Source organism: Uloborus diversus, unplaced genomic scaffold (genome assembly GCF_026930045.1).
Source record: "Uloborus diversus isolate 005 unplaced genomic scaffold, Udiv.v.3.1 scaffold_15, whole genome shotgun sequence".
Taxonomy (NCBI): domain Eukaryota; kingdom Metazoa; phylum Arthropoda; class Arachnida; order Araneae; family Uloboridae; genus Uloborus; species Uloborus diversus.
In genome coordinates, this window is record NW_026558209.1 from 3,024,525 (window position 1) to 3,096,613 (window position 72,089).

A 72,089-nucleotide genomic window follows, 5' to 3' on the forward strand; every position below is an offset into this window, starting at 1 on the left:
TTGAAACTTTGTGAAGTATAAACATTAGGTGCGATCGATTTCTTACTGGGCATGCACGAAAGATTAGTTTTCAAAATTTCAAAGCCAAATAGATTTGGCAGCTTATCAATGAGTTCCAGTTGAATATCACAAAAACTTAACAAGAGATCGGCGACCAAATGAACCGAATTTCAATCATTCTGGGATAGACGACGAATAGGGAAGTTACAACCTATTAAATGTTCATATTTTGGCCATTGGATATTGTTAATTGACCCTCAAAACTAAAAAATTCACCATCGCCGAATTTTAAAGCACCGTGGTTGATTTTTAATGAATTTTCAAAAATCCTCGCGCAAAAGTGCGCTCTTCTGAAACGTCACAGCGCGCGAATGAGCAACCTTCCGCCGAAGATCCCTTGTTTTCGCTACGGACATTTCGAGCGCGCTGACATTTTTATTTTTTAGAAATTCAATAATCCTTTTGAACACACTATGGAGGCCGGATTCGTTAAAGCACAATCTAAATAATCTTCCTCAAATAATATCAATGGTGATATTCGAATATTTCCGAGAGGATGAGAGGTTTAATGTTCCAGAAACGCGAGGAGTTCAATGCGAGGAGATAAGCCTTTTACGTTTCGTCTTCGAAGTCAACTGCATGTCCTCCGGTTTCTCCCCTATCGGAAGAGCGCATGACGTCACTTCCTGTGCCATCTGACGTCACAATCACTTGAACTTTAAAAATTAATTTAAAAAAAAACTACTTATCGTATCGCAAATTTTTCCACCTATGATGTTCACACATGTTGCTCTATCATATACAAATAAAATTTGAAAAATCGAAAACTTCCCTATTGTAACGGATCGTTTGGAAACACTTGCCTGCTATCGTTCAGGGTGGAATCCAATTCTCAATGAAATCTAAGGATAGGCATCACTGAAGTAACCCGCAGAGGGGAATGTGAATGCAATAAAACCCCTCCTAACGGACACCCCTAAAATGTGGACACCTTTCTTATGCGGACACTTTTTAACTCCTAGATTCCAAAGCAAATACCGTTATTAAACCCCTCTCCTGCGGACAAAAATTTTTTTCCCATAAGGGTCATTCCATACAGATTCAACGGATGAGTGCAATCGATCATTTCTAATTTTTTCGAAACTCATATCCCAAAAAGATGCATATGAATGATGTTTAAAATCACTTTTATTTTTTCCCTAACCTTAACCCTTGATTTTTTAGGGGTCATCAAAAGCCATTTTCGCAGTCAAAAAATGGGACTTTTAGACCTTTGCATTTTGGCCACGTATAACTCAGCATGTGAGTCTATCGTGTTATGCACTTTAACATCAAAGCGTAAAATTAACTACCATAAATGTAATTCAAATAGATTTTGGCCAAAATGCAAAGGTCTAAAAGTCCATACCAAACATCATACCAAAGCAATACCATGCATAATTGCATGGTATGACTTTGAAATCAAGACTGGTGCGGGGGAATTGGGATGTCTTGTCATCGTAAATAAAGACTAAATAATTACAGTAAACGGCCGACTACGCGAAAAGTGCGGGAACCACTGTATTCGTGAATTTTCCCGATAGTCGCGAATTAATGCTCATTAAAAAAAAGTACTAAGTCTACAGCACAGAATTTTATTGATATTAATTCAAAATACAAGTAACGAAAATCGTAACAGCAAAATCGAACTCTGTACAAAAATCGCGATCGCAGAAGTGAACCTTTTTTGTGCAAAAGAATAAAAATCGGACGGTTTTTAACATAACAATATTCATTACATTTCATTTTTTTTCTTTTTATAACGTTTATGTTCAAAATGAGCGGCAAAACTTTCCCGCCTTTTTCAGAAAGTAGAAGTTCTGACTTAGACTATACGCTGACTAGAACTTATACGCGGGGGGTTTCGATTTTTTTCCCGATTTTCCTCCTAAAAATAAGAGGGTCGACGTATTCGCGAGTATACACGGTATACTTTGCCTTTTAAAATCTGTGTTGGTGTTGGGAAAAAATGGACCATTCTACAAAAAATAGACATCCCATCCCTCACGCAACAGTTTGCTTCAAGCGTTAAATTAAAAATTGTATCGAGCAAAAACATTTTTGCCTTTGAAATCATACATTCGTGTGATTTCTTGACGGGGGGGGGGGGGATTTGCTCATCTCATTTGCTGAAATAAAATAGAGATTTGTCACGTGGGGGAAAAATTTCGTCCTTCTCATAGAATGGCCCTCACCCACATTCGATATCCGGTTTACAGTGACGATTCTCTGAGTCAGTTTCCGATGACTTTCCTTTCTTAAGGCTTCATTAAGCCGGATGAAAAAAAAAATATCTTCCATCTTTTTTCAAAGAAAAGAGATGAAAGAGCGATTAGCGGGAAAGAAGCTCCCCCCCCCGCCCGCAGATAAACGCTGTGGACGCTTTTAATAACGACGCAGCGCTTGAATGAAGACGTCACGAGGGGCGTTAGGCTGCGGGATTTTTTCGATCGAAAGCTTAGAAAAGAAACCTTTCTCTGCGAAGAAGAGTATTTAACGCAAAGCAATGAGAAATAAATGAGTCGTCGTCTTTTCACTTCCTTTTACGAAAAAGGAAGTATTGTATTCGCGAAAAAATTTCACTCAGAAATCGGCCATCATTTCCATTTTGCTCACCAGCGAATGAATGTTGAGTTTTTTTTTTCGACCCTACGACACGTGGATGTGTCTAGGAACCTATAGACACCAGAAATATCTATTTTGACGATTCCCGAGTTAATTACAGCGACTTTTCTCGTGACGTCTGTATGTACGTATGTATGTGTGTATGTATGTCGCATAACTCAAGAACGGAACGTTCTAGAAAGTTGAAATTTGGTACGTAGACTCCTAGTGGGGTCTCGTTTTGCACCTCTCTTTTTGGTTGCATTCGGATGCTCTAAAGGGGGTCTTTTGCCCCTTTTTGGGGGAAATCATTTTTAATTTCGATGTAAACTCAAGTGGTGTTGTAATTTGGCGGACACTTGGCGATATATCGCCAGTCTTTTGGTCGCCAAGTTTTGTCGCCAACTTGACGACAAATTTGGCGATTTTTTTAAATTTATTTTTTACTTTCTTTTACAAAAAAGGAAGTATTGTATTGGCGAAAAGATTTCACTCAGAAATCGACCTTCATTTCCATTTTGCTCGCTACCGAATGAATGTTGAGTTTATTTTTCAACCCGACCACACGTAGATATATGCCTAGGAACGTATAGACGCCCGAAATATCCATTTGGACGATTCCCGAGTTAATCACGAGAAATATACGTGTGTATGTACGTATGTGCGTATAAATGTCGCATAACTCAAGAACGGTCTGTCCTAGAAAGTTGAAATTTGGCACGTAGACTCCTAGTGGGGTCTCGTTGTGCACCTCTCCTTTTGGTCGCTTTCGGATGCTCCAAAGGGGGTCTTTTGCCCCTTTTTGGGGGGAAACCATTGTGAATTTCGATGTAAACTCAAGTCGTGTTATAATTTGGCGGACACTTGGCGATATATTGCCAGTCTTTTGGTTGCCAAGTTTTGTTGCCCACTTGGTGACAAAGTTGGCGATTTTTTTTTTCTTTTTTAAATCTGGTTTCAATTTGTCCCCTGTTGGTGATATTTAGAGAGTAAACTATTGAATGACATTAAAATTGCCAATAATGGGGAAATGACATTGAATTGGAGTAAAAGGAAGTCATGTGATGCACACATCGGCTCGTTTTCGCTATGCACTGGCACGAAACGATAGCCGTGGATGCTGACCTAAATTGAACAGCTATTCTGACGAATGCTTGTGAAATTGAAATGCTTTTGGGGGAGCTCTACAAAACAGTTGCTAGCACAGTTTTGAAGTGTAAAAAACGTTTTTTAAATCAGATAAGTAAGGCGATTAAAATTTTTCAATCCAAAGGCGAATTCATTGAAAAAAAAAGAAAAAAATTGAATTTTGACCACTTGAATTCAAATTATGTTTTTCGCAATCACGAGTATGTGAATGTAGGTGTGTGTGTTTGGGTGTGGGGGGGGGGGGTATGTGTATGTGTGTGTAGGCATATGTGTGTGTGTGTGCAGGCATGAGTGTGTGGGTAGTTGTGTGTAAGTGTGTAGGTGTGTGTGGGGGTTATGTGTATGTGTGTGTAGGCATATGTGTTTGTGTCTGTGTGCAGGTATGAGTGTGTGGGTAGTTGTGCGGATGTGAGTGTGTAGGTGTGTGTGTGTATGCGTGTGTATGTGTTTGTGTATGTGTGTAGGTGTATGTATGTGTGTGTAGGTGTATATATGTATATGTGTGTAGGTAGGTGTATGTATGTGTGTGTAGGTTTATATATGTATATGTGTGTACGTGCGTGTATGTATGCGTGTAAGTGTAGGATTTTGACGCAACCTGGAGACGGCTTTCGCTATAGGAGCAGCATCGTGAGGAGCCCGTCGACGGTGATGCTGCGGAGGGTGGCGGTGCGAAAAATCAAAGGAACGTCAAAAACAGTCAAATGAAAACAATAAGCAATCGTGATTGCTCAAAAAGGTGGGGGGGGCGTCATCACTTGTTCTCCGGGTTAATGTCTTGCCTCTAATTTTCGGTCGAATTTAAAATGCTAGTCTAATTTTTCCAAATGTAGGATAATCTTCTCTGAGGTGGAAATGAACAGAAATTTTATAAATTGCAAAAATTTTGCTCGTTTTAAGCGGAGCTTACTCGTTAAAAGCGAAGTATGTTCCCATAGATTTAACATTGTATTGTCTGTTTTCTACAAGAAGACACTTGACTCCTCCCTTGTCACGTGGTATCCGATGATTCTATTCCGCTGCTTTCGGCAGATGGTATATTCGGATCATAGAATTTTGTTGTAAAAGCAGCAGTTTTTGAAACGTAAGACTAACTAAAATGACAACAGACAAGCGAAGCCAGTGGTGTAAAGGACACTAAGACATTTTTGCGCATTGAAAAGCAAGCTCAAATTAAGTCTGTCTTGCTGTCTAGTTGTCACCTTTAGTAGCGCATGAATTGCGTAACGATCACCCCCGCGTCAAATGAAACTATTCATTCGAGGAGGCGGTGCGAAGTGCATTCTCTTGAAAAACGGACAATATAACAACCAAATCTTGTTTAAATTCCTCGCTAAATCCGAGTTCTCATTAAAACAGGGATCGTTACAACCGAGATCGACTACATTTTTATCTTCCTTGAAACAGCAAGCTGATTTTACCTAAGAAGGAGTCGTCTGTATTTGAAGCTGTTTTTTAACCGTTTCTGAGTTAACATAACGACGTTCTTTGGGTAGGGTTGGTGCGCGTGATGATTAAACTCACGTTTTTAAGTGTCCCCCCCCCCAGAAATGCTTGAAAATTGCCAAGAAAAAACCTCAACGGAACGACAACCCTCTTGAAATATTTAAGCGTACTATCAATGCCGTTTATCACCTAGCTCGGATTGATACTAAAAACACCTTACATGAGACTCTTCCTTAAAAACAACCTTAAAGCTTTTTTTTAATATTGCTTACTAGTGGTACCCGCACGGCTTTGCACGTAGTTGAAAATTAAAAGGTTATTTAGTTCGCTTGTATATTTACAGATAATGGATGACGAATTTGTCGCCAATTTGCTATCTTCATTTACTCGCCAATGTTACGGTTCCACGTTATGATAATTTCGTAATTTACTCTTTCACGTTGTGTTAATTTGCTCGGTAAAACGTTCTTAAAATTGGAATAAAAAATAAAAAAATCGAATTTTCGAAAAATTGCTTCGAGGTACACACCCTCATGCTACAAACTAACTTTGTTCCAAATTTCATGAAAATCGGCCGAACGGTCTAGGCACTATGCGCGTCACAGAGATCCAGACATCCTCCGGACAGAGAGACTTTCAGCTTCATTATTAGTAAAGATAAAGATCAAGTCAATATAATGGTTTATTCTTTCATGTACCAACTTGATATCTTTGGGTCAAGTTCATATTTCGAAAATATAAATAAATGAAATAAGACTTTAACTTTTTATTTAATTGTCTAAGTATGAAAAAAATTGGGTCAACAGAGGTTTGGAATTCATTTTCGATAGGAAAATAGTAAGTACACACATGAAATTTATGACTGATACTGAAATCATTTAAAAATTGCTCAAGATTTTTAACTTGAAGTTATCTTAGTAAAACCTATCTTGTCCACATGTTCCCCCCCCCCCTTATTAGTGTCATTTCTTTAATCATTGTGTGCAATTATTCATTGTCAGCAATGCAAACTACTCCTCAGCAAATGAGAGTTTGCTAAAACTTTATGGAAGCGTGTTAGGAATTCTGATGTTTTTGATTCTTGACGTTCTGATTCTTAACGATTCGGAATTTTGACGTTCCGTTTCTCGACGTTCTACTATATATGGGAACGTGTTCGAGTTTAGACGTTCGGAATCTTGACGTTCTACTATATATGGGAACGTGTTCGGAGTTTAGACGTTCGGATTCTCGACGTTCTACAATGTATGGGAACGTGTTCGGAGTTCAGACGATCGGATTCTTGACTTTCTACTATATATGAGAATGTGTTTAAAGTTTAGACGCTCGGATTCTCGACGTTCTACTGTGTATGGGAATGTGTTCGGAGTTTAGACGTTCGGATTCTCGAAGTTCTACAATGTATGGGAACGTGTTCGGAGTTCAGACGTTCGGATTCTTGACTTTCTACTATATATGAGAATGTGTTTAAAGTTTAGACGCTCGGATTCCCGACGTTCTACTATGTATGGGAATGTGTTCGGAGTTTAGACGTTCCGATTCTCGACGTTCTACTATGTATATGAATGTGTTCGGAGTTCAGACGTTCGGATTCTCGACGTTCTACTATATATGGGAATGTGTTCGAGTTTAGACGTTCGGAATCTTGACGTTCTTCTATATATGGGAATGTGTTCGGAGTTTAGACGTTCGGATTCTCGACGTTCTACAATGTATGGGAACGTGTTCGGAGATCAGACGTTCGGATTCTCGACGTTCTACTATATATGGGAACGTGTTCGAGTTTAGACGTTCGGAATCTTGACGTTCTACTATATATGGGAACGTGTTCGGAGTTTAGACGTTTCGATTCTCGACGTTCTACAATGTATGGGAACGTGTTCGGAGTTCAGACGTTCGGATTCTCGACGTTCTACTATATATGGGAACGTGTTCGAGTTTAGACGTTCGGAATCTTGACGTTCTACTATATATGGGAATGTGTTCGGAGTTTAGACGTTCGGATTCTCGACGTTCTGCAATGTATGGGAACGTGTTCGGAGATCAGACGTTCGGATTCTCGACGTTCTACTATATATGAGAATGTGTTTAAAGTTTAGACGCTCGGATTCTCGACGTTCTACTATGTATGGGAATGTGTTCGGAGTTTAGACGTTCGGATTCTCGACGTTCTACTATGTATGGGAATGTGTTCGGAGTTAAGACGTTCGGATTCTCGACGTTCTACTATGTATGGGAATGTGTTCAAAGTTTATACGCTCGGATTCTCGACGTTTTACTATGTATGGGAATGTGTTCAATGTTTAGACGCTCGGATTCTCGACGTTCTACTATACATGGGAATGTGTTCAGACTTTGGACGTTCGGAATCTTGACGTGCTACTGCATTTACAATATTTTTAACAATATTCTTCCATAGTCACCACTTTTGAAATTCCCGTAACCTTTTTTCGTTCCCTTCAGGTCTAGGAGGTCGGAGCCCGAGAGGCCGCTGGTCCTACGGCCTTCGGGTCGTAGCCTTCCCATCAGCCCCCGAGAGAACGAGACGCTGTCACCTGCGGCCGGAGTCGTCATCTATGATGTCACCGAAGATGCGCCAGCACACAGGAGCTACCTGTCGGTGAGTCACGCATGCGCCAAGTGCTGCACTTCACAGACACCGTCAGTAAATGGAAGGAAAAAAAATTAACTGCAGTCAACTCTCGATAATACGAAACCTTAAAAACCGAATTTTCCTTTATTTAAAAATTGTCACTGGGTCCCAAATTCTAGAATCCAAACGTAATGAGCCTCACATTATGGTGACGCATGCGCACCCTGCAGCTCGCTCCGCTTGACAGCGACGGTGGTTGCGGTTGTTGGCTTTACAGCGCAACCAGTTGCCTCCCAGCTTTCGGAGCGATACCATCGGCCGTAACAGTAACCTCAATCTCAGCAAAAAATCATCCCTATTGTAAAAATGTCCCCGCCAAGAAAACCCTTAACTCTTTCCCACAAAAAAGAAAGCCTTCATCCTGAATACCAAAACCCTCCGCCTTAAAAAGTCATGATAGTTTGCCTGCCAAGTACCTGCCAAACTATCATCCTCCCTGTTCTCCTCTTCCATCACACCTACTTCCGTTAGATCCTCCTCCCACCTTCAACTCCTCAGAAATATGGATAGATCCTTTAAATTGTTTATCTAGTTTGGCGGGAAGCTTTTCGAATTGAGGTGGTTGCTTGGTGAGCAAAAATATTTATAAAACTTATAGTAAACTTATAAATCCAAAAACGAAAGAAAAAAATTGGAAAATTGTTGTTTTAAAAATACAAGGCGCAAAAAGCGAAAAATACAATATTTTCCATTGAAATATTTTCTATGTGATTATTAAAAAAAGATAAATAACGAAACAATGCACGAATAAATAAATACATAAGTAAATTTATGTATGATAAAATTAATAAATAAGTGCAATGAATGAATATAGAATTAAGCAAATGAATGAATGCATGGTTGAATTAGTAAACGAGGAAATGTAAAATCATTAATTAATAAATGAGTATGTAAGTGATTTAATAACTGACTGAATAAGTAAACGAAATGATTCTTTCACTTTGCTCAGCGTGTACTTGGCTCAAACAAGCAACATATAACAACAAACAATGCAAAATATAAATACACACAATTATTTTATTGTAATACATGTACAAAACATCTATTTGTACATGTATTACAGTAAAATGATTGTTTATGTGTGTGTGTGTATTTGTATGCATACTTTCCGGGTAAACGGTAAAGTCTAGGGAGAGAATTTGATATACAGGTGCAAGTTCTGCATCTCGAAGCTCCATTTTTGATAACTTAATTAAAAAAAATTCTTATTTAACACTTTGTGTGATTTTTGGAAAATTTTAGCCCTTTTTTTACCCCACAGACCTCGTGCTAATTGCGTCACAGAAATATTTTTTGTATCCAGATAGAAAATCTTATTTAAATGATAATAGAAAAAAAAAAACAGTAGTAAAAATAGTAATTTTTTTTTTCAACTTCGAAAAAAATTTGACTTTGTATTTTTTCCTGGTTTCAATATTTTTTCTAAACTCATTCCGCGAAAAGTATAAAAATCACTTTTTAAACTTAACTTTACTTGTCTTAACGCTGCTTGTATTCTATAACAACGGAATTCCTTTTTCAGAGATTAAAATTGGCGGTCTCTCGAATTTCGTTGTAACAAAACATCAGCGTGCAACGAAATTTTCATTACAACGAAAAAAATTGTGGTACCTCGAATTTGTTCTAGCGAGATTTCATTTGCAACGAAATTCCAGTCGCAACGAACGAAGTTTGCAGTCTTTTAAAGTTCGTTCTTAAGGGAATTTCACTGTGCAACGAAACTCCCGTCACAACGAACGAAATTTGTGGCTCCTGGAATTTCGTTCTAAGCGAGACTTTTTTTCGTAACGAAATTCCAGCCGCAACGAACGAAGTTTGCAATCTTTTAAAGTTCGTTCTTAAGGGAATTCACTGTACAACGAAACTCCCGTCACAACGAACGATATTTGTGACACCTCGAATTTCGTTTTAACGAAAATTCACTGTATAACGAATCTTTCGTCTCAACAAACTGAATTTGCATTTCACTGTACTATATGTACCTCCGGTAAATGCCACGCGTTGTGCTTTGCAGAGATACACGTGGGAGGGTTCTATCGGGCTGCTGTACCCCGAGGGAGTGTACCCCGGTCGTCTGCTGGGCAATACGACCCGCCGGCTGGAAGGGGGCGCAAACGAGCTGCTCTTCCAAGACGTCGTGCTTACGCATTGGGGATACTCGTACGTCCTGAGCGTCAGACTACGCGCACTGCAGACCGCACGATACGACCATCTGGCCTGCACTATCGGTGAGTATAACACCGTATACATGTATATTGTTATTGTGTATATTATTTCTGTAGTCTGTTTTTATGTCGATTCGCGAGATCTTCCTTATTCGATTATCTAATAGGGAAGTTGCAACCTATTAAATGTTCATATTTTGGCTATTGGATATTGTTAATTGACCCTCAAAACTAAAAAATTCACCATCGCCGAATTTTAAAACACCGTGGTTGATTTTTAATGAATTTTTGAAAATCTTTTTTCAAAAGTGTGTTCTTCTGAAACGTCACGAGCCTACGTCACAGGGCGCGAATGGGCAGCCTTCCGCCGAAGATCCCTAGGGACATTTTGAGCGCGCTGTTATTTTTATTTTTTTAGAAATTCAATAATCCTTTTGAACACACTATGGAGACCGGATTCGTTAAAGCACAATCTAAATAATCTTCCTCAAGTAACATCAATGAGATATTCGAATATCTTCGAGAGGATGAGAGGTTTAATGTTCCAGAAACGCGAGGAGTTAAATGCGGGAGAAAGCCTTTTACGTTTCGTCTTCGAAGTCGAATGCGTGACCTTCGGCTTCTCCCCTACCGGAAGAGCGCATGACGTCACTTCCTGTGCCATCTGACGTCACAGGCGCTTGAAGTTTAAAAATTAATTAAAAAAAAACTACTTATCGTATCGCAAACATTTTTTCACCTATGATGTTCATACATGTTACTCTATCATATAAAAATAAAATTGAAAAATCGAAAACTTCCCTATTACATGCTTTACCCCTCATCTTAAAGCTCATTGTGCCGGCTAATGACGAAAAATAGACCTACAATGATAAAATGTACTGCTTCTCTTAAATTTAGGATTTAAAATCATCCACTTTTATGGATTACGAAATTTTGCTTGGATTGTCAGAAGGGAGAGTCGTGCTAACTTACTACGACACTTTTGGCTGTTTAAATATGTGTTCGTCTTTTTCTTTACTAATAATAAAGCTGAAAGTCTCTCTGTCCGGAGGATGTCTAGATGTCTGTAGGATGTCTGTCACGCGCATAGCGCCTAGACCGTTCGGCCGATTTTCATGAAATTTGGCACAAAGTTAGTATGTAGCATGGGGGTGTGCCCCTCGAAGCGATGTTTCGAAAATTCGATGTGGTTCTTTTTCTATTCCTATTTTAAGAAAAAAAATATCATAAGATGGACGAGTCAATGACGAAATGATCATAACGTGGAACCGTAACATGGGCACAAGCCAATGGGCGAGATACGAAATGATCATAACGTGAAACCGTAAGATGGGTACAAGCCAACTGGCGAGAAAATTCTCCATACATTATTTGTAAATATACAGGCGAACCAAAAGACCTTTTCATTTTTCTATTACGCCCAAAGTCGTGCGTGTATCACTAGTAATTAAATAAAACGAGTTTTTTTTTTTAGTACTACTGGCACTGCGTAGTTGGTCAAAATACCCGCAGACCGACAGCTGATGCGACCGTTGCCAAAACGGGAATAAGGTCCGTTGTATTTTAGTTGTTAATATGGATGCCGATATTGGATTCAGTTTGAATAAAATTGATATATGAAATGTTATTACTTTATATTTTCCTTATGATATTATATGAAAACATTACAATGTGTAGATAAAAATTCAAAGCCAATGTTCAAAATTCCTAGAATGCGTAAAAATATCCTAATAGATTTTGACAGTCTGGGTGCTTGTTTCAGTTATTTTACGCGCCAGTATCGTTTGTCACCGCGGATAATCCGCGCTTCTTCTGACGGATCTCTGTCCTGGATTTCAGGTCCGTTCGACGTGGACGTCCTGGAGACGTTCGAGATGCCCCTGGTGCAGTCCTCCGAGTTCCGCAGCGTGCGCATCGTGTTCGACGGCGAGTTCCGGCGGGTTAAGAAGGACGAGGAGCGATTCCGCATCTTCTTCCTCAACCTCTTCGGGAGGCGATATCCGACCGTCCGCTGGCACAACGTCACCGCGTCCGAAGGTGAGCACTTAGAGCCCCTTCAAGAGGACAGGCCGACCTGTCCGACATTTTGGTTCCAAGGCTGTCATTCCAAGCTCGTCAGCTTGCGAGATCGAGATCCTCGCTCACGTGATTGGTTGTGACGTAGAAAAGTCGCAAAGTAGCATTCTAATCTACTCGAACTTATCTTGCGGCTAAGTTCGATTAGATTGGAATGCTACTTTGCGACTTTTCTACGTCACAACCAATCACGTGAGCGAGAATCTCGATCTCGCAAGCTGACGAGCTTGGAATGACCGCCCAAGACAGTTTTGGATCCGACCTTGTTCCTAGTATCACGGGACGCGGGAGCCAAGAAAACCAAATGCCTACTGCAAAGAAAACCAAGTGTCAGTCACCAACGAAGCCAAATATCCACCGCCAAGAAAGAGGAAAGAAATTAACTACGCAATTAAGAACAGTTTTCACGACAGAACATGTTGGGATTTTCACACCTCTGTATCTTAGCCCTATGAAGATCCCCGGAGTTGAATTTTGGTGTACTCCATCTCTTGTGACCCCTGACGAAGTATACCAAAATACAGTCCCCAGGACCATCAAGGGGAGGAGGAATTTAAGTTCGAATATTGCTACTCAAAAACCTTTTCGTGTTCTTTGACAGGGCTACAGCCCAGACGAAAAGAGGGGTCGAGCTGAACTTTCGCACACAAATTCCTTGTGCTCTACTTATGTGCTTTTTGTGCCATTTGACCCCCCCTCCCCCCTTGTTTCTATCCCCCAAATCATACCTTCCCGGGGGGCTGTAACAGCCCCCCGCGGATCTTTGTTAATGATTTTTGGTATAAATATGCTTGACGCATCTGTTCCTCAACAGATGGCGCTGCAGGTACTTTTAGAGGTATAAAAAAAACGCAGTCCGTAAGATCGCCAAAATGACCGGCGTATTCGAAGAATTAATCAAAACCGAACAGGCAGAGACAGAAATACACTGTTTATTTGCAATATGCTTGGAAAAACAGTACATTTTTAGACATACACACCTGCAGCCTCAACAAAATACCTGCAGCGACATCTGTTGAGGAACGTTGTAACTAATTTTGAAAGGTTGTCCGCCTGAAAATGTACGGTTGTCCAAAGTATAATGCAACACACGGTATGTTTCGATCGCTAGTTTTTACTGATATTTTTAATAGTTGACAGGACAAGGGGTCATTGTCTCAAGCTATTTAAATCTCAGGTTAACATGGATATTAGGAAAAATTATTATTTTAGCAGGGTAGTGGAACAGCTTACCGGAAGAGGTGGTCATGAGCAAGGGAGTAGATAGTTTTAAGAGGGCCATTGATCTTCACTGGGGATTGTAAACAGACTAGGACCAGTCTAGCTGGGCCCAGAGCCTGTTGCTGGTCGCCACTTTTGTATTTGTATTTGTAAATGTATCAGTTATTTTCAAGTATGTGTGTGTGAAGTGTTTTCTGTCCTCCTATAGGGAGTGTTGTGGTGGATGCCGTGATAACGGGGGTGAGCGAGGAGCTGGAGAGGACTGCGGAGAACCTGGCCCGGGATATCGGCAGCGGGCGGGCGGATATCCGGTACGAGGACAACCGGCCCTGGAAAGCCAGTTCCGTCTTCATGCCCTCCAGGGTGAGTACCACACGGTGTCTTCCAATGAGCTTCAGGGCGATTCTCGGAAAAATTGTCCCTTCAGTAACGCTAAGTTTTTAATTTTATTCAAGTAACAATGGATTAAATATGGGATTAGCTGTTATGCTTTGATAGTATACATTAAAGCATTAAAGCATATTATTCCCCTACAGCATTATTTTTTGAAGACTTTGGTTAGCTGGAAAACACAAAAAACTTAGCGTTACGCACGGGACATGTTTTCGAGAATCGCCCATCAACGAACAATAATGATATAAATATGATTCAATAAATAAACAATAAATCTGACCATTTTTGTGGCAGAGGCTCCTGGAGGAGGAGGACGGTGCGGAGGCGAAGGAGGAGGCGGGGCTGTCGGTGGCCTGGATCGTCGCCATCGTCATCAACGTCGTCCTCATCGTCGTCTTCGTCATCGCCATCGTCTACTGCTACTGCCGGAGAAAGAAACGTAAAACACTCGTTTTCTCCTTTTCTGTCTTTCATTTTAGGGATGGTCATAAACGATGTCACGTTTTTTTCCAAAATATCTGACCGCCCTTCTTCTGCACAAAAAATCACAGTTAGTCTTAATCCATCCAAAAGTGTCACAATATGTTACAGTTAGCCGTACTCCCCTTCTTGTGTCACAGCATCCTTGCCCTTCCTCTGTCACAAAATATCACAGTTAGTCTTAATCCATCCAAAAGTATCACAATGTGTTACAATTAGTCGTACTCCCTCTCCTTGTGTCACAGCATCTTTGCCCTTCTTGTGTCACAAAGTATTGCAGTTAGTCTTAACCCATCCAAAAGTGTCACAATGTGTTACAGTTAGCCGTACTCCCTCTCCTTGTGTCACAACATCCTTGCCCTTTCTTTGTCACAAAGTATCACAGTTAGTCTTAACCCATCCAAAAGTGTCATAATGTGTTACAGTTAGCCGTACTCTCTCTCCTTGTGTCACAGCATCCTTACCCTTTCTGTGTCACAAAGTATCACAGTTAGTCTTAACCCATCCACCTGTGTCACAATGTGTTACAGTTAGCACTATCCCCCGTGTCCCAAAGTATCCGACAGTCTTACCCCTGAGCTTGTTTCACAAAGTATCACAAATATAGTCTTACAAACTTTTCCTGCGTCACAAAATGTCAGCTTTTACTACCCCCTCCCCTGTGTCACAAAGCGTTAGATTTAGCCTTGCTCCCTAATCGTGTGTCCCAAAATGTCACAATTAGTCTTATCCCTAAAAGTGCATCGCAAAGTGTCACAATTAGCCAATCCCCCTTTGTCACATATCACACTGTTTATTATAAGCATATTTTTACAAAAAAAAGCGGGATGTCACACCTCTTGTTGACACCTCCCTCCTCCTTGTCACCAGGGCCGACGAGAGGTCATGTCAGCCTAGTCGGAAACAAGGAGCCCCTCCCTTGAGGAAGCCCGGTTTGGTATCAGAGTGGTAAAATTTTATAGGGGAGGGGAGGCCCGAAGACCAAACTGACAAGTGACACTTTGTGGTTACAGTGGGATGGGTAAGGCTAATTGTGACACTTTGCTACACATGAGCAGTGGTAAGGATAATTATGACATTTTTTGACACAAGGACGGGTGAGGCTAACTGACTTTCTGACACGGTGGGGGAGTTATGGCTTACTGTGATACTTTGTGGTACTTAGTGCTTTAGCTCTCTGCGGTTGTCGCAAACTCGCAATTTTGCGAACCTTCTGCGCCATCCAAAGCGTAACATGATTTGTGGACAGCATTTTGCGACGAACTGATGTGTGCATCACATGACTTCCTTTTACGCCAATTTAATGATAATAGCGCCTTGGCGTAAGCAAGGAAACACTAAATATTTTCACCCCTAGTTTCTTGCGAACCGAAGCAAAAAAAAAAAAAAAGTTTTACACAGACTTATTTCCCCATTATTGGCAATTTTAATGTGATTCGGTGGTTAACTCTTTAAACATCACCAACATTGGCCGAATTAAAACCATATTAAAAAAAAAATCGCCAAATTTTTCGTCAAGTTGGCGACAAAACTTGGTGGCAAAAAACGTGGCGATATATCGCCAAAAATTTGCCAAATTATAACACCACTTAAGTCAGCATTGAAATTAACAATGATTTCCCTTCAAAAAAGGTGTAAAAGACTCCCTTAGGAAAATCCGAATGCAACCAAAAGGGGAAGGTGCACAACTAGACCCCACTAGGAGTTTACGTACCAAATTTAAATTTTCTAGGACGAACCGTTTTTGAGTTATGCGAGATACATACACACATACGCAAATACATACGTAACGTAATCATTTTGATATGAACAACAATTTCTTGTTTGTTGTTTATGTCAAAATGAGATATATATCATTGTTGGGGGGTTTGAATGGAAAGTGTTAATTGTTCTAACAAAATACAAAAAAAGTCTGGAAAAAATTATTTGAATAAACGATATCTATCCTATTATTCAGGGTTCTTACGACCATGAAAAACCTTGACAAAAAAGTTTATTTTCAAGAGCTTGAAAACCTTGAAAAAGTTTTAAGTAATTGGAAAAATTTCTAAGTGCTTAAATTCCACCAAAAATCATCGGATTGTGCTTAAGAGTTTTTAAAAAGTATTTCCACAATGTAATTTTCTGAACATATGTTCGATTTGCAACATCGCGAAAAATTGCTTCCGTGTTTGGGATTTCAATCCTTTTGCATCTTGTAAATATTTTGAAGTTTTTTACAATCGGAAGCTATTTTGACATACGGTACCTCAGAATAGTTTATTTTTTGTTTAATTTCAATATTTTATAAAGGAATTATTTTCGAAACCATGACAACATTGAACTTGCTCGGATTTCGCGTAAAATTGCTGTTGTGTTTGAAATTTCAATCTTTTTGCATCCTGCAAAGATTTAAATATTTTGGCTAATCAAATGGTATTTTCGCATATGCTACCTCAGATTAGCATATTTTATGTTTAATTGCAGTAAAAAAATAAATAAATTTATTTTATGAAAAAACATGCCAACTTCAAGCTTAACTCCAGATTTCGCTGAAAATTGCTTCTTGTGTTTGAAATTTCATTCTTTTTGCATCTTGCGAATATATAAATATTTTGGCTAATCAGATGTTATTTTCTACCTTATATTAGCATATTTTATGTTTAATTTTGGTAAAAAATAAATAAATTATTTTATGCGAAACATGCCAACATTGAACTTAATTTGCAAAAATTTGCTTCCCTTGTTTGAGGTTTCAATCTTTTGCATCTTGTAAAATTATCTTAGCTAATTTTTGGTTATTAGAGATTTTTTGAAAAAAAAAATAATTTAAACAATTGAGCATCTCACATTTTAACTTTAAGTAAATATTCAAAACATAAAGTTGAACTACATAATTTTATAAAGTGGAATTTATTATTACATCATTTTCTTTATGTCTGTATAAGAAATAATGTATTTGCGTATCTAAATTTGTTTATTTTTTCCAATTTATTTACTTATTTTTTTGAAATTTTTTACGTTAGTATCGAAATTTTCCAAAATTTTATGCGAAAATTTGAAATAATAATCTTTCATTTTTAGTTCAAATTTAGGTTTAGATCATAAAAATAAACCAGACAAACATGCGTGAAAAGTTTTACGGAAATATATAAGAAACTTTGTGAGATATCACGCACGCAAAACGAGAAACCGGCACTTGAGAAAAAGAGGCTTAAACAGCTGCTGTTAACATAAATCTCTATGGGGAAAGTTTACGCATTTTTAAGAAAACTTGAAAAGTTTTTTGCGAATGGAAATAAATAAGGTATCAAATTGTTCAGAACTACATTATGTGCATGACACATATATTTTTTAAGAAAGTCGAAAATTCTGAAGGTGAAAGGTCATTAGACTCTTTAAAAAAATATTTCTAAGCAGCATAGGATATTTTATCTTATTTTCTTCTGTGCTGCTATCTGTCATTAAAAAAATATATATTTCTAAGCAGCATGGGATATTTCGTCTTTAAAAAAAATCCTTCTGTGCTGCTGTCTGTCATTAAAAAAAAATATTTCTAAGTAGCATGGGATATTTTGTCCTGAAAGAAATTCCTTCTGTGCTGCTGTCTGTCGCTAAAAAAAAAAGAAAAAAAAAATTCTAAGCAGCATAGAATATTTTGCCTTAAAAAAAAAGAAAAAAAACTTCTGTCTTTGCTGTTGCCTGTCATTAAAAAAAAATTTCTAAGCAGCATGGGATATTTCATCTTAAAAAAAAATCCTTAAAAAAAAAGTCCTGAAAGAAATTCCTTCTGTGCTGCTGTCTGTCGTTAAAAAAAAAAAAAAAAGAAAAAAAAATTCTAAGCAGCATAGGATATTTTGCCTTAAAAAAAAAGAAAAAAAACTTCTGTCTTTGCTGTTGACTGTCATTAAAAAAATATTTCTAAGCAGCATGGGATATTTCATCTTAAAAAGAAATCCTTCTGCTGTTGCCTGTCATTGAAAAAAAAAAAAAAAAAAATTCTAAGCAGTATGGGATATTTCGTCTTTAAAAAAAAAAAAAAAAAAAAACTTATGTGCTGTTGTCTGTCATTAAAAAAAATCTAATTAGTAGTATAAGAAATGGTTTCGTTAAAAAATGTTCCTTCTGAAAAGAACTCGAGTGTCCTAAAAAGGAATCCTTACTTATTGAAATGTGTGGCAGGACACCTGGAGGGGCGTGGAGCTGAACCGCTTTCTTTTGCAGAGAGGGAGCTGGCGCGGACCGCGGTCCGCGGGCGCTTCCAGGGCGGCCCGGAGCCCCTGTTGTTCGCCACGAAGGCCGCCGCCGAGGGCAAGGCGCCCTTCCAGACCGTCTTCACCGTGGAGGACGGAAGGAGGACCTGCAACTGCTACTCCCCCAGGTGCTACTGCTCCGTGGGGGACGGAAGGAGGACGGAAGCCACCGACAGACGATACGGTCAGACACGCCCCCTTCGAACCATGCGCGCGCTCGCGCTCCTCGAGTTTGCGACAGTTTAAGTGGCAGATTCAACTCGAGTTCAATCGATTGTATCTTGATCAGCAGGAAATTTCCGTTAAATACAGTAGACTCCCGATTATCCGCTAGCCGTTTATCCGCGGGGCGGATTATCCGCGAAACAATCAACAATCACGAACATGTATTTTCGCAGTAAAAACCGAATACCAGTGGCTGTTTTTTTTTTTTTTGAAAAATTGTAAATTTACACTCAGTTGTTTTTGCTTGATTGAATAATAATAATAATAAAAAAAAACAGCCCAACTGTAAAAAAAACAAAAACAAAAAAACAGCCCAACTGTAAAAAAAAAACAGTTGGGCTGTTTTTTTTTTATTATTTTTTTGAAAAATTGTAAATTTACACTCAGTTGTTTTTGCTTGATTGATTGATTTGATTTAACTTTATTATTATTATTATTTTTGTGCGTTCTTCATCGTACATACACTTGTTTGTTATTGATGTTAAGTTCGGTTGTGCAAAAATACCAAACATTTGTACTGTACTCTATATATATTTTGACTGTTTGCAGAAAGTGTTATGCATCAATACAGTTAAGAATTTGAGATAGGACAATTTTTACCTGATTTGTCCCCCATTTTAGTCTTTTTGCGGTTATCCGCGATTTTTATTATCCGCGGCACTTGTGCCTTCCAATTCCACGGATAATCGGGAGATTACTGTATATATATATATATATATATATATATATATATATATATATATATATATATATATATATATATATATATTGTACTGGTAGATACGAATGTCGATACAAAAGTAAGGTTCCCGTCAATTTTACAAACATACAGCCCTGTCTATTCTCATTAAAATTAACATCGTTGGAGGGAAAAAAAGGTTCTCTATTTTTATGCATAATCGCCATCTTTTTCTGTGCATTATTGTCGACTGTGCCCTAACTTCTGTATCGAGTGCCACAGAATTCCACCGTCAGAGTGGGACATGACAGTCAACGAACCACTCCGCTCTTGATGGCAGTTCGGAGCTTGAGTCTAGTGATTACCACTTGTTTCCTTCCTACTCGCGAGTTAAAGAGCACTTTGATGGCCAACGTGAGAGACGACAAAGTCAAACGAGCTGATGTGTGCATCACATGACTTCCTTTTACTCCAATTTAATGTCATTTCTCATTTTTGGCAGTTTTAATGTGATTCAATAGCTTACTCTCTAAATATTACCACCAATGGCCAAATTAAAACCAGATTTAAAAAAATAAATAAATAAATAAATAAAAAAATCGCCAAGTTGGCGACAAAACTTGGCGACCAAAAGACGGGCAATATATCGCCAAGTGTCCGCCAAATGATAACACCACTTGTGTTTACATCGAAATTAACAATGATTTCCCCCCAAAAAGGGGCAAAAGACCCCCTTTGGAGCATCCAAATGAAATCAAAAAGAAAGGTGAACAACGAGACCCCACTAAGAGTCTAAGTACCAAATTTCAACTTTCTAGAACATTCCGTTCTTGAGTTATGCGACATGCATACACACATACGCACATACGTACATACAGACGTCACGAGAAAACGCGTCGTAATTAACTCGGGGATCGTCAAAATGGATGTTTCGGGTGTCTGTAGGTTCCTAGGCACATATCCACGTGTGGTCGTGTTGAAAAATAAACTCAACATTCATTCGGGGGTGAGCAAAATGGAAATGAAGGCCGATTTTTTAATGAAAATTTTTTCGCGAATACAATACTTCCTTTTTTGTAAAAGGAAGTAAAAGGGGTTGAAATGCTTCTTCAGCGGGTGTGCGGTGGAATTCTGTGACACTCGATACAGAACCGTCGACAATACTGCACAGAAAAAGATGGCGATTATATATAAAAATAGAGAAACGTTTTTTCCTTCCCGTTATCAAGAACAACGTTACAACGGAATATTCGTTTCAGCGAAGTAACGTTTCAATTCAGATTGAATGGGGTCGTTTCCAAAATTTTAAAAGTATTTTTTTTCTGAAAGAGCATGCTTAAAAACATAGGATCTGACCATTTTTTAAATCATTTGTTTAAGTTTAATATTTTTAAAAGAAAATTACTTAAATCGGTGAGCTTTCATTGTTTACGCTTCTGCCGATGACACCACATGATGAAATGCCATTCAGAGTGCAAAATATTTAATTTGCATCTTTACTCACGTGTATGGGCAACGATAGGGTTGATAGCAAGCGTAGAGCGCAATTTTAATTCGCTTCTTGATCATCATAACGTGGAAGCGTGGTAGAAAGATGCGCCTAAGAGCATCATTTGTGACGTCATCAAGACCACGAATTGTTTGAAAAATCGGACATTTCAAAAAAAATAATTAAAAAATAACTGTTGGGAAAATGAAAGTATTTTCTGGGTCCATGTTTTTTTTTTTTTTTTTGCTCATTCTATCAATTTCAGTGACAAAAAGTACTACTTTTGACTGAAGGAAACAACCCCATTATCGTTACCCAGCTAAAATTGCATTACAATGAAATTTCCGTTACAATGAACAAAGTTCGTTGTAGGGCTATTTCACAGTGTTTCGGACAGATGTAGAGTCCGTAAGCAGGACGCCTATTCCCCTGGCAGTCCACAGGCAGCCTATTCTGTGGCTTAACTGGAGTTGGCTGCCTGTATTGTGAGGCTGTGAGAAGTTGAGCTCCGACTCTGACAATTTTTACGTCTGTTTCGGAAAATAAGGAGGGGCAATTGGCGCTAAGTTGAGTAGAGAAACTTTCTTAGTACTTTTTCAAAAATAGTCCAACTAAAATCCGAGCCAATAACGCGTCTATTTTTCACTACGATTGCGATTCCGAGTCACAACTGACTGCAACTGTATTTATGTCGAGGACTGCATACTAAGTGTCTTGCCTCCATTATTTTATATACCGATAGATGGCAGCACCATCACCGGATCGAACAGTTAGTGAGAATGTAGAACTAGTCCAGGAGCTAATAGCTAGCACCCCCAGAGGTATCGTTTCACTTGGAGGACATTGAGACCACGAGCCTATTTAACGTTGCCCAGTCCCCTTTAATGACGACCATCGAGGTTCGAACTCAGGACCCTCCGGCCCCGAATCCGACACTCTACCGATCGGGCTACCACGGCCCCCTATTTTTCACTAAAGTACTCAGGGGTGATTGTGTTTCGGTATTTTACCGAATTTCCGGAAGTATTTCCGGTATTTTTATGTCCGAAAATACCGGAATTACGGTTTTTTTTGTTATGCTTTTATCTCCCTACCTCCGCAATTTTTAAAAAATGATATAATACCCATCAAATATACCTGCAAGAGCCTTAAGATGGACAGCTATCCCTTAAGATGGACAAATGTCAAGATAATTTTGTATAACACCAGCTCAAAAGTAACTTTGTAACCCGTTAAAAATTTAATCACATGTACACACACTATTTTGACTCTGATTATTGAACTATTTAATACTATGGCATAGGTGCACTTAAGTAATATTGGCCAAAGATTACCCCCCCCCCCCCCCCGTTGTCGCTTCGAAACTTTCAGGTAGTTTTTGACGAACTCGCAATCCCCCTGTTAAATGAAGAAAAGCTACTACTTTAGTAGGGTCGTGGGCACTTGGAACAGCTTACCGGAAGAGGTGGTAACGAGCAAAGGAGTGGATAGCTTTAAGAGGGTCGTTGATCTTTTAATTGGGGACTCATAAATTGACTAGGACCAGCCTAGCTGGGCCCAGAGCCTGTTGCTGGTCGTCACATTTGTATTTGTAACATGACCCTTTTTTCGCCATAACTGTTTAATGTACCGCTTGATTGGTACGATATTTTAATCTGAGTTTGTGTGTTGGCAGGACTGATTCAAAATTGTAGGATGTGCTAATCAAACAGTAAATTAAATGGTTATGCCACAAACAAACAAAAAAAAATGAAAAACAATTAATTTGAACTTTGACATCTTGAATTCAAATTATGTTTTTCGCAATCACGAGTGTGTGTGTATGTAGACGTGTGTGGGGGGAGGGTTTATGTTTGTGTGTGTGTGGGGGGGGGTATTTGTATGTGTGTGAAGGCATGTGTGTGTGTGCGTGTGTGTATGTGGGCGTGTGTGGGGGGAGGGGTTATGTTTGTGTGTGTGGGGGTATTTGTATGTGTGTGTAGGCATGTGTGTTTGTGTGTGTGTGGGTAGTTGTGTGTATGTGTGTGGGTATGTAGGTGTGTGTGGGGGAAGGGTTTATGTTTGTGTGTGGGGGGGTATTTGTATGTGTGTGAAGGCATGTGTGTGTGTGTGTGTATGTAGGCGTGTGTGGGGGGAGGGGTTATGTTTGTGTGTGTGGGGGGTATGTGTATGTGTGTGTAGGCATGTGTGTTTGTGTGTGTGTGGGTAGTGGTGTGTATGTGTGTGGGGGAGGGTATGTGTATGTGTGTGTAGGTATGTGTGTTTGTGTCTGTGTGCAGGCATGAGTGTTTGGGTAATTGTGTGTATGTGTAGGTGTCTGTATGTATGCGTGTGTATGTGTAGGTGTAGGTGTATGAATGTGCGTATATGTGCAGGTGCGTGTATATATGCGTGTAAGTTTAGGACATTGACGCAACCTGGAGAAGGTTTTCGCTAGAGGAGCAGCATCGTGAGGCCGGCCGACGGTGGTGCTGGCAGAGGGTGCTGGCGGGAAAATAAAATCATACGAACGCCAAAAACAGTCAAGTGAGAACAATAAGCAATCGTGATTGCTCAACAAAAAAAAAAGTTACGGGCCCTACATAATTGTTCAAAATACTGTGAAACAGCTCTGCAACGGGGGATTTCACTGTATAACTGACGACATTGTGCGGCAGCGATAAACCCTTCAAAATGATCCTGATATCAGTCGTGCTGATTCTTATGTAAAACGACAAGGGTTCGAAAATATCATGATATTTTCGAAAATATCAAAAATATCCGATATTTTGATATATATCCGATATTTTCAATCCCTTTAAATTATAGTAACTGCATCTTCAAATCACTGTTGGTTATTTTTTTTATAATATTACTAGGGGCACCCGCACGGCTTCGTCCGTAATAGAAAAATTAAAAGGTCTTTTGGTTCGCCTGTATATTTACAAATAATGTATGGTGAATTTTCTCGCCAATTGGCTTGTACCGACGTTACGGTTCCACGTTATGATAATTTCGTATCTCGCCAATTGGCTTGTGCCCATGTTACGGTTCCACGTTATGATAATTTCGTAATTTATGATAGTTTTTTTCTTAAAATTGGAATAAAAAAACAACCACATCGAATTTTCGAAACATCGCTTCGAGGTGCACACCCCCATGCTGCAAACTAACTTTGTGCCAAATTTCATGAAAATCGGCCGAACGGTCTAGGCTCTATGCGCGTCACAGACATCCAGACATCCAGACGGAGAGACTTTCAGCTTTATTATTAGTAAAGATAAAGATTATATTATATATACTTAAAATTAATGTTTCTTTCATTATACATAAAAATATAAAATTAATGTAAATATTTACGTACTTTAATTGAGTTACTGATAAAAGCATTTGCTGCTTCACTCATTTTTCTTTTGTTATCTTCTTGTACAAAATTAGAAGATCAGAAATTAAAAAAAAAATATGCATTTGCCATTGTGCAGCCACATGACCTTTTCCTTTCTTCTGACCAACTTTTAATTTTCAACTGGGCATTTTAAATCTGTATTAAAATGGCCACATTACTAATACCTTTGCAATTATAAAATAAAAAGGAATATTATGTTATTGCATCACATTAATTATATCATATACATATAGTATATTACATTTGGATAATTTTTAACAATAAATTCATAATATTAATATAATTAATACATATATATACTTTTTATGCTGAAAATACCATAGTTGGAAAAATAAATCGAAAATATCAAAATATCATGATATTTTCAGAATAAATATCGGATATACTATATCGTGATATATATCATGGACATATATCGACCGATATATATCGGCGAGCCCTGAAAATGACCCTCTAAATCTAAATATGAGCCCCCCCCCCCCCATTACGTCCCACTCTTTGGAAATGGCGTTCCCCATTTCTGTTCAGCTGCCAACAGTTTCATAGCCATTATTTTTATTTGGAGAAAGACGAGCCATTGAGGTTCAAAGTCTAGAGAGTCTAGAGAGGTTCAAAGTTCAAAAGTATGAACATTAGGAGCAAGTTGGGAGACTCATGGTGATATTTCCTCCTAAAATAGTTTAAAAATCATCGAAACCGATCTTTTTTTGCATAGGGGGTATTTTTTGGGTGCGCTGTGTTTATGGCTTTAAAGCTTATCAATCAGGGGTGCCCATCCCCCCAAAATTTTCCTCAACTCTCTCTCCTCACCCCACCCCCTTTTGTTTTTAGCTCTTTTTTATGTTATTTATTTTTTTATAAATAATTTTTATTTATTTATTATTTTTAATATATTTTTTATTTATTTATTATTTTCAATATATTATTTATTTATTTATTATTTTTAATATATTATTTATTTATTTATTATTTTAAATATTTTTTAAATTTATTTATGTATTTAATTATTTTTAATTATTATTACTATTTTATTAGAAAATTTCTGTGCTTGGCCAATGACACACACATGCAAACTAAATAAATGAAATGAAAAATAAACAAAATAAAATAAAATAAATATCAATTTCAATTAAAAATAAATCAATAAATACATAATAAAAAGCAATTTAAAAAATCCTCCCCAAAAATTTTGATGGCGCAACTTGCGCCATAAACCCCCCTTGTGGGCACCCCTGCTTATCAATAACATAGGCGGTGGTTGGAGCAGTGGCGACCGGATGGCGAACAATTCTAATATTTTTAGTCGCCACGAGCTTAGTGGCGCCTACTCGTCCTGAGCTTCAGAACCTTCCACACTTTGGCAAGTTTCGAAACGGACAGCGATCATTGGGGTGATTTAGACTGTTGCAAACATGAGGAGAGTGAGCCGCCAGGTGGCGCACTCACCTCACATCACATGCACCGAGTGTTCACAGGGCAGTGGTTGCACCCCTGTACGTCTCAAGCTTTATGCACGACACGAACGACTTTGCTTGTGGCTGCTGCTAAGATATAAGCAAAACAAAACTGAACTCTCAATCTTATCGTGGCAACGAATACGGCATGGGCGGTCATTCCAAGCTCGTCAGCTTGCGAGATCGAGATTCTCGCTCACGTGATATGTTGTGATGTAAAAATGTCCCAAAGTAGTTTTCTAATCTACTCGAACCTAGCCGCAAGCTACGTTCGAGTAGATTAAAATGCAACTTTGTGACATTTCAACTTCACAACCAATCACGTGAGCGAAAATCTCGATCTCGCAAGTTAACGAGCTTGGAATGACCACCCTGGTCCGTATCTTCGGGTCACTGCGGCTACCATGATGTGGCCCTTATAAGTTGAGCTTCGACCTTGAGCTCAAGCAATGGGTTCCGATTTTAAGCGTACTGTGGCTCCGATGAGTTCAGCTTTGACCTTGACAACGGGCTTCGATAAGTATAATGTTGCTCTGATAACATTAACGTAAAGTGGCGCTGAAACGTGGAGTTTTGACCTTGACAATGGTCTCTGTTCAGTACAATGAGGTGCTGATAAGTTAACAGAGACCATTGTCAAGGTCAGAGTTCAAGTGTAATGTGGCGCTGGTGAGTTGAACTATGACCTTGACAATGGTTTCTGTTAAGTGTAATGAGGTGCTGATAAGTTGAACTCTGACCTTGACAATGGGCGCTGATAAGTTGAGTTTTAATCTTGGCAATGGGCTTTGATAAGTATAACGTGGCTGTGGAAAGTATAACGTGGAGCTGATAAGTTGTGTTTTAACAATACTCTCCGATAAGTATAACATGGCGCTGATTAGTTGAGCTTTGACGTTAACCATGTTTATCGCATTTTAGAGAGTTTCACTGAAAAAGAGACGAGTTTTGAGTCGGAAGGAAAGGAAAGTAACCTACTTAATACAAATGATCCCAAACGGAAATAAGTAGGATCAAGATCAAGCTTCAACTTATCGGAGAAACACCCAACTGTCGGCCGATTAGCAATTCAATCTCGTGGCGTTTACCTAGAGTTGGTTGTTTCCGCTTGCATGAAATGCACTGCCAGCTCAGTCAATTCCAGCCGAGGACTGCAGTTTCGTGCTTATTAGCACTCATCAGCCCGGCATAGGAGTGACTTGAGCTGGAGGTGGAAAACCTCTTAAGGAAGCCTAGAGTGCCAAACAAACTGGTAGCTAATACAGAATTAGCACTGACCAGACGAGTGACCGTCTGGTCAGTGCTAATTCTGTATTAGTTACCAGAACTTACTGAGTATACCTGCCTTGCCTTCAATCTTCGAGTTGAACCGAACCATTGTTTCGGTCTGGTCAGTGCTGATTCTGTACTAGCTACCAGTTTGTTTGGCACTCTTGGCTTCCTCAAGAGGTTTTCCATCTCCAGCTCAGTCACTTTCCTCTGCCGGGCTGATGAGTGCTAATAAGCACGAAACGGCAGTCCTCGGCTGGAATTGACTGAGCTGGCGGTGTATTTTAAGTATTTCTGCCTTAGGTCTGGCTTTAGGGCGGTAACTTACTGAATACACTGTTTACTTGATCCACTCCTCTCTAACTCAAGCTTTATGCACGTCACCAACAACATTACGCTTGCGCAGTTTGTTGCCGTCCTTGAGGCGGGGCTAAGGCGGAACTAAATGCAATGCACCAACGACCCGTTTACAGTGATGTTCCCATCCATTTTTCTAAAGGTATCCAGTAATCCAGCAGGAAACAGTGATCAGATGTAAAGTAAGACAAAACAACGTTAGATGAAGTACAAATTTGCAAATTACAGCAGACACGTGTTTCGGCGTTACAGGGAACGCTTTTTCAATGCAAAAAATAATGAGCTTATGGATGAAAAGACATCCGCCAAAAGCCAAGAGCAGATAAGCATGCAGCTTAAAAGATAAAAACAGCGGATTAGCCAAACACCAATGACAAAGTTATAAACCGATCCGGAACCAATAGGAATGCAAGCAAAGGCCAAGAGCTTTCTCTTAGGTACGAACCCAGAAAGAAATGGTGTTTGGCTAATCCGCTGTTTTTATCTTTTAAGCTGCATGCTTATCTGCTCTTGGCTTTTGGCGGATGTCTTTTCATCCATAAGCTCATTATTTTTTGCATTGAAAAAGCGTTCCCTGTAACGCCGAAACACGTGTCTGCTGTAATTTGCAAATTTGTGCTTCATCTAACGTTGTTTTGTCTTACTTTACTGTTCAGCACAAAGGTATTTATTTATCTTAGTGATCAGATGGTTTGAACATTTAACGAAGTAACAACAACTATTTAAATGCCGACAGGCTAAAAACGAAGGCAAATGATTTATGCGGCAAAACATATATCACAATCCTTTTTCGGTTTCTTGTTTTCTAAAAGAGTACTATTACGCTAACGGATGGTTATTATTTTTGTTATTAATGTTTAGAAGTGTCGTGGTCTTATTACACGGTGCGACTTTAGTTGCAGCAACCTTTTGCAACCTTCTTCGTCCACTCGCAGAGCAATCAAAGTGCATCAAAGTGCATCAATCAGTGCGGCAAAGTGCATCATTTGTGACGTCATCAAGACCACGCCTTGTTTGCAAAATCGGACATTTAAAAAAAAATGATTAAAATAAATGTTGGGAAAATGAAAGTATTTTCTGGGTCTATGTTATTCTTTTTTGCTCATTTTATCCATTTCAATGACTGAAAGAAGTACTTTTGACTGAAGGAAACCACCCCATTATTGCATGCAATTGTCGGCGACTTCAAGCCATTTTTCCCTGTAGAAACGCATGGAGTTGCAGGAAAAAGTTGCAGATAATTGCATCGTGTAAAAAGACCATTGAAGTTTTTTGTCGTACGCTCTGCATATAAAAATCCAAACTGAACCGCCTTTTCAAAGTGGGGGTAGGCCAATATACGGCTTGGCCAATGACACTGCTACACCTTCAGAGGGCGGTCATTCCAAGCTCGTCAACTTGCGAGATCGAGATTCTCGCTCACGTGATCAGTTGTGACGTAGAAATGTCGTAAAGTAGTACTCTAATCTACTCGAACGTCGCCGCAAGCTAAGTTCGAGTAGATTAAAATGCTACTTTGCGACATTTCTACGTCACAACCGATCACGTGAGCGAAAATCTCGATCTCGCAAGTTGACGAGCTTGGAATGACCACCCATGTTCTCTCATCTTCAGCTTTGCCGTCACTGTGATGTTTTCTTTCTTGTCATCACTCTCCTTTCACTGTTTCGATGAAAATCACTCTCACCATTTTTCTTCAACCATTGTGTATGTTCTATTCTTGTTTCAATTTCTACTATCAGTTACCACAATTCCTATTTATGTGTTTATATGTCTTGTTGGGCCGTGGTAGCCCGACCGGTAGAGTGTCCGATTCGGGGCCGGAGGATCCTGAGTTCGAACCTCGACGGTCGAAGATCCACCGTCGTCATGAAAGGGGACTGGGCGACGTTAAATAGGCTCGTGTTCTCAATGTCCTCCATCTGAAACGATACCTCTGGGGGTGCTAGCTATTAGCTCCTGGACTAGTTCTAAATTCTCATTAACTGTTCGATCCGGTGATGGTGCTGCCATCTATCGGTATAAAAAATAATGGAGGCAAGGCACTTAGTATGCAGTCCTCGACATAAATACAGTTGTAGTCAGTAGTGACTCGGAATCGATATGTCTTGTTCAAATTTTCAATCGTTGATACAAATACTTTTTATTCATCCGTTCAAGTACAAATACTTTTATTTTTTAACACGGAATGGATGACACTCGATGTTAATATTTTTCATTCATTTAATTTTATTAATTAATTTTAATTTTTTATGGGAGAAAACAAATTTTTTATGTGAGTTATTTAGCGAGAATTAGAACGCGAATAAATAGTAGTCCGAAAAATAGAATCAAAGAGAGTAGTCTAACGCCAGATATTGAAAGGGAAAGAAAATCCGATTTCTATTTTACCACTTAATAGAGTGATCCTGCAATATGTATACAAAGCGTTCCGTTTTAACCTGCAAGACCTTTATTTTCGCAACCGTTAGTACTAGATGTATACTTTCAATTACAAAAATGTTCAAAATCAGATGCAGAGTTAAGATATTGAAAGTTTGAAGTGAAAATAGAAATAAGTCGATAAATACGAACTGTAACTTTTTATACGGGCCCTATGTCCCCTAACTTATACAGTCGAACCTCCATATATCGAACTTCCACATATCGAAATTTTCTACACATCGAAATCCCAGCAAATTTCTATGTTCATTACATAGAAAAATTGTTTCTATATATCGAAAAAATCTCTATATATCGAATTTTTTTTCGAGACATTCGTACATTTTTTTTCCACTTTAGACTGTTTGTCTCATGAAAAATGAAGGTCAGGGGAGAAAATGATGTTCACTAAAGGTTGCTACGAAACTCATAAGGAATCTGGGGTTGAGGGGTGTGTCGATAGGTCGTTGTTCCATTCTGGAGTTCTTAAATTCCCTCAAGTTTATTTCACATCTTAGTTGTAACCAGTAGCACTGTAAAATCAGTTTCAAGTTATCCCTTTTGTCTGTTGATTATCTTTCCTAGTCGTTTTAGCAGCAGTAAAAATCATCCAAGTTAAGTAGATTAATTTTTTACTTTTCTCTCGATTTGTCAAAACGAAAATCCCCTCATGTTGGGGATCGAGTTGAATTGAAGAAGAATGAAGATGTATGAAGGCGCAAAAATGTCATTTCTGTTATTTTTTTAATGATTAACTTTCATTTAATCCGATGCTCGTATCAATTAGAAATTAGGTTTCATGCACGAAAATGAGCTTTAATTTTAATGTTTTAGGATAAAATAAGGTAATTTCCATATATCGAAATTTCTATACATCGAATTTTTTTCCGGCTATTTGCTACTTCGATATATGGAGGTCCGACTGTATTTAGGGAAATAATCTCCATTGAAAAACAATTCCAGCACAAAAAGTTTGAATTTAGTACGACCAATATTTACCGAGAAATGAAACGCAACGTTTTGTGACTTTCACCACTTTCACTCGCCGTCAATAACGCCTTTTGGGGGAAAATATACTAATTAACATGTGTTATTATTATTCGTGTGCATAGAGTGCGGTTTTTCAAATTGTTCGAGGCTTCGCCGTGTGTTTCTTCGTATCACGGCATAACATTTGCATTTATTTTTGAATAGCAATGAAAAATATAAATGCCTTGTTTTTCTTACATTGACGACCTGTCATTCTTCTGAAAGGGCGATAAGTTCCAATGCCATCTTATGTACGGTCCCTTAAAACTTTGAACTGGAACATCTCCTTGAGTTTTGGCTGCTCAAATGTCTTGTTTATTGTGTCAGTAATAGTTTTCAATGGATATTATTTCTCTAAATATGAGTTAGGGGACCTGGGGCTCGTATAAAAAGTTAAATTTTGTAATTTTTGTCCCATTTTTATTTTTGCTTCAAACTTTCAATATCTTAACTCTGCATCTAATTTTGAACATTTGAAAGTCTGTATCTATGACTAACAATTGTGACATTAGAGGTCTTGCAGGTTAAAACGGAACACCCATATTCATATTAATAGTAATTATTTCATTAAAGTAACTGAAATAAATTTTTTCTTTGTTAATCTAAATAGAAATCAACTTTCATTTTTTTTCTGATCAAGAAATCATAAGAGAGTGTAATAATGAAGGAAATCTAAATAATTAGCTGACAAAAGCACATGAAAAAACACGCTTCTGGAAGCATCCGTTAGTTGCCCTCGTCTCCCCATTGTCGAAATACGAGGTCTTAAAGTCTGCCGAAATGTTTAGAAAAACAACGTCACGTTTAGCGAGTTTCGGTGGGCGACACTTTTCACTCGCTCTGCAGATGGATGTCCTGCTACATGCAGACGGCGAAGTCACGTGATACCTCCCATTTCCCGACAGACATTTTAATGTGTTGCTTTTGCAGGGTTGCCACTCAATTTCGGGAAAAAAATTCCCTGTGTTTTCCCTGTATGAAAATAAAACATTACAAACGAGTGAGCACTGATTATTTGGAAAAGAACATTAATATCTTGATAATTTCACCACAGGGTAAAAAAACGAAACACACATTTCTAAATAAATAAGGGAAAATAAATAAGAATTCATAATAACTGAAAGAATAGCGTGGTGGTTGAATATATTCAACTTCTCATTCAAAAAAAAAAAAAAAAAAACTTCTCTTAGCCATGGACCTAAAAGTGTATAAGTGACCCAGAACAATGATTATTGACGACTCATTTCATGCACTCTAAATGATCATGAAATTCAAGATTCTATTTGTATGATAAATATTTTAATATTTACTTTAAAAAAAAAACTTTCAAGCAAAATGACCATTTTTTATTTTACTTTATTTCTGAACTTTATTAATATTCTCATTATAATTATTACTATTTATTTAATTTTTGGTAGTTTATATGTTTGGGAATTGATTTTTGTAACTTTTTTTTAAGAAGGGAAAAAAAATTCCCTGTATTTTCCAGGTTTTTGAGGAAATTTTCGAAATTCCCTGGATTTTCCCTGTTTTTTTTGTTGATTTTTGAATTCCCTGGATTTTCCCTGTTTTTTTGTTGATTTTTGAATTCCCTGTGTTTTCCCTGTTTTTTTGTTGATTTTTGAATTCCCTGTGTTTTCCCTGTTTTTTTTTTGATTTTTGAATTCCCTGTGTTTTCCCTGTTTTTTGTTAATTTTTGAATTCCCTGTGTTTTCCCTGTTTTTTTGTTGATTTTTGAATTCCCTGTGTTTTCCCTGTTTTTTTGTTGATTTTTGAATTCCCTGGATTTTCCCTGTTTTTTTGTTGATTTTTGAATTCCCTATGTTTTCCCTGTTTCTTCAGGTTTCCCTGTGGCGTGGCAACCCTGTTTTGGTAAAACTTCGACTTAAAGATCTTATGAAAATGATCTTATGATAAATACGCTCTTTCGCTTGTTCTACTCATTGATTTTTTTTACTCAAAAATTTCAAATGATCAGACAATTAAATGAGGGAAGCCATCGGTAAAACGAAAAATCGTCTTTCAAAAGAATGAGAAATAGAGAACTTGCTTCCAAAAGGCGTTAGGTCAAAATGTTCAAAAATTGAATCTTGGATAGAAAAGATAGCAACGCATGGTTGACGATACTATTGCGTATTTACGATTGAAGATATTTCAAGGTTTAGTTAATCGAAAAAAGAGAGAGAAATTTCGTGATCTTTACCGAAAAGAGCAGCACGGTCTTTACAGCGGCTTGCGTAGAGATCACGTGGTTTGTCTTAAGTGGGGCTCACTGGAAAAACTCTCTCGTAAAATAAATAAAAGTAAATAAAAAAAACATTTTTTTAAGTTAAATTTCAATACAATAAAAATAAAACATAAATAAAATAAAGAATGAAATGAAGACAAAAATAATCAAAATATATAAATAAAATAAAATAAAAAAAACTTGACAAAGCTAAATTAAAAAAGTAAATAAATGAATCAAAACGTAAAAGAATAAAAATTATAAAAAAATGGAAAAAAAAATAAATAAAATTTCTAAAAAAAGCAAAAACATACAAAGATAAAAAAATTAATTTGAATTTTGACCTGTTGAATGCAAATTACATTTTTCGCAGTCACGAGTGTGTGTGTATGAAGGCATGTGTGTGTGTGGGGTATGTGTGTTTGTGTTTCGGGGGGTATGTGTATGTGTGTGTAGGCATACGTGTTTGTGTCTGTGTGCAGGCATGAATGTGTGGGTAGTTGTGTGTATGTGTGTTTGTGTGTATGTGTAGGTGTCTGTATGTATGCGTGTGTGTATGTGTTTGTGTGTGTAGGTGTATGTATATATATGTGTGTGTGTACGTGCGTGTATGTATGCGTGTGTAGAATATGGATGCAACCTGGAGACGGCTTTCGCTAGAGGAGCAGCATCGTGAGGAGCCGGTCGACGGTGATGCTGCAGAGGGCGCTGGCGGGAAAATAAAATGATAGCACATCAAAACAGTCAAATGAAAGCAATAAGCAATCGTGATTGCTCAAAAATAATACACTCACTGCCAAAAGTTAAGCACGAAGAGGTAAAGCCCTGGTTTCCTAGAAGCGAAATCACCGAGCTTTGGCGTCGCTGCTCCAAAGCCACGCTGAAACCAAAGTCAAGTGATTCCGGCGTGGCCACTCACGACGTTGATTTCGCTCGGGCGCGCATGCTCAGAAGAATCAAGTTTTCCTCTCGGCGCCGAAGGTCGGCGATTCGCTAATTGAAAACCAATGCTTAAACTGCGAAAAAAGGGATAAGTACTGCTTTGATTGACAAGAAATGAGTCAGTAAAGTAGCAAATATGTTTATGCAATGAACAAAACAAGGAATCATATACAGATATGAAAAAAATAGTAAATTCCCATGAATTATAGAATGACGTCATATTGGAAAAGTCATATTGGAGAATGACGTCATATCGCTTTAAAAAGCGTTATATTTTCAATTCCACGTAACGTGGAAGTTCCAAACACATTCTATCAGACACAGAAAAAAAAAACTCTTTATTTTGGTACTAAATTTAAAAAGTTTTAAATATATTTTCACTGCAAAAATCACGAAAAACCTTTAAAAGGTTTTAATTTAATAAATTCGTTAATTAATGTCATCCGATGACGAATTCTAGCTAAGAACATTCTCGGTCATCTATCCATTCGAACAATTTTTTTTTCAAAATCGGTCCATACGTATAGGCGCTAGAGTGCCACAGACAGATACACAGACACACACTTACACAAATACACACACACGTCAAACTTAAAACCCCCTTCCTTTGTGTGTCGTAGGTGGCAATTGTTGGAAGAGCGTATTGAGAACTTTTTAATGCAAAAAATGTTTGAGCTGCCCCCCCCCCCCCATTATCGAACATAAGGTCTTGAAGCCAGTCAAACTTTTTTGAAACGTCGACACATTTAAAGTCTTAGTTTCCTAGAATCGAATCGCAGATCTTCGACGTCGCTCCTCGCCGTGACGCTGAAATCAAAGTCAAAAGGATTCCGGCGTGGCCATTCACGGCGTCGATTAAGCTCGGGCGCGCATGCGCAGAAGAAACAAGTTTTCGCCTCGACGAGGAGCAACGACTACGATCGGCGTGTTCGCTCCTAGGAAACCAAGACTTAAGGCAAGACAACTTACTTAGCGAGAAATGGAAAGTAACCACGTGACTCCGCGCATGTGCCGGGACATCCATCCACAAAGCGTGTGAAAAGGTGACATCCATTTCTCACCGAAACTCGTTCCATTTGGCGACTTTTCTCCAAAATTGCAACAAGACCTCCTATTTCGACGGCGGGGACACGAGGGCAATTTTATTATTGTACTTTTCTACTTTTTTTTCTGTCACATTATGCTTATCGTCTCGCCCACAGTGGAGGAAAACGAGGACGACCCCCAAGGCTACCCCAGCCCCTCTCCGGAGCCGACCTTCCCCACTCCCCCGCCCCCCACGCCCCCGCAGCCCCCCTCGCCGGACCCGTCGGATTTCTGGAGAGCAGAGACCAGGCAGGAAGAGTGAGTAACTCTTCTTTTTTTCTTTTCTGTCACAGTGATACCTCAGAGTATGTAGTGTCCAGTATGCCTTTCATGTATTCTCTTCCATTTTGTACTCAATAGGGATCCGGATGACATGTTCCTGCCGGGCGCCATTTCGGACCCCGAACCAGGTTAGTGCATATGTCCTGGGCGTCCCTCATTAAGGGAGGAAACCAGTTTTAACGGGTCAAAAAATCCATTTTCTTTTTTAAATGTTATTAAATGTTAGTAGAACTATTCAAGAATATATTGCCAAAGTTTCAATTCAAAATTCTGCTTAATTCCGATGCTACTAGCACTTAAAAAATTGAAGTTTTAAAAATGCTCACAGCAGTTTTTTTTTTCGATCACGTTTTCTCGAAACGTCTTTTTTTTTTTTTTTCAACTGGTGTGCTTTCTGGCACAAAACGTTATGAACCAATCGTTCTGAAATTTTGTGTGAATGTTCTTTATTCAATGACACTCTATATGAACTTAATTCTGAAATGATATTATTGTTAAAAAAAATTTTAATGCGAAAACGATGAACAAAAATGGTAGAAAAACGTAAGTTTTGTAGTCAAACTCCCAAAAGCATGAAATGGTTTATTGTTTTAATCAAAATTAGGTTTATATCCTGAGGAAATATGTTGTTAACGATAAAGATATAAAAAAAATGTGATGATAACAGATAAAAATTGTGACTTGAGTAATGCTCACCAAGCAACAAGCTCTGCTGTCGACCATCCATGGACATCAGCTTCTAACCTTTCTGTTTCTGGCAGAAATGACTTGAGAAAATGAAAAAGTGTACTTCAAAAGATGAATCAAATATCTTTCAAGTTTGAACCAATTCTGATTATTCCTTCGCTGCTGAAAACAATCACGAAAAATACTAAAATTTCTGCCTTCTAAACTGGTTCAACACTTACTGGTCAAAATGGTTAACATTAAACGATCCAATTAAAAGTTGGCAAAACTACCGCTCCGAAATGAGCGCAATTTTGTGTACAGCAAAATGAGGGAGCGGGAATTGAGTGCGAATCTCTACATAGTATAAAATGAAGTCTCCAAAAAGCGTCTGTGTGTTTGAACTCGCAAAACTCGAGAACTACCCGGCCGATTGCGCTGAAATTTTAACCGTTTGTACCTTTAAGTCCTGAGAAAGTTTACAGAACAGTTAGAAAACAAATCCATGAATAGTTCTTTTTTTATTCTAATTTACTTCCAATTTTCACATAAATTCCCGAATATGGGGGTGAAAAATGACTCGCAAATAGTAATATTAAATATCGTTAGAAACTGTAGAATTTTCCGCGTTCTACTCAATTTGTTTTAATGCTCTAACTTTATTACGGCGGGAGTTATTTGCGTTTTTAGCTCGATTTTTTTAGTCTTAGCTGAAATTTAGGCAGTTCTTTCTTCAATTAATAAATCAATAAAAAGCGAAGGAATTGTCCCACAGCTTCCTTTTTGACGCCATTGGAAAAAGCGACCTTTCTTACTCCAGATCTAACTCGACCTGTGGTCGAAAAAATAAGCTTTTACCTCGAAAGGAAAAAAGTTACAAGCCTTTTTAAATCAAGTTTAAGAAATCTCGATTCCATTCAAATTGTGAACCATTTTCTTTCGCATTTAAATTACTTAAACGTATTTTATTTTGTGTTTCCATGGTTACGCATTTTAAATCCATCTTTCTGGATTTAATTTCTTAAATGTATTTTAATATTGTCGCATTGTTTGGAAAGGAAATGATGATGTTTTTTTAAATTTATTTTTTACGCCTGATTGTTGAATATACGTCACTCGACACAATTTTTATTTTCAAGGTGGACCGGGCAAAGCCGGGCAACGCAGCTAGTTTTTTTTTATAAGTTACAGATTTATTATATATATTTAAGTTGGTTTTAAAGCAAATCTTGCATCAGAAAACATGATCAACATGTTTCTATCACCTTCTCGAGCCGCGAGATGACATGTTCCACTGTCGACAGCACTTTGTAAGGTAAAACACCAGTAGTTGCCAGTACTTCAGTAGTGGCTACTTCAAGTTTACTGTTTGCCCACTGATTGTATGTAATTTGGCAATCGTCCAAGTTAAGGCGATTCCATATGAATGAATCTAGTAGGGCAGACGGAAAAATAGCGATGGGATTTTGATGCACGCGTTTCATAATTTCACTAGAGCCTTATTTATTTATTCTCTTCATTGAGGTATAAAAGAGTAGAAAAAAAAATGAGTTTCTATGAAAAAAAAAATTGAATTTTGACATCTGGAATTCAAATTATGTTTTTCGCAATCACGAGTGTGTGTGTGGGGTATGTGTGTTTGTGTGTGGTATGTGTATATGTAGGCATTTGTGTTTGTGTCTGCGTGCAGATATGAGTGTAGGTAGTTGTGTGTATGAGTGTTTGTGTGTGTGTGGGGAGGGGGGAATGTGTATGTGCGTGTAGGCATATGTGTTTGTGTCTGTGTCCAAGCATTAGTGTGTGGGTAGTTGTGTGCAGGCGTGTGTGTATGTGTAGGTGTCTGTATGTATGCGTGTGTAGTGATGTGTGTGTATGTGTTTGTGTGTGTGTAGTGATGTGTGTGTTTGTGTGTGTGTAGTGATGTGTGTGTTTGTGTGTGTGTAGTAATGTGTGTGTTTGTGTGTGTAGTGATGTGTGTGTATGTGTGTGTAGTGATGTGTGTGTTTGTGTGTGTGTAGTGATGTGTGTGTTTGTGTGTGTGTAGTGATGTGTGTGTATGTGTTTGTGTGTGTGTAGTGATGTGTTTGTGTGTGTGTAGTGATGGGTTTGTGTGTGTGTAGTGATGTGTGTGTATGTGTTTGTGTGTGTGTGTATGTGTTTGTGTGTGTGTATGTGTTTGTGTGTGTGTAGTGATGTGTGTGTTTGTGTGTGTAGTGATGTGTGTGTTTGTGTGTGTGTAGTGATGTGTGTGTATGTGTTTGTGTGTGTGTGTGTGTAAGTGCGTGTATGTATGCGTGTAAGTGTAGGATATTGACGCAACCTGGAGACTTCGCTCGCAAGAGGAGCAGCATTGTGAGGAGCCGGTCGACGGTGGTGCAGCAGAGGGTGCTGGTGGGAAAATAAAATCATAGCACATCAACACAGTCAAATGAATGCTCAAAAAAACAAATAAATAAAATTAAATAAATAAATAAATAAATAAAATGTTTTCATTTCGTTCGGAAATGTAAAAGCAAAATGGGTAAGCTCAAAACTATGTCGTAAAAAAATAAATCCATTAACTTTTGAGTGAGAAAAAAGAACGAATATAGTTTTGATTTATTTAAATTATTAGAGTGAAAAAGTTAGAAAACTGAGTCGAAATAATCAAGAGAAAAACGCGCATATCTGTATCGGAGAAACTACCATCCCTGAACGGTAATAGAAGCATCTATTTCCGCCTGCAAACCGGATATTAGCCTTTCCACATAATCGATGGTCAGACAGTACTTTTGTACTTTGACGAAAGAAATTTATACATATCGTAGACCCACAGTTTAAAAATATACATCACTGGCCACTACTGTTTGACCATCGATTACATGGAAAGGCTAATATCCGGTTTATAGGCGGAAATGGACGTATCTATTAGTTTATGGGGATGTTAGTTGGTTTGTTTCAGATGTGCACTTTTGCCTCTCTATTATTTAGCCTTAGTTTTGTAAAAATGAAAATTTGCTCACAGCAACATTTTTTAAATCTAAAATAGATTCGATCTATATTCTCACGGCAAAAATGAATTGATTTATTTATTCACAACAATGTTTTGAGCTTACCATTTTGCTTTTCCGTTCCTGAACGAAATGAAAATATTTTCTTTTCTTTTTGTTGTTTCCATGGTAACTATCTTTGTTTCCCCTTACTTTATTTCTGAGAATGCAATAAATGAATAAGGCACTAGTGACATGATAAAACGCGTGCATCGAAATCCCATCGCTATTTTCCCATCTCCCCTGCTAGATTGAATCAGATGGAATCGTCTTTACTTGGCAGATTGCCAGATTACACACAATCCGTGGTCGAACAGTACTAGTGCGTTTTAAACCTTGAAGTGGCCACTTACCTTGTATGCTCTTTGAAGTGCCTCGAACGTGCCGTGATATGCGGTACGATTTAAGAGATGTTTTAAATGCCTTCAGAGCTAAAAAAACGCATTAATTTGAGGTTTAGTGATTGGAAATTAATTTCATTTAAAACACCCTCTGCCGTCGAAATTTTGAACCTTTTTTATTCGCTCTTTTTCGTCAATTTCTAATCATGGACGCCGTGTACATGTGTTTAAATATATTTCTGTTTTAAGTTTGCTAGGAAAAAATGAAAAAATAAATGTTTAAAAAATAAATAAATAAAACTACAGTAAATAAATAAATAAAACTAAATTAAATTGAAAATAATGAAAATAATTTTTAAAAATTAAGAAAATTAAACGTCAATAAATAACAAAAATGAAACAAAAATTAACATAAATAAAAATAAATAAATAAATAAAATAAAATTAAATTGAAAATAATGAAAATAATTTTTACAAATTAAGAAAATTAAACTTCAATAAATAACAAAAATAAAACAATAATAAACATAAATAAAAATAAATAAATAAATTTAATTAAATTAAATTGAAAATAATTTTTACAAATTAAGAAAATTAAACTTCAATAAATAACAAAAATGAAACAATAATAAACATAAATAAAAATAAATAAATAAATAAAATTAAATTAAATTGAAAATAAATTTTACAAATTAAGAAAATTAAACTTCAATAAATAACAAAAATGAAACAAAAATAAACATAAGTAAAAATAAAATTAATAAAGAAGCTTAATATATCTTAATATATAAAAATCAATGTCCTGAGATAATATATATACATATATATATACATATATATATATATCAACGCACAGCCGAAACCGCTGAAGCTTCAGACTTGAAATTTGGCAGGCATGTCCGCATGATTACGAAAGTAACCACTAAGAAAGGATTTTTCGAAATCTCAATTAGTTTGGGAGAAATTAATTAAAACCTCTTAATTTCTGAGAAATTAAAACCTGTCATTGAATTCAAATCCCTTATTTTCGAAGGCTTTCCTCCATTCAAATCATTATTCAGTACTTCATCTCAACTTTTGGTCGATAGCGAACTATAAATTTGATATTGTTTTTGTTTCTCACGTGGTTCTTCGAGGCTTTTCTCAAGTCAAATCATAATGTTTCTGTCTATTGCTTTCATTTCTTCAAAACTAGAAACGAAGTTTTTAAGAACATCACAGGCGAACTATCCTTTTGAATTTAGAAGAGTACAGTTTCCAGTTAAAGTTTGCTTTGCAATAACCATTAATAAATCACAAGGACAGACATTAAAAGTAGCAGGGACCAATTTAAGAGAAGACTTTTTTTCTCATGGCCAATGTTATGTAGCTTTCTCCAAAGTCAGTTCATCAAGCAGCTTAATAATTTTAGCACCAGAAAAAAAACTAAAAATGTTGTGTACAAAGAAGTTCTTGCTTAAACATAGGTATATCAATAAAATGTGGATGGCCTGTGTTTGCAAAGATAATCAATACTTTAAAAGGATCGTTAATAACAGTTAAAGATCGGTTAAGGACAAGGGCATATATATATAAGGAGTCCAGGGTCCCCGGGATCCTCCCCAAATTAGAAAAAGTTATAGGTAATAAGTAATTATTATAGGGGATTTTCGAAACTAGGTGCACCAAGCACTGTTAACCCCTGCTAATTCCATTACCCGAGCAATGCCGGGTACGGGAATGCTAGTGTATGTATAAAAAAAGAAAAGAAAAAGCGTTTTTTGCTTGTATATAATAAAAAATGAAAGTAAGTAAAGAGTAAGAATAAAGATTTGCCTTTTAAATTAAAATAAAAACAGATGAATAAAAATGTTCATTCACTTATTGGCGCGTCTTTCAGAGCCTGTACGGGACGTGCGCTACTTGGTGTACCGAGTGGACGACGGGGCCGGGTCGAGGGAACTGCTGGGGCAAGTGTCCCTCCCCGAGGACTCCTTCCTGAGCGAGGCACGGCGGGCCATCGACCGCGACCTGCGGGTCGTAGAAGACTACCGCTTCCTGGATCAGAACTTCGACACCGTGCTGCACTACCAGGAGAGCTCGCTCGACCTCGACAGGATCTATCCCGACCAGGAGATACACATACGGCTGCCAGGTGGGTGCATAGATATAGTTCGACCCATAGACTAATAATAAGAGTAGACCGAGCTATGGCAACCCTTTTGCTGCTCATAAACCAAACCATGTGACTGGTGGATATCCTAGCAACAGCGGGCGTTGGTCGTAGCAGACGATCAGCGACCGCGAGAAATTAAATAAATAGAATTGATGGAACACGGAAGAATCATCTTTTATGGAGTCCGATTTGTAAATTTGTTATTCTAAGTTGTAAATATTTTGTTAATATAGTGAGTTTTTCGTTTACATAGTATTGTGCATTTTCTTTAATCAATTTCAATAACTCTATAAATAATTAACGATGCAAGCGCCCAAAAAAAATCGGCAAACGGTAAGATTTTTACCTACAATTTCAATTTAAGATACCGATTAGTACATTTTTGCGTTCACGCAAAACGTTTACGCCATTGCGTTCACGCCAACGCTGACGTAGCAGTTCCGAATGAAATAAAAGTTACCGAAAACTGTGATCAAAAACTAATTACTAATGTCAAAATAATGCATAACTAAAAGAAAAACAGTTCAATGGAAAAAAAATATATAATGAAAATACATTACGTCTTAAAATACATGTCGAGTGCCAAACTATAGATAATGTTGCCATCTAGCAACCATGCTGCCAAAGTGTTCGCCAAGCCTCCCACCAGTCACATGATGTATCCATGCACCCATTTTTTCGTCAGCAAGTCTGGGAAAGCTCGGTCTACTCTTATTATTAGTCTATGGTTCGACCGCCACAAGTGTTGACGCTTTTTGCCACGCCCTCTTTCCAGAGTCCAGCGTTATTTTTAGAGCTTACCTCACTTTTGATATTGTAATGCGTAGGGTTAGAAATATTCAATCTACAGTGCTGGTAAAAAAAAATTGCATCACCCTCGCTGCGAGGGCGCCCATATGCAAAATTTTAAGGGGGGGGGGGGGGGGCTCAGATATTTTCCTCATGGTTTAGCAGGATGTTTTCCTCATAGAAACTGATTTCAGTACAGATTAGCGTTATTAAAGTTTGACATTTTTAATAAATTATTCATTAATGGCTGGAAAATAAATGTTTTTAGATTTTTGCAAATGAAAAAGTACTAAATGCAAGGAAGTTCCAATTTCTAAGGAGGGGGGGGGGGGGCTGGAGCCCCCTCTTGCCCCCTATATGGGCGCCCTTGCCCTCGCATTTTTACAACAATGGGATTATGTGTGAAGTTTTGGTCGACTGATTAACGATGAATGTATGCGAAATTCTGCAAAACTTATGAAATAAACATTTAACAGCAAGAATCCGATCATTGTTTACGTAGATCGGGGCTGTTTCCGGGCTAAGGCAAACTGCTGACCCCATGCTTAATGGAAGCAGATTTGATATTCAAAACACTCTTTTTTTGTGCGTAAAACCTTGTTTTTTCAGGAAAAACACCCAACGACACTGTGTTAATTTTCTGTATTTTTTTAAAATGTGTCGATGACTTTTTGGACACCCTGTATAATGTGTCTTTCTTTATCATCCGTTTATGTGCGTTTTTCCTTTTTGCAGAAAAACCGAAGCCAAAGACTCCTTCGCCCGGTGAGTTGCTTTTCACACCTCATTTTACGATTCCGTTACTTTGAAACTTTAAGGGACACATTTTGAAAAAAAGTTTATTAAATAGTTTAGAGTTTTGAAATTTTTTGCACTAACTCACAATCTATTTAATAAGCAAAATCATGACAAAGATATTAAAAAAAAATTATTTTTAATTTTTTTTTTGAATGGGGTTGCTTTAAATGGCTAAAAATTAAAATATTCTTGTTCAATTTAAAACAATTTTTCAAAAAACTGTGCCCAAATATCTAAGCTTTCATTTTTATTCGGCAGTTTAAAAAATATTGATTCAATAAAAAATAGAAAATATTTGTGGGAAAATTTCAAAAAATTCGAAGATACTTTTTTTTAATCATATTTTTTTTAAGTAAACTTTTTTTTTTTCAAATTTGCCGAATAAAAATTAAAGTAAACTGTTTGAAAAAGATATGCTCTAAATTTCATTACTTTATCTTTTTCAGTTCTTGACTTATAAGAGTTTGAATGCAAATAATCGGGAAAAATTGCATCGTGGAAAAAAACGAGTTTAAAGTTTTATAGTTCAATATAATATTAGTAAAATGCATGCAACAGAAATGGTTATACCTTTCGTTCTAATTAAGATAGAAAAAAGATTCAAACGTCTTTTTAAGCAGGAAAAAAAACGGAAAAGTGTTTTAAGTAATAAAAAATTGCAAAATTTGACGATTTTTATTTTTGTGTCCTGCTTAACGAAGGACACAAAAATTGTCCCCTTTGTTGTCCCCCTTAACCAAGAAACTACTTTAATCGAATATAATGATGAAAAATAATTAAATATTTGGCAATCGAAAGATCACAATGAGGCAGGTTTTTTTGCCGCATAAATCATTTGCCCTCCCCCCCCCCCCCCCCCGTTTCCGAAATAGTCAACTCTCGATAACTCGGTTTTTAGACCCAATAAAACCTTCAAGACAAAGGAATATTTTAGTTATAACACTTCGAGTTTGCGAGTTGACTGTATAACGTGCAAAGTCTGGCGACATTTTAAAACAGTAGCAAAAAAAGGACATTTAATCGCTCGCCGTTGCTTCGTTAGCATTCGAAGGTATTGGTAGTTCGCTCACCGTTTCCAGAAACTTAGATTTTTCGCTAAATTTGGCGACTTTTGTTTTTCGACTTTAAGAGCTGCTATTCCGAAAACGGGGAGCCGAGGGCAAATGGTTTATGTGTTCAAAATATGTCTCAATATACTCTTTCGATTGCGATAGCTACTTATTCAAAATTTTTTCTTTGCTGCACTTTTTTTTTTGGTAAGACCCGGTGTTGATTTCTGCTTTGACCGCACGTTGTTACACAAAACGTTTGCACGTACCTTCAAAATTTGCACTGAATGGAAGTGCAAAACGATACTGTCTAACCACGGATTGTATGGAAAGGCTAATATCCGGTTTACAGACGGAAATGGATGTGTCTAATACCTTTTAGGGATAGTAGTTTTTCTGACAGATGTGCGCATTTGTCCCTTAATTATTTCTACTCAGTTTTATAAAAATTGCAATTAATTCACTGCAATAATTTTTAAATCAAACTGTATTCGATCGATATTCTCACTGAAAAATGAATTGATTTATTTTGTTTGCAACATAATTTGGAGTTTACGATTTTGCTTTTAAATTTCCGAACGAAATGAAAACATTTTATTTTCTTTTTGTTGTTTCCATAGAAACTCATTGTGTTTCCACTCACTTTCACCTCAATAAAGACAATAAGGCCCTGGTGAAATTATGAAACGCGTGCATCAAAATCCCATCGCTATTTTTCCATCTCCCCTATTGTATTCATTTAGATGGAATCGCATTCACTTGGCTGATTGCCAAATTACATACAATCCGCGGTCAAACAGTAGTTCTCTTTAAAATTAATTTATTAAGCAAATTTCACGAATTGTAAACTAACTTTTTTTTTGCATTATTATTTTTCATAAACATCATACTATAATTTTGTGTGATGCTCCGCAAGTCTAATAGCGTTGTAATTAAACAAATAAAAATACAAATTGCTGACGCATATTTCAGGAATTATACAAAGAACCCATTCGAGAGCAGGGGGGTGCACAGGGAGGGGGGAGGGGGATGGGACGCCTGTTAGCCAGGGATCGAGTCTGAAGGGACCCGAGATTTTCAAAATGAAGAGTGAATATCAGGGCCGTATGCAAGGGGTGGTTTACAGGGTTCAACCCCCCCCCCTCCGAAGTTTTTCATCCAAAGAAATGCTTTCCATGATTTCTTTATTTTATTTGTTACTAGCTGTACCCGACGCGCGTTGCTACGGCAACAAAAAAATACATCATTATACTGATTTTCATGACAATCGGTTGAAGGGGGCAGAAGTGGCTACTCTGCAGTGCCACCTGGTGGCGAGTGGCTTCAATGAGCCTATGATGCACCTTCTCCGTGGAAAAATACATATCTATAGCCATTTTCATAATAATCGGTCCAGGTATCCAGTGAAGCCTCAAATTTTGTACTCACGCCGTTTGCAAGATCCATCCATCGCTAAAAATATCAAATAGAAAAAGTTTTAAATCCCCCCGTTGCATGAAAAGCCATAAAACAATAAATTTATTTGTTCAAACTCAAGAAAAATGCTAACTTCTTATCAATGAGATCTTTCACGCGAATTAATTTCTGCATTTTATTCGTATTTATCCAATGGATTGTGACTTAAATTGGAATAAAAAAGGATCGGATTTTTATCCAACTGGTCTATAAACATTCCCAGTACCAAAAACAACAAACGGTGAAAGTTTCAGCCAAATCTGCCGGGTAGTTTTTGAGTTCATGGATGACATACAGACAAACATTCATTTATATATATATAGATTTATAATTTGGTGACAAAAATAATATTGTTGATTTTTTAAATATTTCAATATTATTTGTGAGATGAAATTAGTATGACTGAAAAATTGTACAAACTCTTTGTGTGTTTATGGTAGTTATTGAGAAATTCATTTATATTATGTAACAATATGGCGTTTTGTAGGAACAGCCCCTCCTTCCATTTAGATAATCTATTGCCACAAAAATCAATAGAATGCACATGAAACCAAATTTGATAGATCCTATAAATGTTTTAGAAAATGTGTTTGGTAAAACCCCCTAGTAACCAAAAATCTGGTTACGGCCCTGAGTGAGTTATATGTAAGGACGTAGGGGTAAACAATACAGAGGGGGGGGGGGCGTAGAAGTCATCTGTGACGGGCCCCAAAATGTCTGTACACGCCCCTGTCCCGGAGAATATGTTTCCTGGATTTAATTCCTTTCTTTTTCCTTTCTAGTGCTCCAGAAAGTTCGAATTCCTGCTTACGGTAAGTGCTCTATTTTCTCATTTCCTTTTGGGCTACGTTACACTTACCAAACATTGAATACATGTCTGATTTTGGCTTTGACTCCGACTCCATTACCTAATCCCGAAATCCCGACTCTGGGGGGAAACCACCAAATACGACTCTTACTCATGAAGTTTTAAAGTCTTCGAGTCCCGACTCCCTTACCCCAGAACCAGTCAGACTCGATTCTGACCATGTTGTAGACTCGGAGAAAAATGACCGACTCCAACTCAAAGAGTTTTAAAGTGCTAGACTCTAATTCCATATCCATGGTCTAGACTCGGAGAAAAAATGACCGACTCCGACTCAAAGAGTTTTAAAGTACTCGACTCTGAATAGATAGCCATGTTGTGGACTCGGAGAAAAAATAACCGACTCCGACTCAAAGAGCTTTAAAGTACTCGACTCTGACTCCATAGCCATGTTGTGGACTCGGAGAAAAATGACCGACTCCAACTCAAAAAGTTTTAAAGTGCTCAACTCTGATTCCATATCCATGGTTTGGACTCGGAGAGAAAAATGACTGATTCCGACTCAGAGTTTTAAAGTGCTCGACTCGGATTCCATATCCATGCTGTGGACTCGGAGAAAAAAATGACCGACTCCGGCTCAAAGAGTTTTAAAGCACTCGACTCTGAATCCATAGCCATGCTGTGGACTCGGAGAAAAAAATGACCGACTCCGGCTCAAAGAGTTTTAAAGCACTCGACTCTGAATCCATAGCCATGCTGTGGACTCGGAGAAAAAAATGACCGACTCCGGCTCAAAGAGTTTTAAAGTGCTCGACTCGGATTCCATATCCATGCTGTGGACTCGGAGAAAAAAATGACCGACTCCGGCTCAAAGAGTTTTAAAGCACTCGACTCTGAATCCATAGCCATGCTGTGGACTCGGAGAAAAAAATGACCGACTCCGACTCAAAGATTTTTAAAATACTCGACTCTGACTCCATAGCCATGTTGTGGACTCGGATCAAAAATGAAAGACTCCGACTCAAAGAGCTTTAAAGTATTCGACTCTGACTCCATAGCCATGTTGTGGACTCGGAGAAAAAAATGACCGACTCCGACTCAAAGAGTTTTAAAGTACTCGACTCTGACTCCATAGCCATGTTGTGGACTCGGAGAGAAAAATGACCGACTCCGACTCAAAGAGTTTTAAAGCACTCGACTCCCGACTCCAACTCTCAAGGCTGCCCATTCTCACCAAAAGCTAGGGCGCACTCCCCCTCCCCTTATCCAAGTGTGAAAAATACCCCTCAACACCCCCCCCCCCCCAAATTTCAATGCCCATTTTGCACCATGACCCCTCCTAAGTGCCCATGCCAAATCCTATTCCCCAAAATCAGTCCGACTCCGTAGCCCTGCCTATGACCATCTCTCTGCTCATCGTCATCATTTACTCCCCTAAGAGCTCTGCCGTCTTGGGGCTTAGAATTTTTTCGCTAAATTTGGCGACTTTTGATTTTCGAATTTAAGACCTTCTATTCCGAAAACGGGGAGCCGAGGGCAAGTGGTTTATGTGTTCAAAATATGTCTCAATATCAAAATATGTCTATATATAACTCCGGCTCTGTAGTACAGGCATTTCTCACGTACAGTAAAAACTTGTCTACAGCGATACTGTTGGGACCTAAAAAAATATTGTTATAGACCGGTTATCGTTATAAACAGTTTGATTATTCATGCTGACATTTCGCTCGGACCAAGGAAAATATCGTTATGGACAGATTTATTGATATAGACAGTATTGTTATAGACAGGTTTATTGTTATGGACAGTATTGCTATAGACAGGTTTATTGTTATAGACAGTATTGTTATAGACAGGTTTGTTGTTATAGACAGTATTGTTTTAGACAGATTTACAGGTTTATTGTTATGGACAGTATTGTTATGGACAGTATTGTTATTGACAAGTATATTGTTATAGACAGTATTGTTATAGACAGGTTTATTGTTATAGACAGGTTTATTGTTATAGACAGTGCTGTTTTAGACAGATTTATTGTTATAGACAGTATTGTTATTGACAGGTTTATTGTCATAGACAGTATTGTTATTGACAGGTTTATTGTTATAGACATTATTGTTATATACAGGTTTATTGTTATAGACAGTATTGTTATCGACAGGTTTATTGTTATAGACAATATTGTAATAGACAGGTTTATTGTTATAGACAGTATTTTTATAGACAGGTTTATTGTTATAGACAGTATTGTTATATACAGGTTTATTGTTATAGACAGTATTGTTATAGACAGGTTTATTGTTATAGACAATATTGTTATAGACAGGTTTATTGTTATAGACAGTATTTTTATAGACAGGTTTATTGTTATAGACAGTATTGTTATATACAGGTTTATTGTTATAGACAGTATTGTTATAGACAGGTTTATTGTTATAGACAATATTGTAATAGACAGGTTTATTGTTATAGACAGTATTTTTATAGACAGGTTTATTGTTATAGACAGGTTTATTGTTATAGACAGTATTGTTATCGACAGGTTTATTGTTATAGACAATATTGTAATAGACAGGTTTATTGTTATAGACAGTATTTTTATAGACAGGTTTATTGTTATAGACAGTATTGTTATATACAGGTTTATTGTTATAGACAGTATTGTTATAGACAGGTTTATTGTTATAGACAATATTGTAATAGACAGGTTTATTGTTATAGACAGTATTTTTATAGACAGGTTTATTGTTATAGACAGTATTGTTTTAGACAGGTTTATTGTTATAGACAGTAATGTTACAGACAGGTTCAATGTTATAGACAGTATCGTTATAGACAGGTTAATTGTTATGGACAGTATTGTTATAGCCAGGTTTATTGTTATAGACAGGTTTTACTATATCGGGTGGATTGTTTTTATTATTTTTTATGTCTTCAAAACAGGTTTCTGACTATGATTGAAGCTTTAACTTGCATCAGTACCAACAACTTCATTGTAAACAGCTACACTGCACCACTCCAGTGAATAACTCCCTAACAGTGAAACCTGTCTATAACAATACTTTCTATAACAATAAACATGTCTAACGATATTTTCCTTGGTCCGAGCAAAATGTGAGCATGAATAATCAAACTGTCTATAACGATAACCTGTCTATAACAATATTTTTTTAGGTCCCAACAGTATCGTTGTAGAGAGGTTTTACTGTGTATGGAAGTACAATGTGAATATTAGATGTAACCCTCAGAGTCGCGGTAGTGGGTTTAAAAAAAAAATGATTGTCTTTCATAAAGTACATCCAAAATGAAAAGAAACGTTCTTATAGAGTCATGCTTTAAATCTATTATATTAATTACTGATATTTGAATTTGCACGACTATTTGAAACCTTCTTTTTACATCCAAACTACTTACTGATTCTAGAGTCACTCTACCTACGCGCGCAAACGAATGACCGGACCAGTTTTGCTCGAAAAGTTTCCTCCCTCCTCCCCTATACGTTTTTCGCGTAATCTAGTTCGATCTGCTACAGTTTAACTGTTTGCCAGATTTGATCGCGCATGTGTGTGATCGCTTTACAATAGCGAGCGATCCTATTTTTAACTTTAAACATTTTTTTACATTGAGTTTCTATAAAAAGGAGCTCAGCTCCCGCGGGTATAAATGAAACATTCCGTCTAAATGGTCGTCCGGATTAAGTGAAGTCCGGTTTAATGGGGTTCAGGGCTTGATTAAGGCACAGGCCAACTAGGCCTAGGACTGGGGCCCCCATCAACCTATGGCAGTGGCGTAGCGAGAAAAAATCCTTAGGGGGAGTTAATTTTTTCTGAAGTTTAAAGTAAAGCTATGCCCTCGAGTTTATATATATACACACACACACACACACACACACACACACACACACACATATATATATATATATATATATATATATATATATATATATATATATATATATATATATATATATATAATTTTTGGGGGCTCATGGGGGGTTCTAACCCCCCTATCCCCCCATGGCTACGCCACTGACCTAAGGGACCCCGAATTAAAAAAGCAAAACGTATGCATAGCATTAAAAAATCATGTATTTTTTTGAAAATAATAAAAAAAAAATACTATTTTAAGTAAATATTAAACATCATTTTGCATCGATTTAAAGTGATGGAATAGAGAGGGGATTGGAGGGGGGCGGGCTCTAAAGCATTGTGGGCCTAGGGTCTCACTTTTAGTTAATCTGGCCCTGATGGGATCCGCATTAATGAGGATTTATTGTTGTTTAAACCTCTGCGAGTGTGATTGATTTTTAAAGAAATTGTATACACCAGTATCGTTTTTTGCGGATTATCTACCGTATTCTGCGGCTTAAGAGGGAAGTTGCAACCTATTAAATATTCATATTTTGGCTATTGGATAGTGTTCATTGACCCTCAAAACTAAAAAATTCACCATCGCCGAATTTTAAAGCACCGTGGTTGATTTTTAATGAATTTTTAAAAATCCACAAAAGTGCGCGCTTCTGAAACGTCACGAGCTTACGTCACAGGGCACTCATGGGCAGCCTTCCGCCGAAGATCCCTTGTTTTCGCTACGGACATTTTGAACGCGATGATATTTTGATTTTTTTAGAAATTCAATAATCCTTTTGAACACACTATGGAGACCGGATTCGTTAAAGCACAATCTAAATAATCTTCCTCATGTAACGTCAATGAGATATTCGAATACTTTCGAGAGGATGAGAGGTTTAATGTTCCAGAAACACGAGGAGTTCAATGCGAGGAGAAAGCCTTTTACGTTTCGTCTTCGAAGTCGAATGCGTGACCTTCGCTTCTCCCCTATCGGAAGAGCGCATGACGTCACTTCCTGTGCCATTTGACGTCACAAGCGCTTGAACTTTAAAAATTAATTAAAAAAAAACTACTTATCGTATCGCAAAACTTTTTTCACCTATGATGTTCATACATGTTATTCTATCATATAAAAATAAGATTGAAAAATGGAAAACTTCCCTCGCTGCCTGTAGTTGTAGTTAACTCAGAGTCTGCCTTTCGGTTGTTGCAGTGGGCCCCCTCGGCGTGTGCAGCGCCCCCTCGTGCCCCCGGGCCGCCAAGGTCAAGTGCCTGGACTGTAGAAATGTCGCCTATTGCTCCAAGCGCTGCATGAAGGAAGACGCCAAGGAACACAGGAGGAACTGCTACAGTGAGTACTCCCCCCCGCCCCCCCTCGGGGTTAAGGGGGGGTTTCGAACATTTTTTCAAAATTAAAATAAATTTTATATTTCTTTGAAACCATAATATACATACTTATTTCGTAATCAATCATTTATTTTCAAAATTTAAAAATATTGTTTTTTTTTTAATTCAAACAATTGAGGAAATTTTCAATTTTTTTAAAATCCCTAAGGCTTTTTTATTTTTGCACTCAATTAAAAAAAGTTTTTTGCTAAACGATCACTATAATCATCGCTAAAAATTTGTGCATTCATTTGCTTGTGGGTTTAATAGAAAATGTTCTGTGATTAATTATGTAAAAAATCAAAGTTTAAAAAAAAAAATTTTGGTTTTTAAAGGTTTAACATGCTCCAAACATTTGAGTCATTTATAAAATGCTTAACCAATGCACCGTTTTGTCAAAGATGTTATCCCAATTGCAAAAAGTATTACTTCAAAGCTGTATCTTTAATAGAAAAAAAATCCTTAGGGATTCTAATGACATGAAAACACAAAAAAACCATCATCGAGAAAAAGCAATTCAAAGTTTTTCTTTTGCATAAGAACACATAGCGAGCATGGCCTAAAACCACGCATAACTTTTTAAATATTTGAACTAAAGCAATGAAACTTTTCACCTGTGCTCAGAATAGTTTTTAGTTTTGAAATAAGCGATAAATTTTTTTTTTGATCGTTTCATCATTTTTGAGCTACTGTAACCCCTTAAAGGAACTGGTCATCTCCAATTGCAACTGTGTTAAAATCTGTATAAGATATACTTTACAATAGTAAATTTAATATACAGAACTTCCATCATTAAACGACCCTTATTTAAAGTTGTCCAGCGGGGAAACAATGGCTCAGACATGAGCGAAATGTTGTGTACATCATAATGAGGGGACATGAATTTGCTTGAGCGAATAAAGAAAATAAAATAAAAAATTAATTTGAATTTTGACATCTTGAATTCAAATTATGTTTTTCGCAATCGCGAGTGTGTGTATGTAGACGTGTGTGTTTGTGTGTGGGGGTATGTGTGTTTGTGTGTAGGGGGTATGTGTGTGTAGGCATGTGTGTTTGTGTCTGTGTGCTGGCATAAGTGTGTGGGTAGTTGTGTGTGAAGGGGGGGGGGGGTACGTGTATGTGGTGTGTAGGCATATGTGTTTGTGTCTGTGTGCAGGCATGAATGTGTGAGTAGTTGTGTGTATGTTTATGTGTGTGTATGTGTGGGTGTCTATGTATGCGTGTGTGTATGTGTGTGTTTGTGTATGTGTGTGTATGTGTGGGTGTCTATGTATGCGTGTGTGTATGTGTGTGCTTGTGTATGTGTGTGTTTGTGTGTATGTGTTTGTGTGTGTATGCGTATGTCTGTGTGTGTGTAGTTGTGTATGTATGCGCGTGAGTGTAGCATATGGATGCAACCAGGAGACGGCTTTCGCTAGAGGAGCAGCATAGTGAGGAGCCGGTCGACGGTGATGGTGCGGAGGGTGGCGGTGGGAAAAATCAAAAGACGCCAAAAACAGTCAAATGAGAACAATAAGCAATCGTGATTTCTCAAAAAAAAAAGTTCAAAGTTTCGCCACTAGTGCACGCATTTTTATGTGTTACCCATTTTCGATGCATTTACGATGGTTTTAAAACGAATCTTCCATCGAAACATATTCAACATGATTTCTATCATTTTCGTCTGTCTTCCGGCATCGCGACATAGCATGTTATCTACAGCAGGCTCTTTGAAGTTCCACGATCATGTTGTGATACGGGCATAAGTTCTACGTTTGTCACTATTTAAGAGATGTCTCGAATAATAGACTGATAATAAGAATAGACTGAGCTATGGCAACCCTTTTGCTGCTCATAAACAAACCATGTGACTGGTGATATCCTAGCAACAGCGGCCGTTCATCGTAGCAGACGATCAACGCCCGCGAGAAATAAAATAAATACAATTGATGGAATACGGAAGAATGATCTTTAATGGAGTCCGATTTGTAAATTTGTTGTTCTAAGTTGTAAATATTTTGGTAATATAGTGAGTTTTTCGTTTAGATAGTATTGTGCATTTTCTTTAGTCAATTTCAGTAACTCTCTAAGCAATTAAAGGTGCAAGCGTCCAAAAAAGAATCGGCAAACGGTAAGATTTTTACCTACCATTTCAATTTAAGATACCGATTAGTACATTTTTGCGTCAACGCAACACGTTTACGCCAACGCTGACGTAGCAGTTCCAAATGAAGTAAAAGTTACTGAAAATTGTGATCAAAAACTAGTTACTAATGTCAAATAATGCATCACTATAAGAAAAACAGTTCTATCTCTGATCCTGGAAAAAAAATTATAATGAAAACACATTACGTCTTAAAATACATGTGGAGTGCCGAACTATAGATAATGTTGCCATCTAGCAACCATGCAGCCAGTTTTCGCCAAGCCTTCCACTAGTCACATGATGTATCCATGAACCCATTTTTTCATCAGCAAGTCTGGGAAAGCTCGGTCTACTCTTATTATTAGTCTATGTCTCGAATGTCTCCGAAGCTAAAAGTCTCATGGATCGAGGTTCGGTGAAAGCAAAGTAATGTATTTCATTAAAAACGCCCTCTGGGAGCTAGATTTCAAACTATTATTTTTTACTTTTCGCTCAAACAAGTTTACTTCCCTTCGTTATGTTCAGGGCTGCGGAGTCGGAAGAAAAATGGCCGACTCCGACTGCTGAATTTTGAAACGTTCGACTCCGACTACGGCTTTTTTTATTATTTATTTATTTTTTAATCCCCCCCTCCTCATGGGAAGGGGGGAGAACCCCTAAACAGAGATTGAAATATTTATTCCTCTTTATGAAATTTTCGCGTTGTATTTTATTGTGAACCTAAGATGCATACTGTCCAACTACGGATTGCATGGGACTTTCAAACGTCCAGATAAGACGAATCTATCTGAATGAGGGGGGGAAAGTAAAAATTTGATGCGCGTATTCCGCTCATTTGAATGAGACTCTGCTTCTGCAAAAGCTGACATCCCTAAAAAATAATAGATTCGTCCATTTCCGGCTGTAAAACGGATGTTTGACTTTCCATACAATCCGTGGTCAGACAGTAGTAGGCCTTTATACATGTATTCAAATTAATTGGTAGTCAGTTTTTCAAAAATTGCAAGTAGAGTCAGTGAAAATTAAAGAAAAAAAAGGAGAGTCGGAGTCGGCATGTTTTCAACCGACTCCGACTCCTTTACCCCAAACTCGGTCCGACTCCGACTCCACAGCCCTGGTTATGTTGTACACATACTGCCCCGCTCATTTCTAAGCAGTAGTTTTGCAGCAAAACAACTTTAAACACAGACACAAACACATATGCCTACACTTACATACACATACCTCCCCCCCCCCACAACTACCCACACACTTATGCCAGCACACAGACACAAACACACATGCCTACACACATACCCTCTAAACACAAACACACATACCCCCCACACACAAAAACACACGCCTACACACACACACTCTCGTGATTGCGAAAAACATAATTTGAATTCAAGATGTCAAAATTCAAATTATTTTTAACTTTTCGCTCATACAATTTTACTTCCATTCGTTATGTTGTACACAAACTGCCGCGCATTTCTGGGCAATAGTTTTGCCGCAAGACAACTTAAAAGTAAGGTCGTTTGGTTATGGACACCTTGTATATGGTGTAAGTGCAGAATGATATTCGCCATATAGTATAGAATACGCGGCTCAAAAGTGTGAACCGATTCTCGGCGAATCAAATATGAAATTTTCGCACTTTCAATTGAAAGAAACTTACGCTGTGCCGTAAAGAAGGTTGGGCGAAAAAGCAATCGCTAACTCTTAAATGGGAGCTTTGCGACCGCCATTTTGGAGACTGCTTCTCGAATCGAGGTTAATTTTTTACTTCCTTTTACAAAAAAGGAAGTATTGTATTCGCGAAAAAAATGTCACTCAAAAATCGGCCTTCATTTCCATTTTGCTCACCCCTGAATGAATGTTGAGTTTTTTTCCAACCCGACCACACGCGGCCTAAGAATGTATAGACCCCCGAAATATCCATTTTGACAATCCCCGAGTTAATTACAACGATTTTTCTCGTGACGTCCGTATGTACGTATGTATGTGCGTATGTATGTCACATAACTCAAAAACGGAATGTCCTAGAAAGTTGAAATTTGGTACTTAGACTCCTAGTGGGGTCTAGTTGTGTGCTTTCCCTTTTGGTTGCATTCGGATGCTCCTAAAGGGGTATTTTACACCTTTTTTGGTCGGAAATCATTATTGATTTCGATGTAAACTCAAGTGGTGTTATAATTTGGCGGAAACTTGGCAATATATCGCCAGTCTTTTGGTCGCCATGTTTTGTCGCCAACTTGGCGATTCTTTTTTAAATCTGATTTCTCTCCGGAGAATCTCCATCGTTAAGAAAGGAGAACACTGAAGTTGTTTTCCATCATCTCTTTATCCGCCCTCATCACAAAACTCTCAAATGGGCGCTTTACGCGACCGCCATTTTGGAGACTGCTTCTCGAACCGAGGTTAATTTAAAAAAATAATAATAATAATTTGAACTTTAACATCTTGAATTTATATTATGTTTCTCGCAATCATGAGTGTGTGTATGTAGGCGTGTGTGTTTGTGTGTGTGGGGGGGGGGCGTATGTGTGTTGTGTGTAGGGGGTATGTGTATGTGTGTGTAGGCATGTGTGTTTGTGACTGTGTGCAGGTATGAGTGTGCGGGTAGTTGTGTGTATGTGTTTGTGTGTGTATGTGGGGGTGGGGGGTATGTGTGTGTAGGCATATGTGTTTATGTCTGTGTGCAGGCATGAGTGTGTGGATAGTTGTGTGTATGTGTGTCTGTATGTGTTTGTGTATGTGTGTGTATGTGTTTGCGTGTACATGTGTGTGCGTGCGCGTGTGTGTGTATGTGTTTGTGTGTGTGTGTAGGTGGGGGGGGGTATGTGTATGAGTGTGTAGGCATATGTGTTTGTGTCTGTGTGCAGGCATGAATGTGTGGGTAGTTGTTTGTATGTGTGCGTGTGTATGTGTGTGTATGTGTTTGCGTGTATATGTGTGTGCTTGCGTGTGTGTGCATGTGTTTGTGTGTATATGTGTGTGCGTGTAGGTGTATGTATGTGTTTGTGTGTATATGTGTGTGCGTGCGTGTGTGTGCGTAGGTGTATGTGTGTGTATGTGTTTGTGTGTATATGTGTGCGTGTGTGTGCGTAGGTGTATGTGTGTGTATGTGTTTGTGTGTATATGTGTGCGTGTGTGTGCGTAGGTGTATGTGTGTGTATGTGTTTGTGTGTATACGTGTGCGTGCGTGTGTATAGGACATGGACGCAACCTGGAGACGGCTTTCGCTATAGAAGCAGCATCGTGAGGACCCGGTCGACGGTGATGCTGCGGAGGGAGGTGGTGAGAAAATAAAATCAAAGGACATCAAAACAGTCAAGTGAGAACAATAAGCAATCGTGATTGCTCAAAAAAAAAAAAAAATCACTTCGGTTTTCCTTCATCAGGGAGCAAAAATCTCACTTCTTGAGCCCCCTTCACGTGAGTTAACTTAGATGAATCATCTTTCGCGCGAGCGGTTATAGGGATGTGTAAACAAGTAGAAAAGTGACGGTATCGCCCGGCACCATGTAAACAACCTATACTCTGCTAGGGATCTTGTAATAGCTTTGAGACTGCTGATTGGCCAGCTGACGAAAATATTTCGACCGTGTTGTTTTCCTCATCCGACGCATGTGAACAAATTTCGTTCGTCAGAAGTTCTGAGTTCACTTTTAAATGATTTTATCCCCCCCCCCCCATCCTTGCATAATGTCTAGAAGGCCATGGTTCGAAATGTAGCAATAATTAGAGCATGCAAAACGAGCTATAAAGGAGATGGATGACTTTTTAAGCGGCACCCAATCAGCAGTCTTCAAATTTTTACATGGTCTCTAGCTAAGTAAAGGTTGCTTAGATGCCGCCCGGCATCATCCACACCGCAGTCAATTAATTCATCCGGCATATATGCCTCTACCATTCTCATCCCGCTGAGGTGAATCAAGTCTTAAGTTGATTCAAATCTTCGGGACATTGTCGAGCGTTCACTCCACGTACGAGCAAACGAGTTGACTCAACTCGGTTCAATTTTTACCGCATTGAATAGGAACTGCTAGAATAAATTCGGCTTATTAGAAGAGAAGTGGATTCGACTTCCTCCGGCGAACACAACAAAAACGGCAGCCAAATAGTTAAGAAACAACTTTTTAAAAAAGTTGATTCAACTAATCGCCTTGTGTGTGAGGCGTTAAAGTAGCAATGAGGGTTCCGAAAGGGGACGCACCTCCCTCTTACTTTCAATATTATGATGGTCAAGTTTGAATGTTTGTCATACACAGCCACCTCGAGGTCTCACGAGTCATACACGTCGGTACAGCACCATTCATGTCATAACACAACCGATTCTGCACAATGTTCTTGCAGATCTTTTTTTTCGTCAAAACATCCCCGAAACTCCACAAAACGTCAGAACAGAATTCAGCTGTGTTACGACATGGTTCTGAGACTTTGAAAGTACAACAGAATTCAGCTATGTACGACAGGGTTCTGAGATTTCGAGTTACTGAGATTCAACCGTTTCACGACTTGGTTATGAGACTTCGAGTTGACAGGATTCAGCTGCGTTATGACATGGTTCTGAGATTTTGAAAGTACAACAGAATTCAGCTGTGTACGACAGATTTCTGAGATTTCGAGTTAATGAGATTCATCCGTTTTACGACTTGGTTCTGAGACTTCGAGTTGACAGGATTCAGCTGCGTTACGACTTGGTTCTGAGACTTTGAAAGTACGACAGAGTTCAACTGTGTACGACAGGGTTCTGAGATTTCGAGTTACTGAGATTCAACCGTTTCACGACTTGGTTCTCAGACTTCGAGTTGACAGGATTCAGCTGCGTTACGACATGGTTCTGAGACTTTGAAAGTACGACAGAGTTCAACTATGTACGACAGGGTTCTGAGATTTCGAGTTAATGAGATTCATCCGTTTTACGACTTGGTTCTGAGACTTCGAGTTGACAGGATTCAGCTGCGTTACGACATGGTTCTGAGACTTTGAAAGTACAACAGAATTCAGCTGTGTACGACAGCTTTCTGAGATTTCGAGTTAATGAGATTCATCCGTTTCACGACTTGGTTCTCAGACTTCGAGTTGACAGGATTCAGCTGCGTTACGACATGGTTCTGAGACTTTGAAAGTACAACAAAATTCAGCTGTGTACGACAGCTTTCCTAGATTTCGAGTTAATGAGATTCATCCGTTTTACGACTTGGTTCTGAGACTTCGAGTTGACAGGAATTAGCTGCGTTATGACACGGTTCTGAGACTTTGAAAGTACAAGAGAATTCAGCTGTGTACGACAGCTTTCTGAGATTTCGAGTTAATGAGATTCATCCGTTTTACGACTTGGTTCTGAGACTTCGAGTTGACAGGAATTAGCTGCGTTATGACACGGTTCTGAGACTTTGAAAGTACAACAGAATTCAGCTATGTAGGACAGGGTTCTGAGATTTCGAGTTAATGAGATTCATCCGTTTCACGACTTGGTTCTCAGACTTCGAGTTGACAGGATTCAGCTGCGTTACGACATGGTTCTGAGACTTTGAAAGTACAACAGAATTCAGCTGTGTACGACAGCTTTCTGAGATTTCGAGTTAATGAGATTCATCCGTTTCACGACTTGGTTCTCAGACTTCGAGTTGACAGGATTCAGCTGCGTTACGACATGGTTCTGAGACTTTGAAAGTACAACAAAATTCAGCTGTGTACGACAGCTTTCCTAGATTTCGAGTTAATGAGATTCATCCGTTTTACGACTTGGTTCTGAGACTTCGAGTTGACAGGAATTAGCTGCGTTATGACACGGTTCTGAGACTTTGAAAGTACAACAGAATTCAGCTATGTAGGACAGGGTTCTGAGATTTCGAGTTAATGAGATTCATCCGTTTCACGACTTGGTTCTCAGACTTCGAGTTGACAGGATTCAGCTGCGTTACGACATGGTTCTGAGTTTTTGAAAGTACAACAGAATTCAGCTGTGTACGACAGCTTTCTGAGATTTCGAGTTAATGAGATTCATCCGTTTTACGACTTGGTTCTGAGAGTTCGAGTTGACAGGATTCAGCTGCGTTATGACATGGTTCTGAGACTTCGAGTTGACAGGATTCAGCTGCGTTATGACATGGTTCTGAGACTTTGAAAGTACAACAGATTTCAGCTATGTAGGACAGGGTTCTGAGATTTCGAGTTAATGAGATTCATCCGTTTCACGACTTGGTTCTGAGACTTCGAGTTGACAGGATTCAGCTGTGTTACGACATGGTTCTGAGACTTTGAAATTCTAACAGAATTCAGCTGTGTACGAAATTGCTCCGAGATTTCGAGTTGATGAAATTCATCCGTTTTACGACTTGGTTCTGAGACTTCGAGTTGACAGGATTCAGCTGTGTACGACATTGCTCTGAGATTTCGAGTTGATGAGATTCATCCGTTTTACGACTTGGTTCTGAGACTTCGAGTTGACAGGATTCAGCTGTGTACGACATTGCTCTGAGACTTCGAGTTGATGATATTCATCCGTTTTACGACTTGGTTCTGAGACTTCGAGTTGACAGGATTCAGCTGCGTTATGACATGGTTCTGAGACTATGAAAGTACTACAGAATTCAGCTATGTACGACAGGGTTCTGAGATTTCGAGTTACTGAGATTCATCCGTTTCACGACTTGGTTCTGAGAGTTCGAGTTGACAGGATTCAGCTGCGTTACGACTTGGTTCTGAGATTTTGAAAGTACGACAGAGTTCAACTATGTACGACAGGGTTCTGAGATTTCGAGTTAATGAGATTCATCCGTTTTACGACTTGGTTCTGAGACTTCGAGTTGACAGGATTCAGCTGCGTTATGACATGGTTCTGAGACTTTGAAAGTACAACAGAATTCAGCTATGTAGGACAGGGTTCTGAGATTTCGAGTTAATGAGATTCATCCGTTTCACGACTTGGTTCTCAGACTTCGAGTTGACAGGATTCAGCTGCGTTACGACATGGTTCTGAGACTTTGAAAGTACAACAGAATTCAGCTGTGTACGACAGCTTTCTGAGATTTCGAGTTAATGAGATTCATCCGTTTTACGACTTGTTTCTGAGACTTCGAGTTGACAGGATTCAGCTGCGTTATGACATGGTTCTGAGACTTTGAAAGTACAACAGAATTCAGCTATGTCGGACAGGGTTCTGAGATTTCGAGTTAATGAGATTCATCCGTTTCACTACTTGGTTCTCAGACTTCGAGTTGACAGGATTCAGCTGCGTTACGACATGGTTCTGAGACTTTGAAAGTACAACAGAATTCAGCTGTGTACTACAGCTTTCTGAGATTTCGAGTTAATGAGATTCATCCGATTTACGACTTGGTTCTGAGTCTTCGAGTTGACAGGATTCAGCTGCGTTATGACATGGTTCTGAGACTATGAAAGTACTACAGAATTCAGCTATGTACGACAGGGTTCTGAGATTTCGAGTTACTGAGATTCATCCGTTTCACGACTTGGTTCTGAGAGTTCGAGTTGACAGGATTCAGCTGCGTTACGACTTGGTTCTGAGATTTTGAAAGTACGACAGAGTTCAACTATGTACGACAGGGTTCTGAGATTTCGAGTCAATGAGTTTCATCCGTTTTACGACTTGGTTCTGAGACTTCTAGTTGATAGGATTCAGCTGCTTTATGACATGGTTCTGAGACTTTGAAAGTACAACAGAATTCAACTATGTACGACAGGGTTCTGAGATTTCGAGTTAATGAGATTCATCCGTTTTACGACTTGGTTCTGAGACTTCGAGTTGACAGGATTCAGCTGCGTTATGACATGGTTCTGAGACTTTGAAAGTACAACAGAATTCAGCTATGTAGGACAGGGTTCTGAGATTTCGAGTTAATGAGATTCATCCGTTTCACGACTTGGTTCTCAGACTTCGAGTTGACAGGATTCAGCTGCGTTACGACAAGGTTCTGAGACTTTGAAAGTACAACAGAATTCAGCTGTGTACGACAGCTTTCTGAGATTTCGAGTTAATGAGATTCATCCGTTTTACGACTTGGTTCTGAGACTTCGAGTTGACAGGAATTAGCTGCGTCATGACATGGTTCTGAGACTTTGAAAGTACAACAGAATTCAGCTATGTAGGACAGGGTTCTGAGATTTCAAGTTAATGAGATTCATCCGTTTCACTACTTGGTTCTCAGACTTCGAGTTGACAGGATTCAGCTGCGTTACGACATGGTTCTGAGACTTTGAAAGTACAACAGAATTCAGCTGTGTACGACAGCTTTCTGAGATTTCGAGTTAATGAGATTCATCCGTTTTACGACTTGGTTCTGAGAGTTCGAGTTGACAGGATTCAGCTGCGTTATGACATGGTTCTGAGACTTTGAAAGTACAACAGAATTCAGCTATGTAGGACAGGGTTCTGAGATTTCGAGTTAATGAGATTCATCCGTTTCACGACTTGGTTCTGAGACTTCGAGTTGACAGGATTCAGCTGTGTTACGACATGGTTCTGAGACTTTGAAATTCTAACAGAATTCAGCTGTGTACGAAATTGCTCCGAGATTTCGAGTTGATGAAATTCATCCGTTTTACGACTTGGTTCTGAGACTTCGAGTTGACAGGATTCAGCTGTGTACGACATTGCTCTGAGATTTCGAGTTGATGAGATTCATCCGTTTTACGACTTGGTTCTGAGACTTCGAGTTGACAGGATTCAGCTGTGTACGACATTGCTCTGAGACTTCGAGTTGATGATATTCATCCGTTTTACGACTTGGTTCTGAGACTTCGAGTTGACAGGATTCAGCTGCGTTATGACATGGTTCTGAGACTATGAAAGTACTACAGAATTCAGCTATGTACGACAGGGTTCTGAGATTTCGAGTTAATGAGATTCATCCGTTTCACGACTTGGTTCTGAGAGTTCGAGTTGACAGGATTCAGCTGCGTTACGACTTGGTTCTGAGACTTTGAAAGTACGACAGAGTTCAACTATGTACGACAGGGTTCTGAGATTTCGAGTTAATGAGATTCATCCGTTTTACGACTTGGTTCTGAGACTTCGAGTTGACAGGATTCAGCTGCGTTATGACATGGTTCTGAGACTTTGAAAGTACAACAGAATTCAGCTATGTAGGACAGGGTTCTGAGATTTCGAGTTAATGAGATTCATCCGTTTCACGACTTGGTTCTCAGACTTCGAGTTGACAGGATTCAGCTGCGTTACGACATGGTTCTGAGACTTTGAAAGTACAACAGAATTCAGCTGTGTACGACAGCTTTCTGAGATTTCGAGTTAATGAGATTCATCCGTTTTACGACTTGTTTCTGAGACTTCGAGTTGACAGGATTCAGCTGCGTTATGACATGGTTCTGAGACTTTGAAAGTACAACAGAATTCAGCTATGTCGGACAGGGTTCTGAGATTTCGAGTTAATGAGATTCATCCGTTTCACTACTTGGTTCTCAGACTTCGAGTTGACAGGATTCAGCTGCGTTACGACATGGTTCTGAGACTTTGAAAGTACAACAGAATTCAGCTGTGTACTACAGCTTTCTGAGATTTCGAGTTAATGAGATTCATCCGTTTTACGACTTGGTTCTGAGTCTTCGAGTTGACAGGATTCAGCTGCGTTATGACATGGTTCTGAGACTATGAAAGTACTACAGAATTCAGCTATGTACGACAGTTTTCTGAGATTTCGAGTTACTGAGATTCATCCGTTTCACGACTTGGTTCTGAGAGTTCGAGTTGACAGGATTCAGCTGCGTTACGACTTGGTTCTGAGGTTTTGAAAGTACGACAGAGTTCAACTATGTACGACAGGGTTCTGAGATTTCGAGTCAATGAGTTTCATCCGTTTTACGACTTGGTTCTGAGACTTCTAGTTGATAGGATTCAGCTGCTTTATGACATGGTTCTGAGACTTTGAAAGTACAACAGAATTCAACTATGTACGACAGGGTTCTGAGATTTCGAGTTAATGAGATTCATCCGTTTTACGACTTGGTTCTGAGACTTCGAGTTGACAGGATTCAGCTGCGTTATGACATGGTTCTGAGACTTTGAAAGTACAACAGAATTCAGCTATGTAGGACAGGGTTCTGAGATTTCGAGTTAATGAGATTCATCCGTTTCACGACTTGGTTCTCAGACTTCGAGTTGACAGGATTCAGCTGCGTTACGACATGGTTCTGAGACTTTGAAAGTACAACAGAATTCAGCTGTGTACGACAGCTTTCTGAGATTTCGAGTTAATGAGATTCATCCGTTTTACGACTTGGTTCTGAGACTTCGAGTTGACAGGAATTAGCTGCGTCATGACATGGTTCTGAGACTTTGAAAGTACAACAGAATTCAGCTATGTAGGACAGGGTTCTGAGATTTCAAGTTAATGAGATTCATCCGTTTCACTACTTGGTTCTCAGACTTCGAGTTGACAGGATTCAGCTGCGTTACGACATGGTTCTGAGACTTTGAAAGTACAACAGAATTCAGCTGTGTACGAAATTGCTCCGAGATTTCGAGTTGATGAAATTCATCCGTTTTACGACTTGGTTCTGAGACTTCGAGTTGACAGGATTCAGCTGTGTACGACATTGCTCTGAGATTTCGAGTTGATGAGATTCATCCGTTTTACGACTTGGTTCTGAGACTTCGAGTTGACAGGATTCAGCTGTGTACGACATTGCTCTGAGACTTCGAGTTGATGATATTCATCCGTTTTATGACTTGGTTCTGAGACTTCGAGTTGACAGGATTCAGCTGCGTTATGACATGGTTCTGAGACTATGAAAGTACTACAGAATTCAGCTATGTACGACAGGGTTCTGAGATTTCGAGTTAATGAGATTCATCCGTTTCACGACTTGGTTCTGAGAGTTCGAGTTGACAGGATTCAGCTGCGTTACGACTTGGTTCTGAGACTTTGAAAGTACGACAGAGTTCAACTATGTAGGACAGGGTTCTGAGATTTCGAGTTAATGAGATTCATCCGTTTTACGACTTGGTTCTGGGACTTCGAGTTGACAGGATTCAGCTGCGTTATGACATGGTTCTGAGACTTTGAAAGTACAACAGAATTCAGCTATGTAGGACAGGGTTCTGAGATTTCGAGTTAATGAGATTCATCCGTTTCACTACTTGGTTCTCAGACTTCGAGTTGACAGGATTCAGCTGCGTTACGACATGGTTCTGAGACTTTGAAAGTACAACAGAATTCAGCTGTGTACGACAGCTTTCTGAGATTTCGAGTTAATGAGATTCATCCGTTTTACGACTTGGTTCTGAGACTTCGAGTTGACAGGATTCAGCTGCGTTATGACATGGTTCTGAGACTATGAAAGTACTACAGAATTCAGCTATGTACGACAGGGTTCTGAGATTTCGAGTTACTGAGATTCATCCGTTTCACGACTTGGTTCTAGAGTTCGAGTTGACAGGATTCAGCTGCGTTACGACTTGGTTCTGAGACTTTGAAAGTACGACAGAGTTCAACTATGTACGACAGGGTTCTGAGATTTCGAGTCAATGAGTTTCATCCGTTTTACGACTTGGTTCTGAGACTTCTAGTTGATAGGATTCAGCTGCTTTATGACATGGTTCTGAGACTTTGAAAGTACAACAGAATTCAGCTGTGTACGACAGCTTTCTGAGATTTCGAGTTAATGAGATTCATCCGTTTTACGACTTGGTTCTCAGACTTCGAGTTGACAGGATTCAGCTGCGTTATGACATGGTTCTGAGACTATGAAAGTACAACAGAATTCAGCTGTGTAGGACAGGGTTCTGAGATTTCGAGTTAATGAGATTCATCCGTTTCACTACTTGGTTCTCAGACTTCGAGTTGACAGGATTCAGCTGTGTTACGACATGGTTCTGAGACTTTGAAATTCTAACAGAATTCAGCTGTGTACGAAATTGCTCCGAGATTTCGAGTTGATGAAATTCATCCGTTTTACGACTTGGTTCTGAGACTTCGAGTTGACAGGATTCAGCTGTGTACGACATTGCTCTGAGATTTCGAGTTGATGAGACTCATCCGTTTTACGACTTGGTTCTGAGACTTCGAGTTGACAGGATTCAGCTGTGTACGACATTGCTCTGAGACTTCGAGTTGATGATATTCATCCGTTTTACGACTTGGTTCTGAGACTTCGAGTTGACAGGATTCAGCTGCGTTATGACATGGTTCTGAGACTATGAAAGTACAACAGAATTCAGCTGTGTAGGACAGGGTTCTGAGATTTCGAGTTAATGAGATTCATCCGTTTCACGACTTGGTTCTGAGACTTCGAGTTGACAGGATTCTGCTGTGTACGACATTGCTCTGAGACTTCGAGTTGATGATATTCATCCGTTTTACGACTTGGTTCTGAGACTTCGAGTTGACAGGATTCAGCTGCGTTATGACATGGTTCTGAGACTATGAAAGTACTACAGAATTCAGCTATGTACGACAGGGTTCTGAGATTTCGAGTTAATGAGATTCATCCGTTTCACGACTTGGTTCTGAGAGTTCGAGTTGACAGGATTCAGCTGCGTTACGACTTGGTTCTGAGACTTTGAAAGTACGACAGAGTTCAACTATGTAGGACAGGGTTCTGAGATTTCGAGTTAATGAGATTCATCCGTTTTACGACTTGGTTCTGGGACTTCGAGTTGACAGGATTCAGCTGCGTTATGACATGGTTCTGAGACTTTGAAAGTACAACAGAATTCAGCTATGTAGGACAGGGTTCTGAGATTTCGAGTTAATGAGATTCATCCGTTTCACTACTTGGTTCTCAGACTTCGAGTTGACAGGATTCAGCTGCGTTACGACATGGTTCTGAGACTTTGAAAGTACAACAGAATTCAGCTGTGTACGACAGCTTTCTGAGATTTCGAGTTAATGAGATTCATCCGTTTTACGACTTGGTTCTGAGACTTCGAGTTGACAGGATTCAGCTGCGTTATGACATGGTTCTGAGACTATGAAAGTACTACAGAATTCAGCTATGTACGACAGGGTTCTGAGATTTCGAGTTACTGAGATTCATCCGTTTCACGACTTGGTTCTGAGAGTTCGAGTTGACAGGATTCAGCTGCGTTACGACTTGGTTCTGAGACTTTGAAAGTACGACAGAGTTCAACTATGTACGACAGGGTTCTGAGATTTCGAGTCAATGAGTTTCATCCGTTTTACGACTTGGTTCTGAGACTTCTAGTTGATAGGATTCAGCTGCTTTATGACATGGTTCTGAGACTTTGAAAGTACAACAGAATTCAGCTGTGTACGACAGCTTTCTGAGATTTCGAGTTAATGAGATTCATCCGTTTTACGACTTGGTTCTCAGACTTCGAGTTGACAGGATTCAGCTGCGTTATGACATGGTTCTGAGACTATGAAAGTACAACAGAATTCAGCTGTGCAGGACAGGGTTCTGAGATTTCGAGTTAATAAGATTCATCCGTTTCACGACTTGGTTCTGAGACTTCGAGTTGACAGGATTCAGCTGTGTTACGACATGGTTCTGAGACTTTGAAATTCTAACAGAATTCAGCTGTGTACGAAATTGCTCCGAGATTTCGAGTTGATGAAATTCATCCGTTTTACGACTTGGTTCTGAGACTTCGAGTTGACAGGATTCAGCTGCGTTATGACATGGTTCTGAGACTATGAAAGTACTACAGAATTCAGCTATGTACGATAGGGTTCTGAGATTTCGAGTTAATGAGATTCATCCGTTTCACGACTTGGTTCTGAGAGTTCGAGTTGACAGGATTCAGCTGCGTTACGACTTGGTTCTGAGACTTTGAAAGTACGACAGAGTTCAACTATGTACGACAGGGTTCTGAGATTTCGAGTTAATGAGATTCATCCGTTTTACGACTTGGTTCTGAGACTTCGAGTTGACAGGATTCAGCTGCGTTATGACATGGTTCTGAGACTTTGAAAGTACAACAGAATTCAGCTATGTAGGACAGGGTTCTGAGATTTCGAGTTAATGAGATTCATCCGTTTCACGACTTGGTTCTCAGACTTCGAGTTGACAGGATTCAGCTGCGTTACGACATGGTTCTGAGACTTTGAAAGTACAACAGAATTCAGCTGTGTACGACAGCTTTCTGAGATTTCGAGTTAATGAGATTCATCCGTTTTACGACTTGTTTCTGAGACTTCGAGTTGACAGGATTCAGCTGCGTTATGACATGGTTCTGAGACTTTGAAAGTACAACAGAATTCAGCTATGTCGGACAGGGTTCTGAGATTTCGAGTTAATGAGATTCATCCGTTTCACTACTTGGTTCTCAGACTTCGAGTTGACAGGATTCAGCTGCGTTACGACATGGTTCTGAGACTTTGAAAGTACAACAGAATTCAGCTGTGTACTACAGCTTTCTGAGATTTCGAGTTAATGAGATTCATCCGTTTTACGACTTGGTTCTGAGTCTTCGAGTTGACAGGATTCAGCTGCGTTATGACATGGTTCTGAGACTATGAAAGTACTACAGAATTCAGCTATGTACGACAGGGTTCTGAGATTTCGAGTTACTGAGATTCATCCGTTTCACGACTTGGTTCAGAGAGTTCGAGTTGACAGGATTCAGCTGCGTTACGACTTGGTTCTGAGATTTTGAAAGTACGACAGAGTTCAACTATGTACGACAGGGTTCTGAGATTTCAAGTCAATGAGTTTCATCCGTTTTACGACTTGGTTCTGAGACTTCTAGTTGATAGGATTCAGCTGCTTTATGACATGGTTCTGAGACTTTGAAAGTACAACAGAATTCAACTATGTACGACAGGGTTCTGAGATTTCGAGTTAATGAGATTCATCCGTTTTACGACTTGGTTCTGAGACTTCGAGTTGACAGGATTCAGCTGCGTTATGACATGGTTCTGAGACTTTGAAATTCTAACAGAATTCAGCTGTGTACGAAATTGCTCCGAGATTTCGAGTTGATGAAATTCATCCGTTTTACGACTTGGTTCTGAGACTTCGAGTTGACAGGATTCAGCTGCGTTACGACATGGTTCTGAGACTTTGAAAGTACAACAGAATTCAGCTGTGTACGACAGCTTTCTGAGATTTCGACTTAATGAGATTCATCCGTTTTACGACTTGGTTCTGAGAGTTCGAGTTGACAGGATTCAGCTGCGTTATGACATGGTTCTGAGACTATGAAAGTACAACAGAATTCAGCTATGTAGGACAGGGTTCTGAGATTTCGAGTTAATGAGATTCATCCGTTTTACGACTTGGTTCTGAGACTTCGAGTTGACAGGATTCAGCTGCGTTATGACATGGTTCTGAGACTTTGAAAGTACAACAGAATTCAGCTATGTAGGACAGGGTTCTGAGATTTCGAGTTAATGAGATTCATCCGTTTCACGACTTGGTTCTGAGACTTCGAGTTGACAGGATTCAGCTGTGTTACGACATGGTTCTGAGACTTTGAAATTCTAACAGAATTCAGCTGTGTACGAAATTGCTCCGAGATTTCGAGTTGATGAAATTCATCCGTTTTACGACTTGGTTCTGAGACTTCGAGTTGACAGGATTCAGCTGTGTACGACATTGCTCTGAGATTTCGAGTTGATGAGATTCATCCGTTTTACGACTCGGTTCTGAGATTTCGAGTTGACAGGATTCAGCTGTGTACGACATTGCTCTGAGACTTCGAGTTGATGATATTCATCCGTTTTACGACTTGGTTCTGAGACTTCGAGTTGACAGGATTCAGCTGCGTTATGACATGGTTCTGAGACTATGAAAGTACTACAGAATTCAGCTATGTACGACAGGGTTCTGAGATTTCGAGTTAATGAGATTCATCCGTTTCACGACTTGGTTCTGAGAGTTCGAGTTGACAGGATTCAGCTGCGTTACGACTTGGTTCTGAGACTTTGAAAGTACGACAGAGTTCAACTATGTAGGACAGGGTTCTGAGATTTCGAGTTAATGAGATTCATCCGTTTTACGACTTGGTTCTGGGACTTCGAGTTGACAGGATTCAGCTGCGTTATGACATGGTTCTGAGACTTTGAAAGTACAACAGAATTCAGCTATGTAGGACAGGGTTCTGAGATTTCGAGTTAATGAGATTCATCCGTTTCACTACTTGGTTCTCAGACTTCGAGTTGACAGGATTCAGCTGCGTTACGACATGGTTCTGAGACTTTGAAAGTACAACAGAATTCAGCTGTGTACGACAGCTTTCTGAGATTTCGAGTTAATGAGATTCATCCGTTTTACGACTTGGTTCTGAGACTTCGAGTTGACAGGATTCAGCTGCGTTATGACATGGTTCTGAGACTATGAAAGTACTACAGAATTCAGCTATGTACGACAGGGTTCTGAGATTTCGAGTTACTGAGATTCATCCGTTTCACGACTTGGTTCTGAGAGTTCGAGTTGACAGGATTCAGCTGCGTTACGACTTGGTTCTGAGACTTTGAAAGTACGACAGAGTTCAACTATGTACGACAGGGTTCTGAGATTTCGAGTCAATGAGTTTCATCCGTTTTACGACTTGGTTCTGAGACTTCTAGTTGATAGGATTCAGCTGCTTTATGACATGGTTCTGAGACTTTGAAAGTACAACAGAATTCAGCTGTGTACGACAGCTTTCTGAGATTTCGAGTTAATGAGATTCATCCGTTTTACGACTTGGTTCTCAGACTTCGAGTTGACAGGATTCAGCTGCGTTATGACATGGTTCTGAGACTATGAAAGTACAACAGAATTCAGCTGTGTAGGACAGGGTTCTGAGATTTCGAGTTAATGAGATTCATCCGTTTCACTACTTGGTTCTCAGACTTCGAGTTGACAGGATTCAGCTGCGTTACGACATGGTTCTGAGACTTTGAAAGTACAACGGAATTCAGCTGTGTACGACAGCTTTCTGAGATTTCGAGTTAATGAGATTCATCCGTTTTACGACTTGATTCTGAGACTTCGAGTTGACAGGATTCAGCTGTGTTACGACATGGTTCTGAGACTTTGAAATTCTAACAGAATTCAGCTGTGTACGAAATTGCTCCGAGATTTCGAGTTGATGAAATTCATCCGTTTTACGACTTGGTTCTGAGACTTCGAGTTGACAGGATTCAGCTGTGTACGACATTGCTCTGAGATTTCGAGTTGATGAGATTCATCCGTTTTACGACTTGGTTCTGAGACTTCGAGTTGACAGGATTCAGCTGTGTACGACATTGCTCTGAGACTTCGAGTTGATGATATTCATCCGTTTTACGACTTGGTTCTGAGACTTCGAGTTGCAGGATTCAGCTGTGTTATGACATGGTTCTGAGACTTTGAGTTAAATGTGTGTAACAGTGTCATAATATGTAGAATAAAAGGGGGTAAACCAACTTTCGAACTACTGTACGGTCAGTTTTTATCTGTAACATTTTACCTTAACTGCGCTTTTTGTTTCGACGGCTCAAAAATTTTCGTAAAAAGCATTGAGACAGGAAAAAAAGTTTACTGTGTGAATAAGCGTGGTAATTACAATGATTTGGAAAATAGAGTAATGACAACTGTCGAGAAATAAGGAGCTTTGCCCGAAACTTTTCCTTTCAAATGTTCCTAACTGTTCCCGCCTTTTCACCAAAATGGCGCCACCCTCGGCAGTCTTTCAATTCAGCTCTAATGACTACGAACTCATTTCTCGAAACGAGAAGATGCCTGAAATACTCGAAACCATAGACTAATAATAAGAGTAGACCGAGCTTTCCCAGACTTGCTGATGAAAAAATTGGTTCATGGATACATCATGTGACTGGTGGAAGGCTCGGCGAAAACTTTGGCGGCATGGTTGCTAGATGGCAACATTATCTATAGTTTGGCACTCGACATGTATTTTAAGACGTAATGTATTTTTATTATAATTTTTTTTCCAGATGCAGAGATCGAACTGTTTTTTTTTAGTTATGCATTATTTTTGCATTAGTTTTTGATCACAGTTTTCAGTCACTTCTATTTCATTTGGAACTGCTACGTCAGCGTTGGCGTGAACGTAATGGCGTAAACGTTTTGCGTTAACGCAAAAATGTACTAATTGGTATTTTAAATTGAAATTTTAGGTAAAAATCTTACCGTTTGCCGATTCTTTTTGGTCGCTTGCATCTTTAATTATTTATAGAGTTATTGAAATTGACTAAAGAAAATGCGCAATACGATCTAAACGAAAAACTCACTATATTAACAATAATACTTACAATTAAGAATAACAAATTTACAAATCGGACTCCATAAAAGATCATTCCATCAATTCTATTTATTTTATTTCTCGCGGGCGTTGATCGCCTGCTACGACCAACGCCCGCTGTTGCTAGGATATCCACCAGTCACATGGTTTGGTTTATGAGCAGCAAAA

General features: G+C 38.7%; 1 protein-coding gene across 1 annotated transcript; it reads left to right on the forward strand.

The window, feature by feature from the left end:
- Window positions 1–11,933: 11,933 nt before the first annotated feature.
- LOC129233047 (uncharacterized) lies at window positions 11,934–43,095 on the forward strand. The gene is made up of 8 exons (XM_054867129.1): window positions 11,934–12,096; window positions 13,565–13,719; window positions 14,044–14,188; window positions 18,433–18,645; window positions 35,141–35,282; window positions 35,385–35,434; window positions 41,222–41,476; window positions 43,022–43,095. The coding sequence occupies exons 1-8, from the start codon at window positions 11,934–11,936 to the stop codon at window positions 43,093–43,095; spliced, it is 1,197 nt and encodes a 398-aa protein (XP_054723104.1).
- Window positions 43,096–72,089: the final 28,994 nt, after the last annotated feature.

Bases quoted from the DNA above. Each gene is read 5' to 3' on its own strand.
- LOC129233047 (XM_054867129.1), top strand. From the start codon at position 11,934: ATGCCCCTGGTGCAGTCCTCCGAGTTCCGCAGCGTGCGCATCGTGTTC. The intron at 13,720-14,043 runs GTGAGTACCACA...TTTTTGTGGCAG, and splicing joins CCGTCTTCATGCCCTCCAGG to AGGCTCCTGGAGGAGGAGGA. The intron at 41,477-43,021 runs GTGGGTGCATAG...TCCTTTTTGCAG, and splicing joins GATACACATACGGCTGCCAG to AAAAACCGAAGCCAAAGACT.